Genomic DNA, 72089 nt, shown 5'->3' with positions numbered 1-72089 from the left:
ACAAGCAGCAAAGTAAAAAATGTACCTTGAATTTTTTTTTTTCGGTTCAGGCTTTCTGAAGGAATCTGCCTTGGGTTTTTGTGGCAGAAAACCTCCCACCATACGTAGTAATTACAAAGTTGTGCATGTATAGTGATGTAGGTTATTTACTAATGATGGGTTTATGATGTTCCGAAAGTACATTCGCAAAGAACAAGCTGAGCAGGTGAGATTATATTCACTTTGAGCCTCTGCAATTCCTCGTGGCATTCCATTGGCGTACCTGCTGCTGGTTCAAAAATCGATAACGTTCACAGCAGTACATATTCATAAATGAAAAAGCCTGTCCCCATGAAAATTTTCGTTATTACTTGCTGCCAAAACAAAAGTTAAGTGTATTAATCAGCATTAATGAGGTGCGCGAAAATATTTGCCAGGCTTCTCAAAGGTAGGGCTTCAAGACTGTGGACCCTGCAGACGCGTCATTTATAAAACCAGGCAATCTCTTTCTCTTTATTTCCAACTCCTCTTCAACCTTGTTTTAAGGACGTGCGCATGGGGTTTTAAAGGGGAATTTTCGGGTACACGAGACAGCCGCATTTTTCTTTCACGTCGCCATATACAGTATCGCTTGAAAAGACAAGGCCACGACATTTAGTGTTTTGCGATACGTGTTGCAGAAACCGACGATCGAGTTCCTGCAGAACCAAAGCTACCTGTACATGGGCATCCCGGTGTCAGTGTCATTCACCTTGCGGGGTCGCTGGTACACGCCCCTGAATCCCCGAGACGAAGAAAACTTCAAGCCGGGAAATCCATGCATCCCGATCGATCAGAACGACTTCCCGCGCTACGCTCAGGTGAATATTTCATAGGCAACGTGCAGTTGCCGCATAGCAATGCCAATAACGCTTGCGGAATATCCAATAGTGGATAGTAAAGAAGGAAAGAATGCATTACCATCTCATTCATGCACCGCTCCAAATCGAGTGTTGACAGGACGTGCATGCTTCACAACCGCACAGCAACCATCAGACTTGACCTCCTCTAATCCAAAGCCTTCTAAATGCCCAACCGCTGTACGCCCCGGGGCACAGTCCTTTCACCTCTCCTTTTCAAACTCACCCTCTCCTTTCTTGCCTCAACACTACTTGCCTCCCTTCCCTCCACAGCTCTATATACGCGGATGTTATCACCCTCTGGGTGCCTGGCTGCAGTGATGCACACATTGATCACACCCTACAGGCCGGATTGGACGCCGTCACCTCAGCCATTACCCCACTTTATTTATTTATTTATTTATACAGGTACCTACATCGCCCTCACGGGCATTATTGTAGGGGGGAAAACAAGCAAAGGAATACAGTACAGTCAATATAACAAAAAATGGTTGCGGGTAAAAGGCTGTATGGTTGAAACAACAAAGTGTTGACTTACACTGTCAGAAATAAGGCATCACATTGCAGATACAAAGCAAAAACGCAAAAAAGAAGAGTGCTATCGGTTACACAGGGCAATAAAGTAAAATAAAAAGCAATTAGTACGGAACGCATCAGAAATGTACAGTAGGGATTAGTTCAACAAAAAATTGTGCAAATTTCTAACAAAAGATGAGGGAGGCGCAGAGACAATTTCCTCTGGCAAGCCGTTCCACTCATGCGTGGTCCTTGGAAAAAAGGCGTATTTGAATGCATTGATCCTGGACGCGTATTCACGCAGTTTTAAAGAATGGTCAGTACGGGGTGACACATAGGTAGGTGGTCTTATATACTGTTCTCTGTCGATGCCTGTTCTGTTCATGAATATGCTGTAAAATAGGGACAGTCGTAGGTATTTTCGCCGGTCAGCTAACAGAGGCCATTGTAATCCTGAACGAATGTCAGCTGATCTTACGGTGAAGTTATAATTGCTTGCCACAAAGCGTGCTGCTCGTGCCTGTACACGCTCTAGGGCTTCTATATTTGATTTTGTTGAGGGGTCCCAGGCACTGCAAGCATATTCCAATATGGGACGCACATTGGATATGTATAGTGTTTCTTTCAACTTAGTTGGTGCCTGTCTAAAATTGCGCCTCAAAAAATTTAGCACGCGACTAGCCTTTAATGTTAAGTAATTAATATGAGCGTTCCAAGACAGGTTGGCAGAAAAAATGATCCCTAGATATTTATATTCTGATGCAACCGGCAAGGTAGCCCCGGCCATGACGTAATTTGAAATCCGAGGCTGTTTTTTGTTCGTAAACCTCACCAATTTACACTTCGACACATTTAATGTCATTCTCCATGAATCACACCAAGAAACTATAGAGTTCAAGTCATTCTGCAATTGAACGGTGTCCGCTTCAGAGGTAATGTTATTGTAAATGCAGCAATCGTCAGCGTACAATCGAACACGGCTAGAGAGATTGTCAGAGATATCATTTATAAAAATAAGAAAAAGCAGGGGCCCCAAAACTGACCCTCGCGGCACTCCTGACAATACATCGACGCTTGATGAGCACACACCGTCAAGAATCACGCACTGCTGTCTTTCAGAAAGGTACGCTTCGATCCACATGAGAAGGGCATTAGGTATACCTAGACAACGAAGCTTTTGCAATAGCAACACATGTGACACGGAATCAAATGCCTTCTGGAAATCCAGAAATATACAGTCAACCTGAAGGCCTGAGTTAATAGAAGCTGCAATGTCGTGCGTGAACTCGACCAATTGTGTATCGCACGAAAAACCCGCCCTGAAACCGTGTTGCAATGGGGAAAAGAAGTTATTAATTTGTAGATGATTCGTTAAGTTTGTGTAAATTATATGTTCGAGTGTCTTGCAGCACACGCTTGTCAGAGAAATAGGCCTGTAGTTACACTTTTTTGTTTTATCTCCGCTTTTATATACTGGAGTTACGTTGGCATTTTTCCAATCAGCTGGTAAAACGCATTGTTCAAGCGACGTTTTGTACATGAGTGCTAAAAAAGGGGCGATAGACACTGCGCAGTTTTTCAAGACGAAGTTGGATATACAATCAGGACCAGGAGCAGAGTGAACATTTATTTTTTCCAACAAGAGCACGACACCACGTTCGGAAATTTCTATGTCGTTCATTTGCGGGAGCGCGCCAACATTCTGGCATACACTACGTGTGTCAACCGGCTGCGAGAACACAGACTGAAAGTATGCATTGAAACTCTCAGCTTTGGCTTCCGTGTTAGAATCGTAATTTATCCCGTCCATGGTGTCAGGAATAGTGGGTCTAGAATTACTTTTATTTTTCACGTATTTCCACACTTCCTTAGGGTTGGTTTTAAGTTTCTCGCCTAGATGACAAAGGTACATTTCTTGTGCTCTGCGCATAGCTTTGGTCACCATTTTGCCCATCGCCTTCATTCTTGAAAGCAACGCAGGATCAGGCATGCGGCAATACTTTCGATACAACCGATTCTTTCTATTTATCTTTGATCGGAGTTCCCTACTGAGCCATGGCTTATCATTGCGTCGCCTGGCCGAAATGATACGCGAAGGAATGAAAGTTTGGGTCAAGGACAATATCTTTGTTTTGAAGAAATTCCACTGCGCATTCATGTCTAACGATGAACTATGCGATTGGAACTCAGGAAAAAATGCATCTAGTTCACGCGACAGTGATGGGTAGTCACCTTTTTCATAAGAGAACACTTTGCGGGGTGCCTCAGCGCGGCGGTTTTTAGCACTACAAGACATTTTAGTGATAACAACGTCATGGTCGCTGATACCAGGGACTGTGACAACAGAGGATACAAGATCCGGTTCAGTGCACAAGAATAAATCAAGAATGTTTGCGCTGTCACCACCAATTCGTGTTGGCGTTTCCACAAATTGAAATAATGAGTGGGCATTAATCATCTCCCTAAAGGCAGTATACAGGAAAGACGTTGTGTTTAACACGGGTTTAAAGGACTTCCATTCTACATCCGGGAAGTTAAAATCGCCTCCGAGAATTACGTGCGTTGTTTGCAAACTTAATAAAACGTTACTCAACTGAAAGAGAGGATTGGCAGTTCTTATACCGGGCGGCCTATAAAATGAGCCAATGGCAACGGAAGAACCGTTTTGTAGCAATATTTTACACCAGACAGTTTCGCACGAGTCGGCTTCGACGCTTATAGAATTGCTAGCTATGCTATCATGAATGAGAACAAATACACCACCAACATGGCAATTACGGTCTTTCCTATATACGGTATAGCCAGAGGGAAACATTTCGCTGTCGCTAATTGTGTTGTCGAGCCATGATTCTGTACCAATGACTACGTGCGGATTTGTTGATTCTATCAACGAAGTGAACTCTATAGTTTTATTTTTGAGGCTTCTGCAGTTTACTACAATACAGACGACATCGTGTTTGCCGGATGGTTTCTCTTTATGGTAAGCTGCATTCGTTAGTGGCTAGCGAGTATCGCTGATCACGGTGTCGGTTTCAGCATTATATACAAAGGTTTCGTTGCCTATTTTCATTTTATTAAATCGCAACTTGTATTCTGCTTCACGGTCTTTGGCGAACTGAATCAGCTTCTTCCTTTCCAGTCGAACTTTACTGGAATAGTCCTCACTTAACGCAAACTCGGTTCCTTTCAGCTTTGCGGCAGCAGAAAGCACACGTTCTTTGTCTTTAAATGACAAAAACCTCATTATTATGGGCCTTGCCTTTTCCGCTGTGTAGCGTCCTAGCCTGTGAGCTCTTTCAATGGCAGCAGCGCTGATTGCCACATTCAGTTTTTCGGAGCAAAAGGCAATCACTCGAGCCTCTGACTGAGCCCACGTTTCATTTACAGTATCTGCAAGGCCATAAACTATCAAATTGTTTCTTCTAGATCTGCTATCTAGGTCCTCATACGAGTCCCGTAATTTGGCGCAGGTATCCGCAAGATTTTCATTTTGAGCGAGTAGTTGCGTTACGTCATCCTGTAAAGGGGACACGTTATCTTCCACGAGCTTGACCTTTTCTGCCAGTTGCGATAGCTTTTGTTCGAGTACCTGTTGGTCGGCTCGAATGGAACGAATTTCCGAAAGAATTTCAGTCTGTTGCTGTTGCATTGACGGTAGTGTCATGATGACATCAAACATTTCTTTTTCTTGTTGGGGTGTCAGAGGGCCCGGGTTTTCTTCTACATCGCCAGACAGAAGCAGCAACATTCGGGCAACACGCACGCGTGATAAAAATTTTGCACCCAGCAGGAGAACATTTTGAACAATCGTAGTCGACAGCGAGTTGGGATCTGGCACCAATTTTTTAAACGGCTTTCCGTCAACAAGGCGATAAGAATAACCAACCCAAAGAAAGACGAGCCGTGAGTGACTGACAGCCATTGCGGTGCCAGATCTCAAGGTGGGTGGTTGCCAGATCCCTATGAGGGAGGTGGCATCCGCGAGAGATTCGAGCGTAACATTTTGGGGACCGGGGTTCAATTCAACGTCTCCTGAGAGAATTAGCAAGAAATAAACATTGAGGACATTTGCAGAGACAGAGAACAGTAAGTTGAGCAAGGATTTGCGGCAGGACTCTAGTGTGTCGGAGGGGCACGACACCGCGATCAAAAAGGGATCGTTTGAACGCACGCAATAAGCAACGTGCTTGGGGTGACTGACCTGCGTCAAGAGATGGAGTGACATGACTGACTTCGTAGCGGTGTCGTGCCCCGTCCTGGTCCGGTGCAGTGGCTCCTTAAATAGGCTTGGTTGACCATGGCCGGTAATTGTTCGCGGGAGCCGGAGGGGTGAGCAGGCGACGAGGGGGAGAACTTGTTGCTGGGCAGAACGCGCTTTCTGGTCGACGGGCGGGCTATGGAATGTTGTCGAGTTGCAGCCTGCAGCCAGGGAGGCGTCGGGGGGCATCGGGGACGACGTAAAGCACCCGAGCAGGACGACCTGCGTCAAGAGATGGAGTGACATGACTGACTTCGTAGCGGTGTCGTGCCCACTCGGCCTCTCCTGCTCACCCTCGAAAACTGATCTGCTCGTGTTCGCTCCTCCCTGCACTAAAGCACCTACCACTCCTCCCATCCAACTCCTTCATGATGGCCACCCTATACCCCATGTCACACAACTTCGTATTCTCGGGCTATACCAGCAATCCAACCACTCCTGCTGTCATACCTTCACACAACTCCGTAACTACACCACCCAAACCATTCATCTCATTTGCCTCGTCGCTAACCAGCACCACGGCATGACTGAAACAGAGCGACTCCACCTAGTTCAAAGGTTCCTACTCAGCCGACTCACCTACCACCTCCCTAGTTTCCGGTCACTCTCACACAAATCCATTCCCTGGACGGCTTCCTCAGGATCTCCTCCCGCCCTCGGCATCCAGCTCTCGCCTTACCAGCCTCAGCCTCCACAACACCATCACGGAACTCCTCGACGCTCATCGCACCACCCAGTATGTCCGCCTCTCTCTTACCCCCACAAGCCGGCACACCCTCCATTACCTCCGCATCAACCCGCCAACACACCCCCAACGCACCCCCCCCTGCCTATCCCCTTACCCATCCGACACCTCATCCGAATTCGGCCGTTACCTCGTAACATGCATCCATCTCACCACCACCGCCGCCGCTTGGCCCGCGCTCAGTATTATGCGACACACTACCCCCCTTCCAACCACACGCATGTAGACGCAGCCGCCTACCCTGTGGGTGAAGCGTTTGCTCTCACTGTTGTTGGCGACATCAGCCACTCTCCCGTAGGCTCTGCCACGATACGTACCGCATCCCCCGCCTCGACGGGGGAGGCAGCCATAGGCCTTGCTATCACCCAGAACCCCACCCCTCTTCATGTCATCTCAGACTCCCAGCAGACAATTCGGAACTACATTAAGGGATGCATCTCCCCCCCCCTGCTCTCAAAATTCTGCTCACCAATCCCCCCTCCGATCCCGTAGCGCTGGTATGGACTCCGGCCCACACTGGCATAGGCACTAATCAGGCGGTACATGACTATGCTCGAGCTTTGATCTCCGGGCTCCCGCTTCTTTTACGGCTACCCACGGGGCCCCTAAGCCAGTGGCTTCTGAAGCACTTTTACTTACAGGGACATTACCCTGCACCACCGACTCCTCCGACGAACTCAGCCTCCCCCGCACCCCTCCCTCACCCCCGCTGCAGCTCACATGTGGCGGATTCTGCAAACACACACCTTCCCCCATCGCACCCAACTGGTCCACACGCACCCTCCCATTTTCACATCCCCTAATCGCTCAGCATGTGGGGCTCTGGACACCCATTACCACTCCCTTAGTGAGTGTCCAGCCTCCCCATTCCCCCCTCTCCCCTCCCCCACCCTCTAGGAAAAGGCCCTGGGGAGCCCAGACATCTCCGATTAACTATTGGTGACGTCGCGGACACTGGTTGTCGTTCCGCCACCTCCTTCCTAGTGCCAGAGACAAATAAAGTTTGTTCTCTCTCGCTCTCACTTCAGCTTATGTGGCCAGCCTGCGGGTGTTCCTAGAATGTCGCACAAACGTTGAAACTGCGCACATTCCCAACCGAGCTTTCCGTTGTTCCGTAGTGTCGGTGGCATAGGCATCAATTTCCTGACACTGCTTTCACCATTCAGAAGTTTTGTTATTCCATCGCTTCCGATCCCATTTCCGCCTTCTGTGGCCGCATACAGGGCCCTACGTTCGCTTCACACTTCATTTTGCACTATGCATGAACGAGTTCGAAAGGCTACGCGACATGTCCAAATAGATTCATCGTAAGTAGCGCTTGAAACGGGACACAGAAGAGAAGACACACACGACGGAAGACACACAGAGAAGAGAAGACACACATAAGAGAAGACACACAGCGCCGTCGCGTGTGTCTTCTCTTCTGTGTCCCGTTTCAAGCGCTGCTTACGATGAATCAAAACCAACTAGCCCAACTTTCAATTTTACGTCTAAATAGGCCGATGCTCCCGGCAGCGGCGCGAAAGCAGAACCACCACCGCTGCCTCCTCGAAGTGACGTCACTCGTCTCTGCATCAGTCGCGCTTTATTCTTCCTCCCTACCTTCGATGGTTCCACGTTCTTTTTCGACGCTTCTATTCCAACGTCAGAGAAGAGTTACCTATGATAACGTTAGAGCATTAGTTTAAACAAGTCACTCGTGCCTGGAAATGATATTGCTTATTAATACTCAACCATAGTGGAAAGAGGCGAAGTGACGAGGAGTTTATAAATGGCTAAACCTATATTTTTTACGTTTACGACATCTGGCCACAGAAACCAACAATTCCTGTTTTTGGAACACTTTTTCTTATAAATATCTTCATGGCTTCTGTTACTTTTTTTTGCAATCGGAGCCGGCATCTTACGTGCTATAATTTGTGGCAATGGATCATAGGCGCCGGCTACGGGTGGGCTCGGGGGCGGGAGCCCCCTCCGGGATTTCCCAGGAGACGCTGAGCTCCCCCCCCCCCCCCTGCTCCCTGAAGTTCCATTGCCAGTGACATCATCATTTGAGGTTTCTTTTGTGTTACCCATTACCTTTTCACATAAAATCCTATTCTGGCTAAAATCTTACTGCATCATTTTTGGCACAGACGTACACGGCTTACTTTCATATTTTGCATTCACTCCTTCAAATCATAGGAGCACTAGCGCTCTAGAAGCACCAGCGGCGGTTGCATCATTCGTGTTTTTATTCCATTTTTTTTTAAGTTTTGTCTGCGAACGCCATGTACACACAAAATACATTTAAATATATCCACAGGAAAAAATTATATTTTTAAAGAGAAGAACTGCGCCTACTCACCATCATTGTCTAATGTAGGGATATCCTATGCTGAGGGAATGAATATGTTGCTGTATGTTCACCTCGCGTTAAAATTGCTTTGTGCGGTTTTTTTTTAGCATGACGAAAAGGCCGCAGTCTTTAGTGACCCCTTCGGCAGTTATTTATCAGCGGCTTGTCAAATGCACATGAGTGTTCTGTGTCTCAGCATTGCTACTCTTTCCAGTAGGCAATCCTGACGACTCGTGGAAAAAGAAGTTCGAATAATTTACGTTTCTTAGGGACGAAGCCATCGTCACTTGCAGGCAGAGGTCATAAATATATATAATTCGTTCAGTACTGAAAATGACACCAAGCTGGATTCACTCAAAATAGGGATCAGATTCAGATTACGGTGCACCCCTACTGAAAAGTTCCGTACATACGGAATTATGGGAATACGGAGTTCATACGGAGTGTTACGCCCCCAAGCATAAGGAATGTAGATATTAGTCTTACAAACACGGGAATTATATGAGTTCGCACAATATGAACGTTTGGCACTATTTTCGTGTTTTTATCTTCAATAATAAGCAAAATCACTTTCCGTATGATTTCCGTATACTCCGTATATACGGAATTCATACGGACAATGATTTCGCGGTTCTATTGATCATAGAAACTTAAAACCGGTGTCAAATGTTTCAATAGGCATGCACTGTTTCATTTTCATGGGCTTCTGAAAAATCTTTCTCGATTTGTGGCGGCTTTGTGTGATGCTAGGAATGTACTCCGCATTCCCATAATTCCGTATATACGGAATGTTTCAGGAGGGACGTGCCGAATTCCGCACCCAGGCTGTAGTGGAGAGCTATGGAGTAATTTTGGCCATGTTGGGATCGTTAACTAGCGCCGAAATCTCGACGCACCATATTATATACGCACGATGATGATTATAATAATGGGTACCGGTAACATAACAACACCATCATCCTAACATTATCATGGGCTGCAAGGGGGGTGATATATAGAACAATATATTTTTCTCCCGTAAAATATATATATATATATATATGGCCCCCCCCCCCTCCGGAAAATGAAAACTTTGCGCCTATGCAATGTATTACAGAAAAAGCATTTTAATTGCGTGAAATCTAAGGTGTGTATCGCAACGTTTTTCTTCTAGCTGCCTTTTGAGGCGCTGTTGTAATTTGTTGCTCCACATCTTCCAGATCTGCAAGAACCCCGCCTACTTGCAAAACGTTCACCAGGTAGAGAGTCACTACTTCAGGTACACTTACGACAAAGCCAAAAACCTGACGTACGTCTTCGACGACTACGGAGGTATCGAAAAAAAGGTACGAAACTTCATACTTTCACTCGCACTATGCTGGAACATGATATGAGTGTCATAAAGTGTGTATTGGCGGAAGGGGCGGATCAAACAAGGGAAATGGTTCTGGCGTTACGTTCAGTCCATGTATGAGCCCCTCACCCGTCCCAGGGCGACCAACGTTTGGGCCTATCATGAGCACGTTATACAGAAAAGAGCAGCTACTTTGTGGCTGGTTCTATACAGCAAAACATCCTGTCGTCAGTTTACAACTACGATTGACATGCCAATATACACTAGACGCTCTTGTCCCGACAACGCACGAATTGGAAATGTATGCGGTCAGTCCTGGTCGTTTTTATTACTGCATGTGCCTTGTACGGTTTCCATTTGGGGTGGGCGATTGATCGACTAACTTTTGGATGAATCGATTATTGCATTGTTGCCGATTGAAATTTTAACCAATCAGATGAGCTTACGCGAGGCAAGTACGCCAGATATAAAGCTCCCGAAAGCTCTGCGTAAACATATTTGAGGGCATAGTTTACAGAAATTGTAAATACCATGGTTAGAACGGCAACCACATGTAGTTGCAACGAAGTGGAGTGGCGCATGTCTCTTTGGTCTGTAACGCGCGAGGGTCTCTAAGCCACCTGGACACACATACACGCTACTATATATCCTTAAAACGGGAGAATAACGTGAGTTGAACTCCTCCATGTTACTTACCTCACAGGAAAAGGATACTTCGAACTTAAAATAAGGTCCTATTGCTTTTATTCCTCCTGTAAAGTGTAAACCAAAGTAACCGATTAACCGTCAATTATTCAATTATAGCCTCCGAGCAATCGAATTAAAATTTTTAATCGCCGCCCAGCACTAGCTGGCATGCACAGTTTAAACCACACCATACGCAGTCGACGGTTAAATAGCACGAGGCACGTGTGTGCTGGCGGCGGCTGGTTGGACAAAGGCCCTCGATGTTCAGGGGATGTAACTCAACGCTGGAGCGTATACAGTGCAAGCGCTGGGGAAGATCCACTGTTTCATGCTCAAATTGCTAGCGCTGTGGAAGATTCCGTGCTTCATGCTCAATTCGCTAGCGCTGTGGAAGATTCCGTGCTTCATGCTCAATTTGCTAGCGCTGTGAAAGATTCCGTGCTTCATGCTCAATTTGCTAGCGCTGTAGAAGATTCCGTGCTTCATGCTCAATTTGCTAGCGCTGAGTAAGATCGTGTTTGATGCTCAATTTTCTAGCGCTGTGGAAGATTCTGTGCTTCATGCTCAATTTGCTATGCCTGCCTAAAAACTATAAATATGATTGACGAGCTCTCCCGGCCTTTGGCGGTGCGTAGAGTTAGCGCTGACAGTGTGTACAGTCGAAGTGGTGTTGTCGAGCGTGGCAATGTTGCCTTCCTGCTGATTGTATTGTCCCACCTAGATTTAAAACAGGTTATTGGCCTATTCCACGCATTGTCGGAATTGAAAGCTGTCGTGCACAGAGGCAGCGACGAGGCCGGTCGGTCTGTTTCAGTTCAATATTCAACCAGAAATAAAGGGAGAAGAGGAACGCCTGACGAGAAACCAAGAATAGTGTTCCCCATCCTGCGTTCCCCTTCTGTAACGCTGCGGACAGAGTGGCAGCGCAACTGCCCCTGTGGTCAATTGCAAATGTTTCGTCCACTGTAAGAAGTGTTATTATACCTTTACATATCAGAAAAAATAAAGACTCCGCTCTTTTGCATAAACTTCGCCAACGATCATCAGTTAATGGCGAGAGCAGATATCACCGGTTCTGCACGTCGTCTTCAATTGAACAACAGCACAAGACTACCACCGCCCGGGATCGTCATTAAGGCTGAACTACTCGTTGAAAGCAGAGACCTTCGAACGGTTGGGGAAATCATAAGCTTCGGCTTCGAATATATTGACCATGATTCGAGTACGTATTTTTTGAAGCGCGCAGCCCACCAGCTCGTTCCATTTGAGCCATTATTTTCGACAAGACAGTCCAAAATAGATTTTTTCCTGGGCAGCTGTGTTATGGGTGCTACTCCACTACATCCGAGGAGCTTGCCGTGCTCCTGCCAAGCATCAAATTTTCAACATCGTCTCAGAAGTTAACACGCAGCTGAGCCTCGCAAAGGCGTGTGTATACGCATGCGCACATATCTGCGTGAGGCACCCTTCCGAGCCCCACGATCTCAAGGGCACAATGCAGACGTCCAATGGCTCATAGCTGTCGTTGTCCTGCTGTCGCGGTACGCTTCAGATTTTGCTGCCGTGCGAATTAAAATATGATAGGACCGTTACACTATGTTCATACTTTAGACCCATTTCATTGTTCCAAAAAGTTTGTAAAGTCCTTTAGAACAGCGAGTTCTGTTCTCAGCATCTACTGGGTGCAAATACATATAACACAACAGGTAAATTCGAGTATCGGAATTTGGTCGTAAACGCAAGACGTTTGAGAAATCCCAGCTTTGCAAAATCTGGTTTCACCTCTACGTATATATCACACGCTCTTTCAACTCACCGAACTGCTCTCGTCGATGCAGGTGGCGTCCGCGATGATGACCCACCTGTGGCTCAACTTCGCGGTGTTCGACGTGGACTTCGAGTACCTGACCCAGGGATGCCTCGAGCACGAAGACGGATACGCTGCTTTCGACCGTGTCAAGGCGGTGTGCAACAAGCAGGGTTACTACAGGGTTACTAACAACCCACTCGACGTCAACCAGATATCCCACATGTAGAGCGTGTCAGCCACAGTCGTGCTGTGGACGGGTGGCTTGAGGCGAATGCGATTCATTGAACGCGTCGTTGCATTCGGCGTAAAGTAAAATTTGTTAGCATTTGGTTTGAATGGCTGCTCTGTTTTTACGCTGCTCGATTCCACGCAGTGGGGCAGAGAGTGCGAGTGAAAAAGTGTGTAATGCGTGCTGCGCGTGTATTAGGGAGACCGTGACGTGAAGGTCTCAATCGTTATTAACAAAATTAATCTCAAATGATGCATCCTTTTATGAATAGCACTAGAAATGCTAATAATGTGAATTTTAACTTACCCGTAACGCTAAATACTTATGATCAAACGCTGCTGCAAAAATACGGAGCAAAAGTTCGGAACAGTTTACCTATAGAAATAAAACTTCGAATAACCTTGAAGTTACACTAAAAGTGTACTACTTCTCCACCATCGCATGAACTCTCGTTCCTTTTTTTCTGTTGAGTTTTGTGTAATTTCTTTGATTATTCTGCACTGTATGTATCCGTCCGCTCTCCAGTGCAATGTTTGTGCTGTATGTTATATGTACGCAAGGTATCTAAACTAGCTTCGGCTACTCCCCAACTAGCTAATTGTTCTGTATTTTTTTGAAGAAATAATGGTACATTTTTCACTCGCACACTTCCAAAATAAAATTATTATAAATGTTCGAATGATATGGCTGTACTTAGTATTATTTTCGCTGCTTGTTTCAACCGAGGGAATCCAATGTTGCTCTGAATTACTTAGATGAAGCAGTATGCAATGTAGTGCAACTGTTGCTTCTATTAAAATCTAGTTCCTGCGTCACTTGTAACTGTTCCTTCGTACGTTTGCTGCCGTGGTATACGTATTCTTCATGTTGAGGATTTTTGTTTTCGCAGTCCTCATACGTTGTCATTGATAATGTTGTTTTAATTACCTATTGACCTGCATGATGAAGTTTACCTTTTTTTCATTGTTATGACAACTCGCTGTTTGTTTTGGTTTATATACCTATTTCTGGCGTTAGAAGTATTGTTTATTGTGTGTTCCGTTTTTTATCACTATTATGCATCAGCGCAAAGTCCATTGCTGTCCTAGGGCGCGAAAATAATTATTAAAGTGAAGCTGTCGATGCCGCACTGGTGGCGTCGTTCTACCGAGTAAAACGCATTGCAGGAAATCTTAAACTTCACACAATAGTGGGTGATTTCAGTTAATATCGAACAAACTGTGGCTGGTCGACCTCATCATCTTGCCTGAAACTTTCTAATGTCATTCCCTGATTATTCCAACGGTGAGATTCTGCAATATTTTTCCCTGGAAAACTTTGTCGTCTTCCAGCATAAAGTTTTTGAGCGTGACAAAGGTGAACCCCCGCCGCTACGTGCCTATGCACCTCAGCCAACTTTAGCGACGCCTAGCAATGAAAATATTTATGAGGGGCAATTCGTAAATTTTAAGCACAATTTACGCCTGATGTATATTTATCTGAAAATGTTTTGCTGCTGTCAAAAATATAAATTTCGCACAATAAAATGTCAGTTTCGGCACAGGGAGCAACTTTGCTCCTGCTTTAAAGCAACACGTACTTAAAGGAGTACTGACACAATATTTCAAAGCTGTGATAACTATGTAAAACGCTTCCTTTTTATCAGGAGATATCTCCCAGCAAGTTTCAACAGCAACAGTTCAGCGAAACATATTTAAAATCCATTTTAATCATCGCCCGCACGAGAAAGCCCAGAGCGGGCCGACATGACATCATGTGCTACTTGCCCCAAACTGCCGACGTCGGGGCTCCCGTGACAAAGCCGACGCGCTGGCTGTGGTTGGCGCGCGCTGCTCGGGCGTGTGTACACGTCATGGTTTTGGGACTGACGTCATGCTGCCCGGGCCTGTGGGGACGGCGAAGACCTGGACCAGTCTGGGCGCGCGCGTGCGCTCGCTCGCGCGCGCTTCCAGAGAGGCATCGATGCGGCAAGAATGGTGACGTCATGTGATACATCCTGTTATGGCGGCCGCTCGGCGTTTTTCAGTCGAAACCGAAACTGGCACGAATAAACGACGCCGTAAATGAATTTTTACGCTGCGCTCGACCGTCTAATCTGTCATTCTATGATTAGTGGGCTGGTAGGCACGCATAGCAGCGAAAAAAACGTAACACGAAAATTTCGTGTCAGTACTCCTTAAGTCACAACCTTCAAATTTTACTCACATTTGCTCCTTACAGTTCTTAAGAAACACACCGAATATTATAATTTTATACTGAACGGGTAGGATGCAACGGGCACAGAACTTTGAAGAAAAAACTGAAAAACAAATGTCAGGAGGTAATATAAAAAAACACAACTTCGGTTTTGCTCAAATTCTCCCCAAATTTAAGTATTTACATTTGCTTGCATAATAATTAAAAACGTGTTTCATCGTTTTGTTCCTGGAGCGCGTACAGCGCGAGAAAGCTGCCCTACACGCCCAGCTCTCCACGAAGTACTGGAGTGATAGCGACTTTCCTCAGACTTGTATCGATTCGGCATGTTTTGTATAAAAGACAATACTTCCTTTACAGATGAAATAGGAGAGTTTACAGAAAACAAATGGCATTTTTAATGCCCCCATTGGCACCATAACAACCCGTCTGCGTCCAATAAAAACCATGGGATTGGGAAAAGCGACAAAACCCTTAGGTTTAGCCCCATATTGAAAAAAGCGCTCTTTCAATTTTTGTAAAACTCCCCTGTTAGGTGCTATGTTTATTTGGTTAGAAGTAGAAACACCTTGCATCATATTTCTAGTGGACTGCGTACAGCGCGATAATGGAGCTCTGTCAGCCATGGTCTTCATGACGTGCTGAGACAGTAAATAGAATTATAGCTACGTACATAATATATATCTGATCCTTTTGTACAAAAGGCAGCATATCACAGCTGGCATGAAATTAGACCGAACTAAGTAGAATAATGGCAGTTTCAAAGTTAACGTTTGACGCCATTAACAATCGTCACTCTACCGATATTGTGCAGAATTGTACAGAGCAGTAGAATATCACTGCTCTGTAGCACCTGTCTAGCTAGATGCTAGCCGTATAGGTATTTAGGGTTTCTGTAAAACGTACACACAGGGCGTTCTGCTTTCAGATCACATGTACCTGCGACTGATCTTTTAAGGGAACGCATGCACTAGTCATCACTATTCCTTTTTTCTTCTGCCGCGGTTGCTGAAAACTTCATTTCGCTCCACTTGGCTTTTTTAGACAACAGTTGCTATGCTTCTGGAAGCATGAATTCTAATTTTTGACATCTTCCTTATGTTGTAAAATGTAGCCACGGTGTTCAGAGATTAGTAAAACTACGTCGCATGCATTCTTTGCAAATGTTATCGAGATTCCTCTTAGGGTAAAGTGCCTTCTATACAAAGGCGCTTGGCTCTCACGCTGCAACCATAATTCCTCGCACCCAACCCTACCTTCTACAGGAATATATATCTTTCGAGCATGAAAGACACATCTTTTGTGTACTTGTCTCATTCCCCTCACTAGCATTGAATTGATGGCTCGTTGAAAATGAACGCGGAGTTCAATTCACTGGCATCTATAGTTCGGTTCGTGGTGTTTTCCGTGTAGGCAACATAAACGTGCTAGTTGGCACAGTACGCGCACGAGCACATTTCTTGCTGTCGATTGCATTTGATTAATCCAGGTAACATGGAGTAAGAAATTGAACTTTGTTAGCCCAGTGCTGTAGTAAAGATAGCTTTGCTTGTGCATGCGGAATTCTTCCCGAATTGACTTTGTCTTGTAATGTTTGTTCACAAGTTTCCTCGCCATCACATACGAACCAGATGATGTTTTGTCTGACTTTGCATCGAGAACTCCAGCTCATCCCTTGTGGACCCGACTTGCAGCCCCTAGTCACTCTGAGCTTCTTACGAGTGCGCGTTCGTGCGAATAAGCAAAAGAGGGCGTCCCTTTGTGGAGGCAAGTACATGGTATTCCGGGCAAATAAAAAGCAAAAATGTGTGCGATTTATCCTATTGTTAAATATTTGATTTCATAGAGCGAATACGGCACATTTATAATTGCGGTGGGCAAGGATGCATTCTGATGGCGATATAGATTAGCTCGGTAAGGATGAGTGTCAACGCTTTCAGAAATCTAGGGGAAGCTATAAATATTGAACCTAAACAACAGTGTTCCATTTTCTTAACAACTGCGCGATTTCCACAGGACGTTCCATGGCGGTGCTGCCTTTCTAGTAATGTGGCGCTGTACACACTACATTATCAATATGACGCAGGGTGTTTCTAGTAATGTGGCGCTGTACACACTACATTATCAATATGACGCAGGGTGTTTCTACTTCTAACGAAAGCAGTCAACATATATGTTGGGAGAGTTTCACAAAAACTGAAAGAGCGCTTTTATAATTAAATATGGTGCTGAACCTAAGCGTATCATTTTCCCACCTATCCACATACTTTAAAATGGGCGCACTTTGGTTGTCATGGTGCTAACGTTGGTGCCAACGGTGTCATGGTACCAATGTCAGTACTCCTTTCAGCCGAAATTTACGATGCTAGATCTGATGTCATGATTTGAGGTCAAACGTAGTCAACGGGCATCTACTATTCGACATACAAGGCATATATATAATATATGTTGCCTGGCACAACGCAGGCCTAATTCTAATGAGGATTTTGGAAATTACGAAATGTTCAGTTTTAACATGGGACATTACACAACACGTCTTCAACTTGCGTTGCTTGTGTGCTTGCTGTGTATTACAGCCTAAAGTGATACTGACAACCGGCACGTTGGGCTCATAAGAAAGTTCAACGGCCCAGTACCCCTCCCAGCGTTCATTCGGCAGCGAGAGATGTTCTAGTTGCGAAGAAATTACCAATGGAAAAATCATGCGCCCTTGCGTCTAACGACGACGGTGGTAGAGCGCGAAGCTTCCTCGTGATGGATTCTTTGGTGGGCGAATCCCACACTGCGAGTACGTGCTACTTGAAAGGCTTAACGGTCCAGTCATTTGAGCAAGGATTACGTCTAACGTTTCTTCTGTTTAGAGATAGGCGGCAGGTGGAGCCGGAGGAGGTACGCACCACTTTTCTAAGATGCCCACAGCAATTGTGTGCACTCCGTAGGCCTAACGTTTGGGTTTGGAATGTATAGCACGAATTGCCTGCTGCTCTATGTTCGCTTCGACAACGTCGAAATGCAGCCATCGGATGCCGGCTTCATAACGCGGACGCGGCTGCGGGAAGCGTTTTTTTTTCACTTCATTTGTTATACGCAGTGTCTAGAGTTACGTCCGACGGAACGCAAAATTGAAAACTAGAGTTACGTCTGACGGAACTTTAAGCCAGTTTCTAGAGTTACGTCCGACGGAACCCAGAATTGAAAACTAGGGTTACGTCCGATCTAACTTTAAGCCAGTTTCTAGAGTTACGTCCGACGTAACCCAAAATTGTAAAATAAAGTTACGTCCGACGAGCCAGTTTCTAGAGTTACGTCCGACGTAACCCAAAATTGAAAACTAAAGTTACGTCCGACGTAACTTTAAGCCAGTTTCTAGAGTTACATCCGACGGAACTTTAGGCCAATGTTTTGAGTTACGTCCGGCGAACGCACCAAATACGATGACGCTCCATAGGTGTAATCTGTCACTTGTACGATACACGACGTACGATGTACGATGCAGCGCTGTGGGTTCGAATCCCAGCTGGGTTGATGGATTTTTCAATTAAATAATTCAAAAATTTTCTTTACTAGTCCTTGTAGACTTCTTTCCATATCCAACACATGCAAGGAAAGGAGAAGGCAGGAATTAACAAAAATAGAATGTCTTGCCCTGGGCGCAGTGCCAGTTTGTAGGGTCTGCAGTTTGTGCCGAGAACGAATTTGCATGGGTCAAGAGTCTTTTAACACATGTAATTAATTAGGCTGGGCGTCGGTTAATATTTTACCCCGATTAATTGTCATCGATTAATGCGATTATGCATAGATGTTATGTTGGTTTGGCAGAAAAAAGACCAAAAATAATTATTGATCAATATGCTCACATGCTTGTTCAGACACATTCCACATGAGGTAAGTACGTGATCATCACGACTCATGATGCGGGCGACACGCTTGTCAGCTCGTTCGTCACTCACACTGCAGGAACATCAGCACCCACCGTGAGTGCCAATGGAGCCGATTAATCGTGCTTTTCTTAATACAGAAATAGTTTATGCAATGGGTTTTTTGTACCGTGTATATTTGTAGTTCTTATTTGAAATTTTGGCCAGTGGCATAAAAATACACGATTTGAGAGGTACAGTCTATTATGGCGAATTCCATTGGGAGAGCAGGAGCAAGTGGAGCGAGCAGCCAGAGCAGCACACGGGAGTAACGGGGACGTGTGCTTTCGTTCCGCGAATGAAACATTCGCGCTGCTCCGGGAGCAGTGAAAAGAGGGGGAGGGCGTGATGTCAAGAGTCATGTGACCAAACTTTTCCCGCTCTCGCTTCCCGGAGCATTTCGCGCGCTCGTGTTGTCCGCACGCTGTTCCTCGCCAGTTTTGCCAGATACGTGCTGGTGGTTTTGTTTCTGCCTTCCGCATGGCGACGAATGAAGAAGCCGAGCGGATGTTCATGTCCATGAGGTCACCATAGTATCTCCCAAAAATTAGGTGCGATCGAACGATAACAGCATCCGCCGTCTTTTCCAGATACGACTCTAGCTTCGGTCGCTGCTCCGGCAGGGTGAACAGGTGCTCGAACTAAACTCATGCAATGTCAAATCGTCGTCGTCGTCGCTGCTGCTGCTGTCCGATGATGAGCTTGCGCTTGAATCTGTGGTGCTTTCATCATCTAAAAGTTGCAGCATCGTCTAGACGGCCGCGCTTAGCTGCTGCCGTACGCACTGAGCGACTATCGCCGCTACTGGATTCCGCCATTTTTCCTCCGCCACCCGGGGATAAAACCATAAATGACGTAAAAGAGGTCCTATGACTTCCTCGGCGTTCCCTGTTACTCCGCCGCTGGCGACGGAGCACCGAGAACTGCTCTCGGCTGCTCTCGGCGCCAAAAAAGTGCTCCTCCTCGACCAATGAAACACAACGCCCCTGCTCCTGCCCGACCACTGGAAGACGCCAGAACTCGCGAGAGCACTTTGGGTGCAGTTAGAAGTGTTCCTGTTCGCCCAATGGAAAGCGCTATAAGAGTTGTCGATGAAATATTAGAGTTTTAGCAGTCCGTCTGTTCCGCCGTGTACGTACGTACCGCGTTGACCGGGACCCGTCTGGGCACTTGTGCATTTGTCGCGGTAGGGGAAATAGTTCCGGGGGCCGGCCTTCGCCTTGTCCGCGCATTCGTCACGGCGGGGTGCGCCTCCTCGCCCTTCCGCGCGCGCAGGCGCAGTCGGGTCCTGGTCAACCCGGTAACTACGTACACGACGGAACAGACGGACTGCTACAGTCCGTCTGTTCCGTCGTGTATGGGTTACCGGGTTGGCCGGGACCCGTCTGGGCACTTGTGTATTCGTCGCGGTAGGAGGATTAGTTCCGCGGGCCTGCCTTCGCCACGTACGCGCCTCCTCGCCCTTCCGCGCGCGCGGCGCAGACGGGTCCCGGCAACCCGGTAACAATGTAAGCAACGGAACTAGAGTGAACTAGAATAGTTCACTCTAACGGAACGGACGGACTGCGAAATCTCTCTATTGAGTAGCTATTTTCCCGTCTGTCTTGGCTGTAAGTTTTCTGTCATCCCGAATGTGTCTGAACAAGTGTATGAGCACATTGATCTGATATGTACTACTACATAATTATTTTTGGTCATTTTTTTTTCTAAAAAAAACCACACAACCGAATAATCCATGCATAATCGAATTAATCCATGCCAATTAATCGGGTTGAAATATTAACTGACACCCGACCCTATTAATTACTCTTGAACCATGTAAATTGGCCAAGAGTCTTTACGTTATGCCGGATGTAACTCAAAACATTGGCCTAAAGTTCCGTTGGACGTAACTTTAGTTTTCAAGTTGGTGTTCCGTCAGACGTAACTCTAGAAACCAGCTTAAGCCAGAAATCAAACACTTGCTTGTCAATGACAAGTGATCTGCCAAACTTCCGTGTCTATGCAAAAACTGTGCACTTTGTGCTGTGAAGCTCCATTTCTAAACAAAATACCAGGGTTCTTCTGGAAGATGCACAGCATTAAAACCTCAACAAAAAAGGAATAAGCGATACTTTCTTGCACTACACTAGAGCCCTGCGGGAAAGCCAAACCAGCAAGTGATCTTTTTCTACAAAGCGCTGCAGAGGAGCCAAGAAAAAGATTCCTTTTTGCGGGCACCAAAGCTACGCTGGAAAGCCAAAATGTGTGGTGTCTGTTACTGCAGATTAGCTGCAAGACAGGCATGTTCACGCAAAAATTTATGAACCAGGCTGGCGGGGTAACAAAATCATTGAATGAGGTTACAACAAAATGTGTTATGAAAAATGATATAATACTGTTTGCTATAAATAGCAATTAAAGGTATAAAATGGTTTTGACACCAATTAAATGGCCTGTTGGAAATCATTGGCAAAACCTAAAGGGCAATATTTCATACCGCTGCAATTGAGAAATAGCAAAGCGTGGTTGGGGCCTGAATTCAGCAGGCATGCTCCAGCTGAGAATGTATAATTGCAGAGCAAAACAATGATAAAGGCCTAGGGAAAAGGTGAGCTTAGTTGAGCTACCACCAAGGTATTTGGTAGAGAGCATAGTTACAAAAATAAAGAACCAACATGGGAAGCTTTACTTTCCCTGATTTAAGTTTATCAGCACTGAGCTTCATGTTCTGCATGTCCCATTGAAGAATGTTACACCTGCATGCACTCGGCACATCACAGTTTACTTCGAACATAGGTAAATAAGAGAATATTGCATAAGCAGTTCATTTATACGTGAAATAGAAACAGCTAGGTTTTTAAAACGAAGCCCGTAAGTGTGCTGAATGAAAGGGACCAATGATGAGTTTATGTTGTCACTAATAACAAATTTCAACGACCTTGTCAGAAACAAACCTTTTCCATGAAGGGACTGTGTGTAATCATAAGATTTTTTTTTTTATAAAAGGTTGTAAATGCCCTGTAAATGTATGTCAAAAGGTATTTTAACGCCCTAGTCGTGGCCTATGAGTCATGAGCGCTTTTTTCTGGTGTTTAGATGATCGAGGGCTGTTGTACGGGATCCACCTTTTCTTCTCACTGTGGTCACCATCTTTCTTAGTCACTGCATTCATGTGCTTGGTCAGGGAGCTAACAAGCGAGGACAAAAGTCGGCACCAACTATCAGCCGAGTTCCTTCAGGCTGGGACAATTGCTGGAGAGGCTAAACAATGTTTTTAAAATCCCTAACTGAGAGCTTTCACTTTTTGTTTTGTTAAAGAACATTTAGGCAACCCTTCAAGAACTGTCCGAAATAACAAAAATGACTATTGTGCCCGTTAGTTAGTTAATCTACGCACAGTGAACGATGGCATAAGATCTATCAATGCGAACCTACCCTTTGAACCTGCTTAATATTTAGAAGAGACTCACTCCATTCATTAGCTGTTTTATGGCACTGTGTGGGTGGGCTACTGATTTCCACCTATGGAGCCTGTGGGCCGCGCTAGTTTCCAGTCCTCCTGTCAAATGTTTTTGCAGACTAGCACTACCCTGCAGTGTACGAGCCATGGGTTCCTTGGGTTGACCATTTGTTTATCGACCACTGTTTTGTGGCTACGAAAAGTTTCGTTCATTAAAAAAGACTAACAAATGACATCAATTTTATTGCAAACTTCAAACAAATAATTGGTATTACAGAAAATGTGTAAAGCAGCCGGAGCTCCATAACCACTTTCCAGCTATTTCTCCATGCCATCACAGAATTTTGTTTGTGCGACTAACAGATACCGACCAATTCCAATGCAAAGAAATATAACTGGGTGATTGCAGTAGGGCCTCTAGTTCCGTTTGATCATATCACTTGAGTGTTTACATACAGTTAACATACTATGACTGTGTTTATAGTGCATGCACATATAAAATCAACGTAGTTTGAAATTGGGATCTTTTTTCACCATTTCTTTTTGTTAAATTCGCCCCATGACACCCTTGACGTTTGCCTATCAATTACATTTGCAGCATGCTCGCTGCTTATACCTGTTTACACAAACAATCCGTAGATGCTTTCACGTTCCAGGCACATCTTAAGATTCTCTTTGATGTTGCTTATTGAGCCTGTGCAGAACCCATAGGTTTTCATATGCTGGAGTGCATGTATGTGTATTAGACATGATGGCCGGCCAAGTGTACACCCTTCCTATTACCGTCTGTACAGACTCTTCTCTGACCCTATCGTCTGGGTGTCCTGAATTAACTTCCTTTGCATGAGGGACTCGGTCAAGTCTGGCCAACATAGCGTATACCATGGTACAGTGAGACGTGAAAGTTACCAGTGCAGTAGCTATGAGATGAAGCGCCTAGCTAGTCTACCTTTTGAAGGTCGCAGGTCCTAAACTATCGTAGAATCATGTATTCTACTACAAAATATTTGGTTTCTACTAGGAAATCTTTTTAAGCGCTGAATATCACGCAATTATAATACTTGTGGCGCATGCTCACAAGACTTTTCTGCTCATAAAACGTATCGTGGGTGTAAAACAAATTTTAAGCTACAATTTCGCCCACTAGAAAATAAGAACTTCCCGATTTTCGGAAGTTTTCCTTGCTAATATTTCAGAAGAGGAGATCTGCTGTAGTGGTACGTACGCGGTACATGTGTGGGGACACCAAAGATTACCTTTCCTATTCTTGGCGCAATTGTCTCTAATTGTAATGCGCACATGTGCCTAGTAAAAAACAGTTGCCGCCACTACCCTTCGTCCTCGGCACTGTACATTCCGATTATCTTTTGGCGCTGCTTTCATTTAGAGAACACACACCGCGATTTCAGGTCGCCCATTTAAGCATACTGAACTTGCCGTGGTGCAAACTGTTGATAGCAGATGCCGCCGCGCCGACATGCGTCGGAAGGTTCACAGAATTACGCTCGGACGGTGTCTTTTCTTGTGTGGAACGTAGCTTGTTCGAACGAGGCCAATCAGCTGTGCGATGTCGCCTCACGTACGCTGAAACTGTACGCAGGTACCGTCGGCGTACTACACCAAGTATAACAAGCGGTCACAGGTCAACATTACTCGAGAGCGGCTATTTTGCTGCGGTCTGGAAAGGCTGGCTGGGTCCCCACGCAATACATAATCACAAGCAACTTTCTCACGTTTTCAGATAGTGCTTCTGACAATATGAACTCCGGTTTATCTACGTTGTCGGCCCGAGAAAATCGGAGCTTCGTCCCGCTTTCGGTTACGCGACTCCATGTACGCGATACGGCGATACGCAGCTGGCAGCAGCAGGGCAGCAACATCGCCGGCTGCTCCCGCAAGAACAAAAATTGTTTGTTTAGAAAAGTTTTAGCAGTTCAATGGTGCGTTATTTTGTACTGCAAATAAAAAAAATGTGTATTTCGGACTACACTACACAAAATAATGACAATTATTAATGTTATGACGTCGTCATGACGTCATTATGACGTCACGCGTGGCAGCAGCCGTTGCCAGGGGGGCGTGGCTCGTGCCACGCGCGTGGCAGGAGACCTTGCCCAAATTTTATCCGTTTTTTGCTGCGCCTGTAGTATAGTGCCTGGAATATACCTTTAGTTCACTCTAGTAGAATGCTTACACCCATGGAGGAAAGAATACTCAGGAGAGGCCCCTAGCATCCCAATGCATTGCGAAAAGTGTGGAGGAAGTTACGTCATTTTTCTTGAGCCCATGAACAATGTTGCTTACTTGTTTACAACTGCGGCGGCCAAATTTGGGCGAATAGAACGGACAAATTTTTAAGGCGCTTGGTATTTGGCTGCCTCGCTACGCTTGCAAACCAGCGCAGTCGCTACGACAAACGTTTTTAGATTAGGCCAGTTTGAAAACTCCACCGTCATTAACGGCCTTAACTCATACCCCGGTCGCAGCGGCGCTTACGTCGCGTCGAGATCGGCGGAGCGAGCCGCTGCCGCCGCCGGCGACCTGCCGGGAAAATCCCCTTCGCTCAGCTACAGTGAACTAGAATATTCTAGTTCACTCTAGCTCAGCGTTGGCGAGAGCCACAGCTCTAGCCACCATAGCCACAGTTCGTTCTTTGCTCACTGTGTGTTTCTTCGTTGTGAAGTGAAGTGAAATTTATCGCTGCTGAGACGTAGCGCGCACAGACCCCAGTGATGTACCACCCCAAACAATGCTCCCGTCGTCTGCGTTCGCCATCCCGCGAGCCTGTTGCTATGACGACGACAAACGCTACTTTGGCAGGCTTAAGAGCTGCAAAATCGTCCTTCTATCTCAAAAATGAAGCCCGTTTTTCGATTGAAACTTTGGGTGAGGGTTATAATGGGCAAGTTGAAGGCGAAATCAACAGCTTAGAACATGGCATCGCACCGAGGAATTAGCGACGAAGCTGTTTTCGCTTCGAAGCGTGAGGGCAGGGCGACGCCATGTTAGTCAAATCAAACCGGAGATAGCAAAGGATGATGGGATAGAGTGCTGGGCTCCGTGGGCTCAAGTTATGGCGGGACTCGGCTTCACAAATGTGACGTCAGGGCCTCTCCTAACCTTTTCTTTCCTCCATGCTTACACCGCACAGAGCAGAATTAATAGGACAAGCTGCTTACCGTTCTAGCGGTCTGCCGCGGTTTCGGCATTTCTTTCTCTATGGTTTCGATACAGTGTTCCAGAAGTTTTGGGAAGGCATGCAAACAATCGGACAAAATTGATAAAGTTGTCTCTCTCTCGAAACGATCAAAACTTTCCCCTCTTCGGCTGATTAATTTATTGAGTTCTTTTTTTTAATTTTTCGGTGACCAGTTTTGATACTTCACCTCTGCAGCTACGAAAAGACGCGTTCTCTTCTTGAATACGTTGCGCCATCTCTGAGCTGCACTTATAACGAGCTCTGTTGTTTTGTTTTAGGCGCTGGCGGCGCTGAGAGACGGCTGGCAGGCGCGCCAGGGTCCGCTCATGTTGGCGCGGCGTTGCTCGCGCTAACAGTTATTTAAAGCGCCTGCAGCCCGACCGCGTACACTAATCGCCGAGCCAAAGGCAAAGGACGTTAACTGCACAGCCGGTCGTGACGAGCGTGGTGACGAGGCTCGTGTAGTTTCGTCAACATCTTCAAAAATTAAGGTGAGTAAATTGTTACTCCGATCAACGCTGTAGGTAGTAATTAACGCTTACCATGCAGATATCGTACGTATGTTTCGAAATGAGAAAAATCACTGTACCATACGGCGTCTGTGTCAGTTTTAACTAATTTCAAAGCACTTGGCCAGCTGCAGCCTTGTTTTCCATGCGGCGAACTTGTTGCTATGCTGCACAGCGCTGGAACGCATTCGCTCCAGAGTTTCGCATACTTGTGCGCTGCAATAGACCCTATTGGAAATTGCTTGGTGATCTAGCAACACTGATGTAAACAAGACCGCCCGCCATATTGGTACGGGCGCCGATCGGGAAGTCTCACTGTGGAAGAGTAGGTGACGGTAACGAGGCATGGCTCGAACTGGACGGCGTTTTCCGGCTCCCGACCGCGGACTGTGGACGAAGAACTTGTCTGCGCTGCCGACAGTGTGTGAAGACTCATACCACTCGGGGTGCCGCGCCAAAGACCCATCCGAGCGGTAGCGGAGCAAGGCATGCCGCCTAGCCACCGAGGCGCATTGCTCGCCTTCATCGGTGCGGACAAACGCGTGCGACTCGCTGTAAGTAAATCCTTCTTCGTTTTTTTCCTTGACGCGAGTTAACCGGTATGAGCATTTGTACAGCACTTTGTTCACCGTTGTTTACCATGCAAATGCGTAGCCGGGACCCTGTTGCAGTAACCCTAAAAGAGGAAAGCGACAATCGCCAGACCGTGCCGCTAGTGGGTGGATTATTTATTTTCAAATGCTGTACATCGAATTTACGGGATGAGTTTTGGCGAAGATGTTTACGGAAAGGTTGCGGCCGTTTTCCGTGATGGTCGTCCGCCCGCGCGTTTGCTGCAAAGCAATCGCGCTTTGCGGCGAAGTCAACTACAAAAGTTCACATACACCTGGAATTTTCTGTTTTTGAGTGTTTTCATTATTTATTGAGCATGTTCTGCCGCAAAAATCTGTTTGTGTGTCTTTCTTCTTTTTTGGCGCTGGGGTGGTTGTGTTTGTTTCTAGAGCGCATATTTTTGGTGTACCCGAACAGATAATACAGTAAAACCTCGTTAGCTTGAACTCACTCAACTAAAAGATTATTTTTTAATTCGATAGGTCATCGGTATAGCCCGAATTTTTACCTGTTTATCTCAAAAGTTTTTGGAAGTGAGTTCCAGATAATCATAATATTGCTTGCTTAAGTTATGACGAACACGATTATGCGGGTACTGGTATCATTACCCACGGTGAGGTTTATAAATGCTAAACTTCCTTCTCTTGAAAATACGTTAACAAAGCATGCAGCGATACTTGGACGCTCGAACTTGAAAAACAATTTTGACATCATTGCTGTTTGAGGTGTAGATTATTGCCCTTGCAACAGTGTTAAGGAAGACACAAAATCTGGTCATTTTGAGTCTGCTCCTTGCGGCCACTGCTTTCTGCTCTGTCCCTTTACCATAAACTGTAGCGGACTAGTCCTGTTCTTCCCTGAGTACTATTTACTGTTACTCTCTCTGTTCTTGCAGGTTGGGCCTCATCCATGTGCTCAGCATCTACTTTCGCTCCCAGAAGAAAAGTGGCCGGCCCTATGTTGTGTGCCTCACCTTTGAGACAGACAGTGGGGCGATTGTGGAGGCAGCGTGCGAGTGCCCGGCGGGTTGCAGTGGAGCATGGAGTCACATCCTGGCTGCTGTGCACCTACTCGCCCTCTTGCAAGCCGAAGGTTTTAAGAGGCGCCAATGGAGCTTGCGTGCACTTAGCTGCCACAACAGTGGGGACGTCCGAGACAGCAGTGCATCAAGCCAGCGAGTGTCCAAAACATTGACTGGAGAAGCCCGTGAGAAAATGGCCCCTCCCTTCCCTGGCCAATGCGTCTGTTCGATGCACGTCGAGTACAGGAGCAATGCGAGCAGCAACAAAGTGCCGTGAAGGCGCTTGGGAGAAAACTTGGTAGCCTTGGGAATGGGTTTTTTGCCTCAGTTTTGCTGGCCTCACCCCCCACAGTGACAGAAACAAGGACTGGCATGGCACCTGAAGGGTCACCTATGAGCTACCAGCAAGCATTCATGCCACATTACGCCGTGGTCACCTCGGGAGCACGCAGAGGATGGGCAACGTCGTGTTTACTAGACCGCGGCATGCAGGGGTGCGCGAATGCTTCCCTTTGTTCCATTTATATCCACAGTTTGCTATACTGCACACGCTATAAATCAGCGCAGTAGTTTAATTTACTGGGATTTTCACTGTGGATACAAAAAAAAGCAATATTGCTATCAAGCTGATCCGCGGCGGCCTGATGCAACGCTGGCCGTTTTTTGTTTTTTTTTGAATAAAACTTGAAAATTGTCTCAGCTACCTACATCAATGGCCACTATCATTACGTCGGAGGCATGAATGCAGCATGTGACAAACTAGAGGAGTGAGTGTGTATTTTAGTCGCAAAATATTCGACAGTAAATACATCATGGCTGAAATGACAATGGGCAACAAGTCTGACGTAACAACAAACAACTTGACGTAACAACAAAACTTTCAGCCTGGCAAATCGGGAACCAAGTGGAAAAGCTGAAATTTGCCACCGTTAGATCATCATAAAACAGTGTACGCCACTTATGCAACCACAGGCGGCTAAATTCAACATCCAGGTGGTCAAAATTAATCCGGAGCCCTCCACTACGGCGCGCCTCATCGCCTGCGTTGCGTCGGCGCGTTAAACCCCACAATCAATCAATCAAATTCAACGTAAAAGAAACCAACAACATACTCCATACCGTGCGCGCCCGCCACAGAGGAAATTTTCAACCGCGCCGTGACGGCGTAGTGCGGCAAGAAAAGTTTGTTTGCAGCCCTAGATAAAATAAAGGGACGAGTGGAGAAACAGCCTAATTTTGGCAACGTGTGGTACTGGTTTCCCGGTGGAGCGCCGCTGCCAGTCACATGAATAGGTGGCGCACGTTCAGGCTTCATTTAGAATACAAAGGCAGGACCACAGAACTCCAACACAGCTGTATTTTTCATCCGGACAACGTCTACGGAATACCGCGCTTAGCAAACCAACGACAAGTATTCGATCCCAGCGCACCGCGCCCAGCGTGTCACAAAGGTTGCTCGCGCCGGCATAGTTCGCGTCAGAAACTTCGTTCAAGAGCGTGGAACCTCACATATTTTTTCTCCAGTTGTACCGGGATTTCCGCATTGCGTGCACTGCGACACGGAGCAATGCTCCGGCATTGCAGTCCATCAACAAGAGCGGTCAATGCCCGCCTTCTATGTTTTGCTAATTGGTTTCGGTTTCAAACGACCGCACCAAAATGGCGGACCTAGTTACCGGAGTCGACGTGAGATGGCGGGGCGCATTTTGCATAGGGTCTATTAAGCGTAGCGGAATTATTTTATTTCGCGGATTTCATTGAAATGGCCAAATTATACGTGAAATGAGGAAACTGGTGACCCGAATTAAGTCATGGTCTACATATAATCCTTGCACGAAAAGGAAATTATCGCTAACCCCCAAACTAAACAATACGTTCAGTGAAGATCGATAATCAGACCGCGGGGTTCGAGCACAACAACACATGTAAACACATGTATCGTTCCTGGAAACAGCGACGCACTGCTCGAGGGTCTAGGCAAATGTTTTTAAACATTTATTTGGCAAGCGCGCCGGCTGGCTAATGCTAAACCTTGCACAATGCAACTTTGCAACAACGCTAAACTTTGCACAAAGGTCGAATTTCGTGGTCTACTTTTTTTTTGTAATAATATACGCAACCATATTGCACTAGTATTTTTTTTTTGCCTTCTTATAAAAACATGTTTGTATACGGGAGCAAATATTTTTGTATTTTGTTAAAATGATTTTCACAGTGTCTAGCGTTACGTACGTCCGACGAAATCCGAATGGGAGTACTACATCTGACTTACCTCGAAAATAGAGATTGAGTTGATTAAGTTACGTTCGTACCAATCCATACTGGCCGTTCCAGTCAGTACGTATATTACCGGTGAGGGCCTAGAGACCCGTCCGGACCCGATTCTGAGCTATACAAAAGTGAACTTACACAACTGAACCGCACTGGTATTATATCTGCCTGCTCGACTAACTTTGATAAATTTTGAGCATTTCCGTTAATTCAAACACTCGGGACCTTTACGGACTTTGGCTTTACGTTGGGGAGCTTTCTTTTTGCCGGCAGCTTTGTTCGCGCACGTGCGAAATTTGACAGAAAGGCTTGAATTCGTGTAAAGCCAGGCCAATTTCAGCGTGGCAGCGCCGTCATTTTTGCGCGCAAACCAAACGTTTTTCCAGCTAAGGATCTTGTTGACGTAAGATTCCGGTCAGCCGCTCTTTCACATAAACTGTGCCAGTTCTACACGGGGCAAAGTTGGGTATACAACAGTTATTCCCGGCCTGCGACGAGAACCTCTTCGGGATATCATTTTGGGCCACTGCCCAATTAAGTATGCAGAAGGGGCAGGAACAATAACTGCTGCGGCTCGCCAATATGCTCTGCTTCGCTGAAAATGCGGCGCAAAAATGTGGCACGGGATTTGTAAGCAAAGTCTGATAAGATGAGAGTGCGAAAGCGTTTTTGTTTTGCTTGATTTGCTACCGAGTTTTCTGTCACCCCCGAAATATATAATATTCACCGCAGCTGCATGCTGCGGCATCATTTCCCACGCTACTGCGGCACTGCAGGTCTCAGCTGATGTTTCTTTGCGTGGATTTTTTATAATGCACGTCCTATCGAACGCATCACAAGCCGTGTCTCAGACCTGGTGCGGCAGGCAGGCATGTCGCCTCCGGGGAAATCCCTCGGCCTCTGCCCAGACATATGCATCCGATATGCACGGCGGCTCTCAAGGGCTCGAGCCCTCGCCCGACAGCTACTCTCCGGCCTGATATCGCCTACGCAGATGCCGCAGAATAGAGACGTAAGACGTAAGATGCCTACGCGGCGGCAGTTATCAGACACCTGCACTCCACCGCAGTGATTGCTATCAGCATTCACACTGATTCCTAAACTAATGCGGAAGATGTGGCAATCGCTCTGGCTCTGCCGGCGACAACCTAGAATAGTCATCTCCGATTCGAAGCTGGCCATTCCAAATTTTGCACGAGTCAATATTGCCGCCAACCGTGCATTTGGTTTATGTTTTGTTTCTGCCGACCGGCTGTGTTATCTGTGTTATACGTGGGTCAAGTAAAGCGCGTGTTCCATTCTTTATTTTTTATGCCGCATGCGTTATCTCCTTTGACAGGGAGAGTGCTTCGAACTAACGTCACCAGACTAGAATAATCTTCTTTGGTCTACAGTGCTCTGGATGTACTTCGACGGTTCGAGAAACACTCGCGCCGAGAGCTGAAAGCGCAAAGGCTCATGGGTACATTGTTTTCTCCCGCGGAGTGCCACCACTTCCGGTTCGGGTGCTCTCCTGGCCTCCCGTACGCCGTCGGCTTTCACGCGCGTGTGTACTTGTTGTTTATCTGTTTCCACGGGGAAAAAATGTGCATGCATCGGGAATTACATGAATAACAACCGTTGACCCTGCTAGGGGTTCATCTGACAGGAAAGCACCCTGTAACAAACAAACCACACGCGCATACGCGAAAGCGGGAGCAGGTGACGTACCCATGAGCCTTTGCGCTTTTTACCGGTTACCTAAAACGATTCGCCGACACTCGCTTGTGCACGTCACTTTATTGGCAGTCGCGAAAAGCAAGGTAAACGTGTCAGAGAGCGGATGATAGTGTGGTAAAAAACTGCGCTAAGGATTGTCATTCAACGTGATTTTGAAAGAGGTGATCGAATTTGTATCGCCATACGAATCGCCGACCGGTCGCGGAGGCTCGTCGACGGCAGCCAATGCACCTGCCCGAGCACGAGATGCGGCGAGAGGCCGATGGATGGCGCTACCTGCGCGCAAAGCACCGATCGCTAGAATGACTGTCGACGTGAAAATATGGTTCCAAATGAGAGAAAGGGGATGACAGTGTGGTGGAAAACTGTGTTAAGTATAGTCATTCGCAATTATACAGATAGCAGCGACTAAATATCGGCCTCCGTGCTAAGCCTAAAGTTCCCAACATCCGAAGCGATCCGTGCAATCCAAGCCGGCTGGAGATGTTGGGAAGGGCGTTCTTCTAAAGCTCGCCGCGGGCCAGCGTACTGCGTTTGGGTTCCTCTACATTTTGGTGGCCACCAACGTTAGATTCCCCTATTCTAAAACTGCGTATGTGCAGCAATGCCACGTTCCGCTGACCAGCCGCGCAGCGACCCGGCCCCAGCACCTCCGCGCGACGCGGCGAGTCTTAGTCTCGGACGCCAAACGCCGAAGCGACCGCACCATAAAAACAAACACACAAAACAAGCAGGTGAAATTATAAAGGAAGTGACGAAAAGGTCTTTGCCACGTGACTTTTAGCAGTGACGTCATGACCCCGACCTGTTGTTGGCCGGACAGAGCCTCCCACGCGCAGAAGCTCAAGTTGCCACTGACCACCGCAGGGCGGCAAGACGATAGCAAAACTTCAGGGGTTTCCCCTGTCGTCCTGTCGTGACTCGTTAACCTGTTTTTGCTTCATTTTTGACAGCTCGTTTGAACCACTCGACAGCTTCCTCGCCTGGCTACCTCTCAATTAGGTAGTACGGGTACTTCTCATTTGTCTTTCTTTTTTCTATGTTCTCTCGGAATGTGACAAGTTTTGCACTGTGAATGTGACTGTCTCTCTGAATTTTACAGTCACGCGGCGTCATGGCAGCTAGTCCAGAAAAGACTGCACTGGCTCCGGAGCTTGCTGCTTGGACCTGTAGTGCCTGCCGGGAAAAATTGCACCGTGCAGAGCGCCCCGCTTATTCCGAGGACATTGAGGACGCTGAGGAGGAGGTCGAGAAGGAGCTACGGGAACTCGAAAAGACAATGACTGAAGACGAGATTTTGGTATGACAGCGTTTTTATGCGCCAAAATGAAAAAAAAAGAAGGAACTCCTACCATCAAGGGAATTAGAGGGGCCACGAAATTTACCTGGACATGCTGGGAAGTTGGGGGTTGTCATCCATACAAAAATACAAAGTTGGGCGTGCGCATGATATATTCCCGAATATTGCGAGCAGCTCTGTAAACTTCATGCATCAATATAAGATGCGTATTAGCGTTGAAATGCGGGCGTTCGTCACGTAGGAAAAGGGACGACAGGATGAGCGCTGAACCATAGCTATGAGTTTTATTGTAGCAACACAAAATGCATAGCAAGCTTGTCTTCTTGATGCAGGGGTTCCACACCCTGATAAGTGTACTTTGTGAGACTGTGCGTTTATGTAGATGATGTTAGCGGGAAAATTTGATTTTGTATTTCTTTGTAGGCAAGCCGGCTGTATATTAACATTGCTCCAATAAAACCCCTAGTTGTGGTTCAGCATTTCCCTGAGTTCTGTCTGAGCTGCAGCGTGGCAATGAACAGTACTGCTCATCATGACAGCAGTGGAATCCCATTTAATGATTCTTAGTGCTAAGCGGCATGATCGGCCAATGCTGTCCTGAAGCTAGATTTCGTTGTGTTTATTTGCAAATAATGTTTTCTTTTCTTCCGCAGTCAAGGAACAAATGTGCGTTAAAGCTGACGGAAGAAGGCGACGCAAGCTTCAAGAGGGGCCAATATGATGATGCAGTGATGCTTTACACAGAAGCCTTGAGGACGTGTCCCCTGTCCTTGTCAGCAGTGCGGTCTGTTCTCTATTTAAACAGGGTGGCGACTTGGTTGATGCTGGTGAGCAGAGCTTGCAGTATTTCTACCCCTCTGTGGTGGATGTTTTTTGCAACGGCTTGCTTTTGTTTCTTTGTGAGAAAATATTGACGACGCTGTGAAAACTGTAGACTAAAAAAAGCTTTGATGGCCCTGACCGCTGTGGCCACTTTTGTGATAGGGGCAAAAAGGGAGACATAGCCCATGTGTTGCTTCGGTGTCTTAAACACCCGAAATTCGAAAAGCTCTGAGGTTGGCAGAACGCGTTCTGCCTACGCGTTCTTTTAATGCGTTCTCTTAATTAATGCGTTCTCTTACACATGCACCATGAATGTGTACCATGCAGTTTTGCGGTGGTTGGCGGATGATTTTAACAGTTGCCACTGTGTAAAGCAAGTATCGTTCTTTTTCTTTAAAATCAAGTTAACCTCTTGTATGATTGGAGGTGCTCGCAAGAGGGTCGCAACGGTGGCGCCTCTTCAAGATTTTATTCAAAAATGCTTTTAAACCCCAGTTTGCCTTCTATTTGGAGGCCGTATTGTTGAGTCCCAAGGATTACGGAACATGTGACATGTAGACAGTGGCTACTCTGCAGCACTTGATCATCCCCGCACGGGGCACCTTGAGTATTCATGGTGACGGTGAGCAGCGACACCGCGGACCCCGAGCTCCCGTACATTAGCCGCGTCCAACCGCGGCGAGGTGTTTAAAGGTGAAGGGTAGAAGCCGTAAACGGTGGCCGTCGGAGCCTTGGTCAAGCTCCGGCCGATGGGCTCCCTGCCTGTCTACCAGGCAGGGAGCTCCGGGACCTCTTTGACTACCAGGGTAAGGTCAAAGGAGAAAGTACCCCCGTCTCCCTGCTTTTTGCCATGCCATATGGATAATTCAAAACCCCCTCTCAAACGTGATCGGCCCCCGAAAAGGGGCCGCACCGAAGTTTCCTTCCCATCCCTACCAACCATCAACATTCCGAAAACTGACAACTATCCCCGTTTTTTGGTACTCGAATCAGTAGATAAATCGAAACCCGTCTCCTCCTAGTCTGTATTCCGGGTCTCCAAGTTCCTTGAAGGAATCATTGGCAAATCTTTCGAGGAAAAAAAACTACGAACAGGCGAAGTACTAGTTGAAGTAAAAACTTAGCAGCAATCCGGAATCCTCCCGAAACAAACCCGCATAGCAGATCTAGAGATCAGGGTCACACCCCACCGAAGCCTCAACAGCTCTCAGGGTGTGATCTCTGAGGCAGATCTCATTTCCGAAACTGGTGCCGGCCTTTTGAAAGGCTTAAGGGATCAGGGCGTCACGGCTGTAAAACGCATATCCATACACCGCGATGACAAAACAAATAGCCACTAAACACATTATCCTGACCTTCGATAGATCCACCCTTCCAGAATCTATAAATGCCGGCTATATACATTGCAACGTCCGCCCGTACATCTCGAACCCACGGCGCTGTTTCAAGTGCCAACGGTTCGGGCATGGCACAAACTCTTGCCGTGGCCGACTTACCTGCGCTAAGTGCGGTTAACATGACCATCCTTCAGAAAATGGTGAATGCGAAACCTTCACCTGTGCCTACTGCCAGGGACCCCACGCAGCGTACTCGCGAAAATGTGAAAAGTTCAAGCAGGAAAAGCAGATAATTAATGTCAAGGTAACGGAAAACATCACCTTCCCAGAGGCGCGGAAGAGGTTCGCCTCTTTTCCTCTGGGGAGGTACGCCGACGCAGCTCGCCGGGGGGGGGGGCGGAGCGGCGTCTGGTGTCGGCGGGGACCCAGTACCGCGAGTCGGACTTGGTCCCGCCACCGCCACCCTCGGGTCGCCTCCGGCGGCCCAACCCGCCTCCGCACCGCTCGCTGAGCCAGCAGCGGTTGTGGTGGCGTCCACGTCCGGTGGGAGTGATGCTGCATCCTCCACTTCCGCTCCACCGTCCCAAACCACGTGCGAGGGCACGGAGATGGAAGTGGGGGAGCCAGCAGCAGCTCCCACCCCCACCGCACCGCCTGCGCCATCAGAGGCGTTTTTGAAACCCTCGTCAGTTGCGGGCACGCCCCAAAGGGTTCGCGGTCCAAGGAGCCTGATGCCTGAGGTGCTCCAAGAACATCCGAGGATGAAATGGACATCGAACCATTCTTGTCTGTGGTGCACCGCAAGGAATGCGTCCCGACGCCAAAGCCTCGCGACAAGCCAAAAAAAGGCGAGAGTCACAGCCCCGAAAGACGACACATAAACATACACACTCCAGTAGCTCTCACACTAAATAATGGGAAGAGAAAACATAATTCAATGGAACTGTAGAAGCCTTCTTAAAAATCTTGATGATGTATACGAAATACTGCATGCTAATCAGCCAAGTGTAATGTGTGTTCAGAAAACCCATTTGAATTCCAAGCACACAAACTTCTTGAATAGTTACATGGTCTTCAGAAAGGACAGGGATGGCTGCACACACTCTTCTGGCGGTGTGGCTATAATTGCCCGGAAATCCTTAGCCTGCCACCATGTCACTCTGAACACTGTCCTTGAGGCTGTAGCAATTCGAACAATAATATTTAATAGGTTGATAACGGTATACTCCATATATATTCCTCCTGATCTTGCACTTTCGAGCTCTGACTTCGAGGCGTTGTTTGACCAGCTGCCCAAACCATACATCTTAACAGGCGACCTTAATGCTCACAATTCTCTATGGGGCTCTTCTCGTATGGATGCCCGGGGTCGCCTGATAGAGAGTTTTCTTACATCCTCTGCAGCATGCCTTTTCAACAATAAACAGCCTACATACCATAACATAAGACACAACACATACTAATATCTTGACTTGGCTTTTGGCTCTGCAGTTCTCTTTCCTCTTCGTGAGTGGGGTGTGGGCACTGACCCATATGGCAGTGACCACTTCCCCACCTCACTAACATACATAGGTAAAGGCCCATGCAGTCCATCTTCCCATAATAGGTTCAATGAAGCACGAGCTAACTGGAATACATTTACAGAGACATCCAAACTACACCACACATCCATAGGACACCTACACGTTGAAGAAGCTACCCAACTCCTCACGGCGCACATCCTCGACGCCGCCGAAAAGTCCATTCCCCACGCCTCTGGTGCCCCGCGCAACCAGCGGAGGCCGTGGTGGAATGAGGACTGTAGGCGGGCGCGAGAGGCCCAGAACCAGGCGTGGGGTATCCTTTGTCGGCACCCCACGTCGGGTAACCTTATTTTGTTCAAACGGGCCAAGGCGTTCGGAAAACGTGTGCGTCGTGAGGCAAAACGAGAGAGTTGGCGCACCTTCTTACATCCATTAACTCAAACACAGATGCACACAAGATATGGACAAGAACACGCAAACTTAAAGGCCAACGTACACATAGCCTGCCCCTGGTCAGTACAACAGGGGACACACTCGAAGACCAGGCTAACACTCTTGCACAACACTTCCAACACGTTTCCAGCTCTGCACACTACACAAACACTTTCCTGAAACATAAAAATACTTGTGAAAAGAAGTCCCTACATGACAATAAAAGGTCAAAATCTGGTTACAATTCTGAATTTACACTCTATGAGTTGAGGGCTGCCCTGAGCACATGTAAACCTTCAGCTTCAGGCGCAGATAAGATTACATACACCATGATACAACACCTACACCCGGACACTCTTGAAACACTCCTACACCTATACAACAACATATGGCTTTCGGGGTACATCCCAAAATCTTGGAGGGAGGCTATTGTAGTGGCGTTCCTGAAGGAGGGTAATGACCCTTCTTCTCCCGCCAGTTATCGACCCATCGCCCTCACAAGCTGCCTGGGCAAGCTTCTCGAGAAGATGATCACCAGGAGACTCGTGTACTTCTTAGAGTTCAATGGTCTTCTCGAGAGCTGCCAGGCCGGCTTCAGGGTGGGGCGATCCACAAACGACCAATTCGTCGCCCTTGAGTCGTATATCAAGGATGCGTTTGTCCATAAACAGTTCTGTGCTACGGTCTTTTTTGATCTTGAGAAAGCCTACGATACCGCTCGGCGATACGGGATACTGTGTGACCTAAAAGCCTTCGGTGTCTCGGGCAATATGTTTAATACTCTTCATAGCTACCTGGCGGAGCGAACCTTTCGTGTGAGAGTTGGCACTGCCCTTTCAAATGTTTTCATGGAGGAAAACGGCGTGCCTTAAGGCGGCGTTTTGAGCTGCACATTGTTCATTGTCAAGATGAACTCACTTCGAAAGGCGTTGCCACGAACCATTTCCTGTAAAATGTATGTAGATGATGTGCAAATATCTTTTAAATCGTGCAATATGTCAATCTGCGAACGCCACGTCCAGCTTGGTGTCAACAAACTAGCAGGCTGGGCTGATCAGAGCGGTTTTAAGCTGAACCCAGTCAAGAGCACTTGTGTTGTGTTTTCCAAAAGGCGTGGGATCAGGCCAGATCCAGACATCAAACTGAATGGTGTCTCGATTCCGGTGAAAAAAGAACACAAGTTCCTCGGTATAATTCTTGATGAAAAACTTTCCTTTATCCCTCATATGAAACAACTAAAACAAAAATGTCTTAAAACAATGAATATTCTCAAGGTCTTGTCGCATCACTCTTATGGTGCTGACAAACAACTTCTGCTGCGGGTGTTTACCAGCCTGGTAGGCTCGCGGTTGGACTATGGGAGTGTTGTATATGGTTCAGGAAGGGAAAGGGAAACAGCCTTAAAAATGCTCGACCCAGTGCAGCACTTGGGTCTTCGACTTGCGTCTGTGCTTTGCGGACTAGCCCTGTGCAAAGTTTGTATGTCGAGTGTGACAAATGGTGCCTAGGGTACCAGCGCGAGTATGTCGATTTACTATATGGTTTTAAAGTTTCATCAATGTCTCACCATCCAATTAAATCTATAATGAACGATACATCTACATCCCAACTGTTTTTAAATCGTCCATCTATTTCTGTGCCTTTCTCGCTCAGGGTGAGGGAGGAGGCTTCTGAACTTTCTGTCTCGTTTTTAGACACCTTCAAAATATCTGTCATTGATTCTGTACCCCCATGCCATCTTCGCTCTGTATTATGTGATTTGTCTTTTACTCAATTTAAGAAAAACACAGTGCCCACAACAGCAATTTTGCAGCATTTCATGTATCTCCAGGCGAAATATGGTGCAACAGAATTTTTTACTGATGCTTCAAAAACGTCCATTGCGGTGTCTTGTGCTGCACACGGACCCAATTTCAGTGCTTGTAAAACTATGAATGTGAATTCCAGCATTTTTACGGCGGAAGCATATGGTATACTCTTTGTTTCAAATCACATCAACGAACATAATATCGCAAACTCCATCATTTTCACGGATTCACTAAGCGTCGTGCGTACATTATCATCCCAAAGGTCTTGCAAAAAGTACGTTGTCAATCTGGTTTTTAAATCTTTAATGTCGGCGTATGCCTCAAATCTGAATGTAACCGTCTGCTTGGTTCCAGGCCACGCTGGGATCGCGGGCAATGAGTTGGCTGATCAAAGTGCCGCTGCTGCTACACTCAGAAACACTCTAGAGATAGCAACAGTACCCTACACTGACATCAAGCCAATCATCAGACAACACCTACGTAAAACATGGCAAACTCACTGGAGTGAACAGTCATACAACAAGCTACATGTAATAAAGCCACACTTGGGACGATATACAACTGACTCACACAACAGACACACCGAAGTGACCCTAGCAAGGTTACGGATAGGCCACACACATGTAACACACTCCAACCTGCTCACTGGATCTCCAAGACCCATGTGCAGCGGGTGTGGAGAGGGCCTATCCGTAATCCACATACTCATTCAATGCAAGGCACTTGACACAACACGACGCAAACACTTTCCACAACTATACAGACAACACATCCCGTTTCACCCATCATGTTTTTTAGGAGACGAGCCCATGTTTTCCATCAAGCGTGTTTTTAAGTTTCTCACTGATGTGAAGTTTTTACATCTCATCTTTTACCATGCATCATGACAACCTGGCTCTTTACACCAGTCATCTTCATTACCTTGTGTTTTACTTTGTTTATTTTTACTGAAATGATTTGCTTTTATATTCATGTCACTTAAATGAACCAACCATTCTTTGGCGCTCTTTGCCCTCAGTCGGCCTTGCGCCACAAAAATCTAAACATCATCATCAGCACTTGATCATGCCCACCTGCATTAAATACCTGCACTTTTGCACAGATGCGTCCTTAAGGCTTGCAGGCTTTTTTGCTTCCTTTGATAAGCTGCAGCTCAATTACATCCTCTGCACCTCTGGTTTCAAAGGTCGTGGTGTACTGGGGAGGGATTAGGTTACAAAAATAGGTCTAAATATGTCTTGCTTCAGCTTGTTGCTGAGCCACAAGTGATACAGCATCGGGTCAGTGATGGCCACTGTTGTGGGATCAAGGTATGTCATTCAACTTGGGCCTCCAATGCATTATGGTTAGATAAGAGCAACAAATTGGCCGGGCCTTGGAGCACTACGCTGCATACTTTCGTGTCTATAAACGGTTTGCGGCTGCCACGCAAAGTGATGTGGTAGCTGGTCATGAAGCAGTGATGCGAAAGGGAAGCTAGCAGGAAGAGAGCGCAGCATGCGAGTGTAGTCAAACCGGGGGTTGGTGTGTAGGCCACAAGTTACACATCTTTCATTCTTTCATCTGCTGCGATCATGCACTGGATTGTGAGGGTACGCCCCCCTCACACTTTGCACGCACAGGAGATTGCATGAGCCTTTTTGACATGAAGTGTTGTCCGCATTCGTGGGTAGACTAAAGAGCTAGACATGAACGAACCTTAGTGGCCGCCCTGCCAAGCCAGCGCTTGGAAGCATGTATAGATGTGCTCGCGAGTGGGAATTAATGCACATGTTTAAACATTTAAACATTTCATTTAAAGGGGTCATAAAGACAAAATACAACTTTTTCTAATTTGAAAGAGCCAGCCTTTTGGAACTCACCAAGCTCCACTGCAATAACACTGAAAGGCGGGCTAGTTGGTCACAATTCATAGCTGTAACTTAAGCGCACACAAAAAAAAACGAGGACTGAACGAAGACACGAAGACCAGCGCAGACTAACAACTGAAATTTTATTCATCACTCAAGACATATATGCCCTCTTTGGCAACACCAGCGCATGATCACATGTGTGTACGTATCACGTCATACACGCAAACACAAGAAAAAAACCCGAAAAAGCACTTTACCCTTTGCATTATCTCACGTCGTCTAACAACTTCTGAAAGGGCTCTGAACGTGATGCACAAATGCTTTAAAGAAGTAGCAATAAGACCTCAGGATGCAAAGAAACGTGCACTAGAATTGTTAGAAAAGTGCAATCTAGAGAATTTGTCTTCGCAAGTGAAAAAAGAAAACGGACAAACACTCCAAGTGTATTATGCGGCGAAAACTCATAAACCCGATGTTCCGTTCAGAGCTATCGTTTCGGAACACGACTCCTGGCAGTTTATGCTCTAGTCCTTCCTTCAAAAAATGCTCGCGACGTTAATGCGAACGACCCATTTTTGGTGTCAAAATCGGAAGAAGTTGTGCAATATGTGTCGGGTCTTAAGGAAGGGAAATACATGGGCTCTAGTGTCGACATTCAAGACCTGTACTATTCTTTGCCGCAGGATGGATTATCGCAGAGTGTGAGAGCGTGTATTGAAAAAGATAATGATGAAGTCTTTTTTCGTAACAAATGTGGCATGTCGGTGAACGCGTTTCTAGAAGTGCTTAGCCTGTATCTCGAGAGCATGTACGTGATGTTCAAAAACAAGATGTACATTCAAAAACAAGGAGTATGCATCGGATCGAAAGTGGCCCCGGTGTTGAGTGCAGTGTTTTTTAATAAGGTAGACAGACTTGCGAAAGCAGAGTTAGAAGGAAATGTGCTCAGAATATTCAGATATGTTGACGATTACTTGGTACTAGGCAATTACACGGGAATAAAGACGTTCAGTGCACAGGTGGTTGACGTATTCACCTTAAAAGGGGGAGGGATAAACTTCACATACGTGGTACGTGCCAAAGGAAAAAATGTTTACAATTCCTGGATATTCAGTTCACCTTTGAAGAACACCACATGTGCTGGCAGTATTCACCACGCACGGAAAAACCACTCTTAGAGTACACGTCTGCCCACTCAAGGATAGTTAAGAATGGGATAGTAATAGGGTGTCTAAAATCCGCTCTCGACAAAACCTGCAAATACAGAATGGAAGAAGCGTTTGGTGCGCAGGGACACCGTCTTGAAAAGGCAGGGTACCCAACAGCGATGTTGCTAACAGTTAGCGAAAGGCTACTAAAACGAGTAAAAATGGAGGGCAAGGAGTAAGAAAAAAGCGCCGAAGACAACACCGAGAGCATGTCAGTAATTCCTTGCGTGCACGGTTTGTCTCACAGGCTCAAAAAAGCCGCTGCCAGGTACAACGTGAATGTGGTTTTTTTCTGCCAAAAACAAAGTGGGAAGCGTTTGCCCGGCGGTTAACAGACTGTACAAAGGAAGGGCTAGCAACAAGGTTACTAAGTGTACTATGCGTCACACGTACAAATTTTTGGAATTCAGAAAAAAACGTTGTGTACAAGATTCCGTTCACACGTTGGAACCAATACGTTGGTCAAACGAGTAGATGCGTAAATGTAAGGGTCAGAGAGCATATGTCCAGCCTTAAAGGTCGGCCATACACGCATCTGGCTACGCACAGTGCGCAGTGCACAACAAAAAAGTGCGAGCCGTTGTTTGACCTAACGACGACGGAGTTCCACCACCATGACAGGACGACAAGAGAGATAGTGGAAGCCTGGCAGATGTCGAAATTAAGGGGAGCGTGCATAAGTAAACCGTCAGTAGCCCTATCCGATAAGAAAATTAAGTTGTGAGACGACGTGAGATAATGCAAAGGGTAAAGTGTTTTTTCGGGTTTTTTCTTGTGTTTGGGTGTATGACGTGATACGTACACATGTGATCTTGCGCGGGTGTTGCCAAAGAGGGTATATATGTCTTGAGTGATGAATAACATTTCAGTTGTTAGTCTGCGCTGGTCTTCGTGTCTTCGTTCAGTCCTCGTTTTTTTTTGTGCGCTTAAGTTACAGCTATGAATTGTGACCAACTAGCCCGCCTTTCAGTGTTATTGCAGTGGAGCTTGGTGAGTTCCAAAAGGCTGGCTCTTTCAAATTAGAAAAAGTTGTATTTTGTCTTTATGACCCCTTTAAATGAAATGTTTAAATGTTTAAACATGTGCATTAATTCCCACTCGCGAGCACATCTATACATGCTTCCAAGCGCTGGCTTGGCAGGGCGGCCACTAAGGTTCGTTCATGTCTAGCTCTTTAGTCTACCCACGAATGCGGACAACACTTCATGTCAAAAAGGCTCATGCAATCTCCTGTGCGTGCAAAGTGTGAGTTCAGTTCTCGTTTTTTTTTTTGTGCGCTCAAGTTACAGCTATGAAGCTCCACTGCAATCCTGGAAGACAATTTTTTAGCCAAAAAACAGAAAAAGGTTGAACATTCAAATTTCGTGCTACAGGGACGCAGTATGGGTGGGAGTTACACAATAGAGACCAGCCCTAAAACCATAGTTATCAATGTGTTAACTGCACAAGGGAGCGTGTGATACTTAAAGAGGGTGCGCTGCTTCATTTCGGCAGAGCCACCATCAGCCGCGTTGGCGTCCTGCGGTGGGAGAACTTTGCCGTAGCCGTCTGCTAATTTGGTGTTCGGAATGGTTACGGTGTAGTAGAAGAGAGGGGTGTGTCGTTCGTGGCCAATCAGGGGGTCCCTTTTGCGGTGAAAATGTCTGCTCAGAAACTCCTGTTGTAAGCAGCGTCCCTGACGGCCGCTGGTTACCAGTTGGTTTCAGGGGCTTTGTTTGCTAAATTAATCTTTATTTAATCCTGTAAACAGTCTTATTTCTTTATTTCATGATATAAAGTTGTATGAAACCCGTCTAAATACTGTCTCGTTTTATTTAAAGACTTATAGGTGGCGCTGGCTGCAGCAGGAGTTCTCTGGGGTACGCCTGCGCTCCATAAATTTTTTTTATCGCAAAAGGGACCCGCTTACTCCATTGGTTTTTCCCCTGCACAACACACCTTTACCTTCTAGTACAGTGTAGCATGGTGTACAGTGTAATCCAACCGGCTGGATTTCGCCGTATCGACTGTTCCAGATTTTTTATTGTATCCAATGAAGAAAAGGGCGTCAAACTTTACGACAGCAAGCACGTTTTCGATGTGTCGGACGAACGCGACAATGCACAGTGCACCGTTGTTAAGAGTCGCTGCATACGCCAAGCAAGCGTAAAGAAGGAGGCTTACAACATCGCAATTCTTATGTGTAACCATTATTATCTCATTTTAGCGCTGTATTCTTGTAAATTAGCAAATGTTAATGCTACCGATCGATGCAAGTAGCCCATTCATCTTCGGCTAGCCAATACGAATGGTTCCCATCTGCGGCTTTGTATGGGCGAACCAGTGCGCGTTTTCTTCATAAAGTGCTTGTTTTTGTTATTTTAAAGTCAGCTTAACGAATTGAGCATTCAGTTGAACAATGTGGTCAACGAGAAAGATATTTACTTTGCGCGGATGTCACCTTCAAAGGCCCGACTACCGTGTTCTTTGGGCATTCCATTTTACCATACACCGCCGGGTTTAGGCTTCGCTGTTTACAGGTGTAGGGGTTAAACTTTCACTGTCAATACTAAAATGCTGAAACAGGATCTTTTAACAGCTCTCATCCATACCTCTGCACTGCTTTTTTTTGTCATGCTTCATCAACTTGCTCAGTCTTCCACGTTAGGATAGACAGAGGTAAAACCTGTATGCAAAACGCCTGCCTGCCAGCCAGCCGCTTAGAAGGGAAAAAATGTAGAGCTGTGCTAATATTCACAATTTGGGAATAGTTTTTGCTATTCCATTCGCAGTGCAATTTTACCGTTCCAAATGTTTGCAGTTCACGGAATAACAATAGCTCTGAAGCATATACATGCCAACTGAAGGTTCACTGCACGGCATGCTTTTTTGGGTTGGCTTTTTTGTCACCATGCGGAAACTCGGTAGAAAGGCCTAACACATGTGAACGTGGCATGCAACAAGTGTATTCTAACGAGGGGTGGAGCTAAGGGTGGCGTTTGGGTTCCAGAACACCGTGCGAAATTTTCTGAGCGCTGTATCTACCCCTCCTCTCCACCTTTTTTAAAGCAAAGCTTTTTGCCTCTACCCCCAAGGGTTCTTTCGCGACCGTTGGTGCCAATGGAGAACTCCCGCGAACAAATAAAAGAAGTTACTGGCACCTCCAGGAATCGAACCTGGAATGAATAGGGAAAAGGAGCGAGCGCCCGTTGTCTTACCGATTGAGCTTTGAGGCCACGCAGAGACGGAGAAGACAGACCGTGCACTCACCTAGCACATCTGCGGGTTTACCCGCTGAGTTCTCGCTGAATTTCACATGATAGCGTCGCGTGACCTCTCGCGCTGCTGTGCGCTCTGCCCACGCCACATGTAGCGGCCATGTGCGCGCCTTGCACATGCGCTAGGAGTTACAAAAATTAAAGGAAGCTGGCATCAATGCATAGCATCTCACTTCTTAGTCTTAGTCGCCGATCTCGTCGTCTCCGTTGGTGGCGATGCCGATGGAGGCAACGAGATCGGTGGCAGAGACGGCGGAGAAGTGATTTTGTCTAACACTGGCTTTGAGCTTCCTTTAACTGTATAAAAACGTTTTCACTCATGTGCTTTACCAATACAACTCAACCAACCACCGTTCATAGATCATGCATCGATTTAACCTTAGCAAAGAATACCTGTTTGAAGTAATAGAGGGTGTGGTTAACTGCATTTCACTTGTATCTTGTTTCACTCTGTGTAGAGCCACAGGCTGCCACAAGTGTGAAATCAAGTGACGTCGCATGGGTAATCTTTGTGGGTGTCGTTTACAGCTTCGCTTTCCAACCACCTTCACAGGGTGTATTGGCGCTCATTTTTTTCTCCAATGCTATTTACACACCGCATAGATATATGAAAATATAAAAACAAAAATAAGAACTGTTGGTTTGTTGTTTGTGTCCAGTAGGGGTGTGCTTGCTCTTCATCCAGATCGAAACAAATCGTGGTCACCAAACGTGAAACAGCTGATGAGTACTCACACCTCTTTTTCTTTTACCCAATTCATTGGCACTGATGAATTAGTTGGTGTGCGCTGTTGCGAGTAAACGACAGTTTTTGCAGCTAATCAATCAATACGGTGGCTTGCAGCGAGTGATAGAAAACCGTGATGACTCGAAGAAAAAAAAGTCCTCACAGTAGAGACACTAAAGGAGGTAACATTGACACTCGCAGTTGCCAACCAAATGCACCTTCATTATATCATCTGGGAATGGCTTAAAATTTCCAGACCGGGAAATAATAAGCTGATAAGAAGTAATAGAGGGAACGGACTGAATATGCAGTGCCAAAGAAGGGCGCACCGAATAATCTTCCTTACTTCGACGACTGCCATTCAGTTTCACCAGCACTAAAAAAATTACAATCGTCTTTCGCACACGGGCATAGTCGGACGGAAATGTTAACAACCACTTCCTTCATGTGGCACACAAAGCGTATTCATCGCATTCGCTCGTTTTGAAGGCATGGCTGTGTTGAAAACTGACAAATCTTCATTCCCGACGGGCAATTATAATAAGAATGTGCACAGTTCACGACGCAACAGTTTGTACGTGACGTCACGAAGTCACCGTCTCTGTGTAACAACCTCAGGGCTGTCTGCTCGGCTGCCCACCGCCACGTATAGTGTGGGAAGTACCCACGAGGGCGGCGCCAACGTTCTGTTGCATGCTCCCTGTCGCACTCAAGTGACACTATGAAACAAAACTTGAGGCCCCACTAAATTGCCCAATCATGCTTCTTGTTGGTAGGTTTGGCCGGCAGCTGCTAGTTTCAGAAATTAGGTTTGGTGACGTGGAAATGTCGCTGGAAAGTGGCCGGCGACCACTGCTTCGTCTATTTTCCTTGATGTCGGAGTTATTTATGTGAGGTTTGCGACAAAATTTGTATCGTTGCTATCAGGATAAGGCAGCCTTTTTAATGAACAAGACTTTATTAAGGCACCTAAATTTTTGTAATACTTTGTGGCTTACGGTAAGTGCATGCATTGAGCGCCAATGTATTGTATGTTGATGGTAACGGTTGTTACACTGCGTAGAACCAACTCTGACAGTTCTGCATCTTCCTTCTCAACCATTGTTAGGATAATGGAGACCCTTATTACAAGAGACTCATCTCCTGTAACCAAGGTCTCTTGTAACCAGAAATTCTAAAAGCACTAAGAAGTTATAGTAGGCCATCAAAGTGTTCAAACACATCACCAAGCAGATTGCTCAGGATGGCTTGAAGAAGTCATTCAGAGTAGCCTTAGTGACTGCAGATTGTATTAGCTTTCTTCCCAAATTCTGGAGTTAAAGCACTTCGCTTTGCAAGCCTTTCGTGCTCGTAATACCTTTGAAGGGCCCTCAGATGTTCGTCAGCCGCTATTGCCGACATACACTACCCCGAAATGCTCTGGTCCTCTCCCTCTGGTTGGTCCTGTAGTGCACATGCACCATTTAATTGTGCGAGGCTCGCACGATCCCTAAGCGTTTCGGAGCGCACGAGGTCCACATCTGCAGACCCAAACTCATCAAAATATTCTGGAACCTCTGTGGTTTCTTGCAAGGAGGCCAAAGCTTCACGTTCAAGGAAGTTTTCCACGAGATCTTCCAGCATGTCTCGTCTAAATATTGAGTAATTTGCTCTAGGGACATTAAAAAATTTTTCTTAGTCAACCAGCATATCTTGTAAACATTTCTCTTGTATGCGATGTTGCTGAACCTAGGAGAATCAACAAAAGTGTTTTCAAATGTCTCTTATAACCGAGTGTACCTGGCAACGAGATTTTCCTGTAATATGTGATTGCACGAATGTGTGATTACCAGCCTGGTACCTCATTTTGAGGCATGTTCTTTCTGTTCAGTGTTCCCCTGTTTTCTTGTTATTTTGTTGTAGGGAGAGAACAAGTTGGCAATAAAGGATTGCTCGAAAGGTGAGTGACATTCTTGGATGTTTGCAGAAGTCAGATGTAGGTTTCACCGGCGTGCTATTGGGTGTGAGCACTGTTAACCAGCTGCCATTGACTTCGTTTTATAAAAGGCTCACCCAATGGCAAGAAGCGGTCTAGGACATTTCTCTGCAAATGCCTGATCTGTGTATATATTCTATTGCCAGCCATCGAGCTGAACCCCTCCAACCTGAACGCCATCTTGACGAGGGCTCAACTTAACAAGGAGATGGGGAATTTGGGCGAGGCACTAAAAGACTACAGGCGTGTTCTGGAGCTGGATCCTAGCAATGAGGAATCAAAACGTGCTTGCATGGTAAGAAAACTGAAGTACTGCTGTGCTGTTTGCGAGTAGCACCGTTTGGCCTTGAAACATTTTCTTCCTCGGTGTTCATTGTTCAACGCTTCTTTGCGCACTCATACGTGCACTTTCATTAAACACTGCTGGTTTGCATCGTCGCTACGAATACATGGTGCAGCGCTAGGTTGCCGTTTTATTGTGTGGCTCAATGACAAAATGCAGCCAGCGTAAGTGTGTAATTTGTTTGATTAGCCGTAAAACAAAGTGGTTGGGCGAACAGAGTGATGGCCTTCTGTTTTCTTGTTTGCTCTTAATTTATTGAATTACGCTCTTGCATCTTATATTCCCAGTTCGCACTTAATAGAGTAAAATAAGGGTCAGAAACGTTTTGAGGTGTAGGGCCGGGTTGCATGAAACCGACACGGCGGAGGCTGGACGGCAAATCGGGTGGGAGGGGGAGGGGGCCTTTGAAGGCAAAGAGAGAAAAATCAGCGAATTGTCAATAATATTTGACAATAACCTGGCGAAGTGTCAAGATGGAGGACAATTCAACTGGATGCGATTGATTCTCTGTTTTTGTCTCGCCTTCTAACCCCATTTGAACACAAAACTAGCGTGTCAGCGTTCAGATTGTTAGCGACGACCCCTGCACTAGAAGATAACCAACAGAGTCAGTGACGATTGTATGCAAATATTTGGGCCCCGCACCGTGTATGCGGCTGTGAATTATGTTATGTAAATATAGGAGTACACATCTCTGCAGGCAGTGGACCTGCGATTTGGTGTTCGTCCTTTAATTGCGCTTAATTTGTTTACTTGACGCTATTGCCTAACCTACTCACTAGTATACATGTCCTTGCCGTTCGTAAGCCGTGTGGTGTAATATTTTATGCAAGAATAATTTAGTTTGCGAAAATAGAGAGCAAAAGTTCCACTCGTTTTTCAAGCAGTGCCAAGCCAGCAGCGTTAGCTGAGTCGGCTGCGCTTCTTGAGTCCGCTTGCATGCTTAGCAAGCAAGCTCAGCAGAAATCTGTGTTCATGCTACTTGTGAACTTCCCTTTGTCGACCGGGCGCAAGAAGAAAAAAACGACAATTACTGTCAGGAAGTTAGACCACCAGACCTGGCGATACTGCCCCACGCCGCGACGATCACGACAGCTCGCTCAAAAGAAAGCCGATAAATCGGCTTGTTTTAGCGGATATTACTTTGTGTAGCCTCCGCAACTACTTTAAGAGCTATTTCTTCAGTATGCAGTCACTTAAACGAGCCACAACGTTTTAAACTAAGTGCAACCAACTTTCGCTCTGACTTGTAATTGAAAACACATGCAGGGAGGCGAGGGTCGTCTGCTTTTGTACTACCCAGACGCGTCGGACACGAGGGGTGCTGCATGTCGCCAAACTCCAGCACAGCAGCCCTATAAAAAATTACACCGTCTTCCCACATGGGAACCCTGAGAAGATGCAAAGCCGTGCAAACTCGAGGTGCTTTGCATCGCCTCAGGGTTCCCACGTGGGAAGATGGTGTAATTTTTTTGCTTTTGTCCTCCATCATTTTATTCGCATTTCTGAGGTCATTTTGCGGGCTTTTGGTTGTGGCGGGAGGTATAGAAGATGTGTATTTGTGATCTTGTGATCATTTTTGTGAAAATTTTATTATTTATTTTTTTATGTTTCCTTTTTCAAAATGTTGCCCGCCCAATAATCCCCATTAGGCTATTGTAACGATTAAAGCTGTTTTTTCCCGCCAAATCTGCATTTTTGGGGAAATGCAGGGCGTTACACGGTCCTGGCTGGGGGGGTACTCGGCAGAGAATGCTACTGATTACATTTTCGTCATAGAGCGTCGCATAGGTAGGTCGTGCTCTCGGCAAAGCGCTTCAGTGGGGTGTAAGCAGAGATGACGGTTTTACACATTCCCCAATTGCCGATTCCTCTATTCCCCCACCAAAGGCGCCTACTTGTAACAGAATTAGATTATTTCAGTAAACTGTCCGCGAGCAGTATACGGAATTGCTTTCGCTTCTCAAAGTTGCGCTCCGGTGAAAATGCGGGGAAGGCCTCGACTGACAAGCTCTCCTCCGGGATTGCCTACGTTTTCTGTGGCATTCCGAACCTGCTTTCATTCTCGCATTGAAACAGAAAAGAAGTGGAGGGGAAAAACGTTTGGCCGCGCAGGCTTTTTCCCGGAAATGGTGCATCCGCACACACACGTAGTCAGACTACTGAGCTCTTCTGACATCACATAGCTGGCGCGGGCATTTTTTTTTTCATAGACCGCATACACACGGAGCATGATGAGCTCTGCCGTATGAAGGAATAATTGCGCAGGGGTCGCCCTGTTTCCCGACATTATTGGTTTCATCAGGGGTGGATGGAATATTGACACGCCCATCTATAATGACGATCCAGACTTATTTTTCTCTTGAAAGCGATGCAACAAAAGAGAGCTTAATTGGACTCCTACTTTCACCTCAATTTGGTCCGTCATCGTACGAAACGTTTGTGTTAGCGCCGCAAAGATATCTGCGCCAAAGAGCGCCAATAAAAGAACCCTCGTAAATAAACAAAACAAAAAATAAAGCGAATAGATGACTTTAATAGAACATCGACGGCATAGCGAAGTTTTTTGAAGGTTTGAATTGATTTCATTTATAGCTTTGTGTTTTATTTTTGTTTAAAATTTCCTCTTCTGTTCTGATTCATCTTTATATGGGACACGGTGATCTCTCAAAAATTTGCTTCGCGGTCCCCTTCCGCATTCCATCAGTCTCCTACACGCTACATCTCTGCTTGTTTCAGGACGCGTTTCAGGACGCTTGGTGCTTCAAACGCATTTTGAGCCTCTGAAGCCGCTATAAGCATGCACGGAAACAAAAAATAAACGCACAGTCATCAACTCTTCGCTGTATTTGATGCCTCGCGCTTTCAAAAAAACGCGCATAAGGTTGGCTTTGCCGCACGGCTGAGGGCATCTAGAGAGAGAGAGAGAGAGAGAGAGAGATGAAATGTTTATTATTAGGAAAAAAAGCAGGTGGCGCGATTGTCTTTAGGGGTGGTGCCCTCCTTCCAGGGCCCCAGAGAGATAAATTTAACGAATTTAAAGGGCGAAAATTCAGACAGGGGACTAACGGGGCAAAGACAAGGGCTATAGCGCTTGTCTTTTTCCCGTTCGTCCCCTGTCTGAATTTTTGCGCTTTAAATTCGTACAATGGATTACCAACCAGCTCGAACTCACACGTTGTTAAAAAACATATGTCTCCGTGAAGTCCATAGGGCCGAGGTCCATAGCGCCGCCGCGACGTCCAGTGCCCGCGACGAAGAGCACCGAAACATGTATGAAATCGTAACTTAATACAGCTACGCTATGAAATAGTACATATTGTCCTGACCTTAAGTGTTATTCGTGCGCTCCATGCATATGCAATAAAAGAAACACCAGTTGTCCTACACCGAGATTCGAACCCACGAATTCTGATTGGAAGGCGGACATATTATCCACTACACTACGTCCCCTCCAGTATTCCACAGCAGTGCCCTTAGCGGATTTCAGTATTTCTGGCTTCGATTTCCCTGTGCCGCTTTTACCAGTATTACAATATTATAGTTCACTGTACCCAGGTGATAGAGTTTCGTAGTATGTATACTACATAGGAAACTTCACCTGGGAATACATGTCGTTGTGGGGGGTTTACATGGGGGGTTAGTATTTACATGTCGTCTTGGGGGGCCGGCGTTACCAGCGAGCAAGTTGCTGTTCATCTGGGAGCGATTCGCCGCTACTCGACGAGCTGAACTTGAGGTGGTAACGGCGTGACCAGCAGCTTTCCGTTGTTCTTGCGCCCATTCGCGCTTGTGTTGGGGCCAACGCTTCAATTCTTGCTCTTCTCCCGCCAAACGAGCGGCATGCATTCGTTCCATAACGATTTAAAACCTAGAGGACCTTGAGCTCTATCCTCGCGTACAAACATTTGGCTGTCCGTTTTCCTTCCCCCTCGTATGCATCTTACTGTGTATGTAAGATGTCTGTGTAACACATCAACCCACACCCGAACCACTCGATCAAAGGAGGACAACCGAATAACCGCATTGAGCCATGTAATTTCGACATCCAAATCTCCCACTAGCACAGCCAGCATTTCATCGGTAGCGGCATGAAGCGTAGCTGGGCGTTCACGCCCCATTTTTCTACCCGCAAACTATGCACGCATAAACCGGCAATCGGTGATGGCGCATATTTAGGCGTGAAGAACACCGACGAAAATGTCGCTCGGAAGGCCTTCCAAGTTGAGAGAAAAATATGGTCTGAAGCCGGCGTTCTAACTGGGGAAGCCTCTCTTCTACCGGGAGGGACTTGGAGCTACTTGTCGAATTGAATTTGAACGGAAACGGCGAAGGCGGGTTTCGGTCGTTTTAGGGGGCAGCGCTGTGGCAGCCGTTACCTGGGCTTCGCGGGAGCGGCATCTGTTTAGTTTCGCGTAACCGAGTGTGCGAACGCAGAAGCGACGAAAAAAAGAAAACGGAGAGGAGCATCTAGCGAAGGCTGAAGTGGAGTACGACACGTGCGGCTACGGGGTCATCCCTGTCACTGCCTTTCCCTCACAGGGCTGCCAACCTGCGAAGCCACTTTCCCCCTAGGTCGGGTAAACAAATTCCCTATATTTCCCTAGATAATTGCTAAGTGCAGTTATTGGATATTTTCTGTAAGATAATATGTTTGCTCTATGCAAAGGGATTTCTAGGTTTACTTTTACAACATAATTAAGTATTCGTTTGCAAGCATTTATTGAAGTAACTGTACTGAAGGTGAAAATGTCGCTGTACAAATTGTAATTTTTAACATTTTATTTCATCAAAACACAAAGGCCATAGAGGAAATCACACATAACATATACAAATCACCAAGAAAGGAAAACCAACCATGCTGCACTCACAGAGCATTACAACATTTCGAGAAACAGTACAGATTACAACAAATTGCATATAAGCTGAAGACGCGTTTCGGCTCGCGCAATCGTTATTCAACGTTGCCGCTCTCACCAATGTACCAATAATCACAGACTGACGTAGACAAGATTCCCCGCGCAGACTGCGATTATTCAGCGGCAACTTTGAAAGACGATTGCTCGAGCACAAGAACGACGTCAGAAACAAGAAGATAGCTTTGAACGCGCTAACGAAACACGTGGAAGCCACGACACTCAAAATACACTGGGAAGCCGCATCAGTTATCGCCAGAGAGGAGAAATGACTGTTACGCCGATATCCCGAGTCTTTGATTACACAAAGGACAGAAAAAACCCTGAACCACGCTGCAGGAAATCTCCCTCCGGCGTAGGCAAGGTGCCTGGGGCGATTACTTCGGCGCGCCCAGTGAACAAGGTTTCCGTACGAACAAGGTTTCCGTACGGGCCATGTGTTGCTTTGTTAGTCGTAGATCGGAGTGCCGCGGAAGTTTCTCAGCTGGTGATTCCCATTTCATTCTGCTCGCTGCCACACACCTGGGTAATATGTGACAATGGGGCGCCCTTCTACCCTCCCCGCCCTGTCGCCCCCTTCCACCCTTTGTATCCGCTACCGGGGCACGGTGCTGCACCTTTGGGGCAGTTTAGAGGGGAGTTCATGGAGAAGAGAAGAAACAAACAAGAGACGGTACGGAGGGAGGCAGGGATGGGTCCCAGCGTCGAGTTGCTTTCTCCGCGTGGACGCGAAAAAGTTCCCCAGATATTGGCAAATTTCCCCTTTTCCATAAAGACAACCCAAATTCCCTAGGTCTAATTTCCCTAGAGTTTGCAGCCCTGTTCCCTCACACGTGTTCCCTGTTCCCTCACCAAGAAGAGCCCCCCCCCCCCCCCCCCCCCGGCACTTCCACCGGACGCTGTTCCATTCTCCGCTGATCCAAACCACGTCACGTTTGCGCTGGAGGTTCAAACACGATATGCAACAACATGCTCGCTGCTTTCTTGTGCGGGGCTAATCCGAAACACATGGCATTCGAACGGGAGGTTCAAACTCGATTTGCAACATTTTGGCAGGGGGTGGAAGCGCGCTGCGTGGTAGCAGCAGAGTAGCGCACGCCGCCGCGCGTTCGCTAATCACGTGAACATTTCCTGAGACGCAGCAGAAATGCGTCGTGACCGTGGTCGTGACCGAGGAGTCTGCAGCTCACGTTGCGCAGAAATTTCATATTAGGGAGTGTAGTAATCGTCAGTGAATTTTTTACGACCATCCGTGCTTCCGTTTATTTCTTGCAATCATCTGACAACAGAACTACCGCCGTTACTGCCGAATGCGCAACTTGCCAAAGGGGCATCGGTGGAGGCGAGGGGGAAAATAGTTGTGAAAGAGGTGTCAGCGGTGGTGAGGAGGAGCCCTGGAGCGGCGCCGAGTAAATCAATGACACCGGAATGAAAACTGGGCGGTTAGACGTATACTTTTATGCAGTAAAAAGCAGGCAGCGCGGGATCGTACCTAACGTTGGTCATGCCAGATTCGAAGGAACGTATGACTGAGCCTTTAATATTCCGCCGCGAAAGCTGCAGGTGACGGAAAAAAAAAAAAACCAAACGCACTTCGACGAAGACAAGATACGATAGATACGGGCGCCTATATCCGTCCTATCTTGTATTCGTCCACGACTAAGGCCACGTTTTTTTTTTCTTCGAATATGAACCAACGCGCTCAGCAACAAGTTTTATAAACTGTAGCTGACGGCCGGTGCACCGATTCACCACGAAGGCGATGTTTTCATGGGCACAGCTAAAAACATTTCCAAGCTCTTCAAACAACGTATTGTTTGAGATTTAGGTAAAATTAATTACATGGAAGTCTCTAATGAGTTCCCCCGAAATATTAACATTGTTGTTAACTACCAACTTGACCTGTAGAATAGTAGGCAGAACCGTTCCGGCGAAAATACGCTTTACTTCCTTTTTCCTTAGCTTTAAAACAGACTTTTATTTTCCTGGCTAAGGCGTTGCGCTGCTGAGCACGAGGTCGCGGGTTCGATTCCCGGCCGCGGCGGCCGCTTTTCTGATGGAGGCGAAAAGCAAAAACGCCCGTGTGTGCGAGATTTCGGCGCACGTTAAAGATCCCCAGGGGGTCAAAATTAATCCGGAGCCCTCCACTACGGCGCGCCTCATCGCCTGCGTTGCGTCGGCGCGTTAAACCCCACAGTCAGTCAGTCAGACTTTTATTTTCCACTTATATAATAACACACCATTCTTTGCGTTTTTGTGGCACTGTGTTTGAATATAGGGCCACTAAAACGTTTCAGTCCAAGTCGGTGACGAAACTAAGGCGGACGCAGGGTATAATGGCTGCCCATGACGACACAGACTGCCTTTATATGATCCGCATAGACGCAAGCGCCAGATCCCTCTCTAGTGTATGTGGTAAGAAACTCTATGCCCCCAGGCACCGCCCAGGCGTGGTGCTCCAGTTTACGCGCTCAAAAACAGTCGGTGTCGCTATACTGTTACAGACTGCCTTTTTAAAGGACCCTCAGATTTTGGAATAAGAATGGTGTGTGTGCGAGTGAAAGTTTTTGGCAGTGCACTTCTGCCAATTGACTGAGCTTCGGGTGATGTCACAAAACTCTTTGGTTATCGTGACAGCTCTACTCACTTTGATCGTCTGGGCAGAATAGAGCCCCATCGTCAGCAACGTGAGAAGCTTGACTTCGCTTGCATGCAAAACAAAACCACGTACATAACTATCATTTATAATTATGAAACAAGATGGTCCTAGAAAAATTCAAAACAATAACGGGGAAGCAGGGAACCCTTGCCTCACTGACTTTTGTCAATTATCAGCTGCGTGAAACAATCATCATACGCCATCTTAACACCTTTTAAAATAACATCTCCAACATTTATGTGCTTCAAACCTGAAAAAAGGATTCCATGATAGACACGATCAAAGGCTTTCTCAAAATCTACTTGTAGCATGGCTGCTTTACGAAAAAAAACATGTCACTGCACTGCAAGACACTTTGCGCTACATGAATGTTCGTTACAATACTGCGACCTTTAGTGCCACATGTCGGATGTGGCCCGACGATCTTACTGATTACACTCTGAAGTCTCTTGGCCGTAATATTCACTAGTCTGTGTTGGCCAACATAATGAGTCGATATACTGTTACAGACTGCCTTTTTTAAATGATCCTCAGGTTTTGGAATAAGAATGGCGTGCGTGCGGGGGAAAGTTTTTGGCAGGCGCACCGTTTTTGAAAGCTTCCTCAAATACAAGAAACAAAAAAGGGGAAACCATATTTTTGTACATCCTATACAAGTCCGAACCCAGACCATGAGGACCCGGCGCTTTCCCTCCTTTTAATTCACCAATTGCTGTTTCAACTTTTTTTTAAACTGATGGTGTTAATTGTTCGGGCACCTCACTTATTTAATATCACCCGGCAACTAGGTATCGTTCGCTGGGATTAGCTTGTTTACCTGTTGGCGTTTTTTGTCGCGCCGACCGAGCTGACTTGGGCGTGAGGGGCGTAAGGAGAAACCGCGGAGGCTTCTTTATTATTCGCCGCGCTTTCGTGTTCGACCGACGAGAGGGCTCGGAGACGACGCATACGAACGCGTCCGTCATTCCATAATAACTGAAGGCAATGTAAGCTTTCGAAGGAGGATTTCCTTGCGTTCGTTTGAGAAGCGGGTGGAGGGGGACCGTTGACATTTTAACGACCGCAATTATACCGCCACGAGAATCGCCGAACCGGACAGGAGCTGGACGTCAGTCAAGGGGTCAAACATTTATTGCAAGTTTTTCCAAAGCTCAGATTGGTTTTTATTGCGGTGTTGTAATGTGTGTGTGTGTGTGTGCATGTGTTTTGCTGCTGCAGGAACAGGAGGAGCAGGAGCGGAAACTGCGGAATAAGAAGGTGATAAAATACTGCGCTGTGGCAGGTGCGTACGCAATGCAGCACTATTTTCTTACAGTTTCTCTTCTACCTCATTTTCATGAGAGGCTTCATCTATAGAAAACGATTGTGACTTGTGCAGTAGCTTACAGCTGACGTCGCATAAAAGGCATCAATGACACAGATGCCGCATCAGCTGATAAATGCTGAAAATAACTGTTACAAATTAACAAAGTTATTTTGCACAATGTAGTGTGAGTTAACTGTTGTACTAGAGTGAGCTCCAGTGTATCTGTTTGAGGTTGGTCTAGTCCACCCCTTTTCTCTTTCTAAAGGCAGTAGGGGTAGTGGCACTACAAAGCTCATAGTGGGATCTATGCTCCAGAATATCTATGGCGCCATGCTCTTCCTTTTCCTCGAAAGGTTTGTTCGTTTTAATGATCACAGCGAGCCATTTATGAAATTCTTGTTGTCTTGTAGGTGCTGTTGCAGTAATTGGTTGCTCAGCTAGCTTGCTATTACAATATCAACGCATTTTATTTTATGCCTCGTTTCCATTTCCCATGTCAGGAGGTGTACAGCTGTCTCGTTTCAGAGCAAAGTGAGGGAATTGTGTATCAGATTATTTCTTACTGAAACAGTAATAGGCTCGTAGCTTATCAACGGCATATTGTCCACTTCAAAAAAAGGGCTGCATGCTGCCGTAAATACTGATCAACCTATCGCCACGTCACTCGACTGTCAACTTTCACACGTCTGCTTGACTGCTTCCTCATTGACTATTGTTTTAGAGGTTTGCCTTAGTGACTTGGTTTAGTGCTGCAACCTGGCATAATCGTCACTGTCTTTTTGTCAGTAGGGTGCACGTAAGTAACGTCTCACTTATCTTGCCCAGCGGGGACAGGCCTTGCAGTTGGAGTGGGTGCAGTGGTTGCGGCACCCATCGCGTTGGCCGCAGCGGGATTCGGTACCGGAGGCGTGGTGGCTGGTTCGTTGGCGGCTGTGATACAGTCGTCTATTGGCAACGTGGTGGCGGGCAGCGCGTTTGCAGCTTTGCAGAGCTGGGGTGCTGTGGGCATTCCACTCGCTGCCCAGGCCACATTTGGCACAGTCGGTGCATCCATGGGGGGTGCTCTCGGGGCCCTCGGTGTGAAACTCTCGGGCCGCCGAGCTCAGCCCTCTGATGACACCAAGGAAGGCAATGAAGAGAAGGAAAATCAAGAGAAAAGGAAGCAAGAAGAAATGACTCACGGACCAGACGAAAAAGGGTGAGTCGCGATGGTCCTTCAAATACAATCAAGCATCATTATAACTAACTCGTTGAGGAGTAGGAATTAATTTGTCATACCTAAATTGCTGGATATGGAACACAGAGACGAGTAGTAGTAGTAGAAAACTATTATAAAGTCAGATTATTTAGCTTTCAGAGGGTGGTGCCCTTAATCCGGGGCCCCATTTGCTGCTGCGATCCGTCTTGCCCGGTCGATCAGCCCGCCCTGGTTGTCCAAGGCTGAGCTGGAAAGAGCAGCTTCCCATCTGGAGGGGGAGGGGCTGGGTACAGACAATTGGGTCCGGGGTTTGGGGCATTCCCATGTGGAGTGATACAGGCGGGTGTCCTCCGCAGGATGGGCATCTCTCTGGGTACATTGTAGGGTAGAATGTGTGCCGGAGCGAAAGGCTAGGAAACGTGTTAGTTTGTAGCTGGTGCCATGCAGTGGCTTCCTCACGGGTGAGTTGCGCGTGTGGCGGAGGAAGTGTCCTGCGGGAGAGTCTGTAGTGTTGTAGTATAGTGGCTACAGGGGGGAAGTGTGACAGGCGACGTATCCGCACCGTGGAAAGGAGGGGCGCGATGTGCGATGAAAATTTCCGGCGCCGCTAGGGCCGCTGAAACATCGCTGGTGTGCTCGCCGGCGAGCCCGCCCACTCGCCCGCGTAGCAAATCCCGCTGTGCACGTCGATCGCCGTCACGTCGAAGCTCGGAAGCGTAGCTCATTTCCACTGTGCCAAAGGTGTGTAGTGCGTGATATTGTGCAATTCATGTACGGTGTAATAGGTAACGTTGCGTGCACTGATGGGGCACGCAACTTATTGAAAATTCGTGACGATAAGCTTGCAACGTTCCAATATCATGCTTCCGTAACGTCACTGTTCGCACTCTTCGCAAGACAAATATGAATAGGGTGTGGAGTTGCCTGTCCACAGAGTACATGGTGGAAACATGTATAATTAGGGTTGTGCCAAAACAAGCTACAGAAGGGGCTTTTGGATCAAGCATTCTTAAAGCTTCAAGGTATTTTATCAATAAAGCACTGAAGATTACAGCGAGTACAGGTTCTCCCTGATCCGAAAAATTTGGGACTGGATACGGACGTCCGGCGGACATCCAATATCCGGATTTTGTTATCCCCTGGACGTCCCCTGTACATTTCGGTTTGGAAATGTCCGATTTTGAACATCCCCCAGATGTCAGAAAATCTGGCTGGGACGTCTGTCGGACGTTTGTAGGATGAGCAATTCCTTTGCATCGGACCCTCCCACGGACGCCCGCGGGCGTTCACAGATGTCTGACGGATGTCCAAATGCCCGACACCGGATGTCCGACGGATGTTTGATGGACGTCTGTGGTTCAATGGGAGCTCTTGCGAGTCGGATATAATATTTATTGGGTTTCCGGAAGGGCGAGTGCTGACAGCGAGTGCTATTGCAGAAAGGCCAGCACGGAGCAGGCACTTACCATGCACAATGGAATCGAACTAAACAGCACTAAATTTTACAGCATTGTTGCACTATGATTATATATCATACTTTTAACTGTATAGCCTGCACCCTTATGTTGCACCCACAAAAACAACAGAGTATCCCCACAAATCCCCCATACAATTGCATATTATGCAATGTTTAAGTCTAGGGACGACTTTTTGTAGAGGCTTTGACTGCACGCTAGCTCGGATACTATTTTTAGCCATGTGGTGAGCACATTCATCTGTTATAACTGAATTAATTTTATTAGAAACAGCACAAGTGCCATTGAAATTCAAAATGACCAATAAAATTTTGAATTTTGTTTGTTGTGTTCTATAATTAGCCATATCAAAGTTTGTTCTAACGAGACTCTATTGTACTGCCACTGTTAGGGGCGAGAGTTTAGGAAATGAACAGGACTTTTGTTCAGGAGAAAGAATAAAAGAGAATAAATCGTTTTTGGTTGAGCAAAGACGCTGTTGTTGTTATGGGCCCCACCCCTTGAATGGCATCCTTACCCTGGTATTCTGAATCCCTCCTCCACTCGAGCCTCCAGTTGAGGAGGTCTTTGAAAGTGGTTCTCGCATGTAAACTGATTACGATCCCGTCCACTCAGCCGAGCCGGGGAGACACACGGCGTGTAGGGGAGACTCAGAATGCGGCCATTAGTCCGGCATTCCTTGGCCTTGACTGGCTGTCCTCGCCCTGGTCATCCGGCTGACGTTTGGTATCACAGTCAAAGCTGCCCAGAGAAGCCCTCCACTGCTCGAAGGAGGGTTTGTGTAGTAGGGAAAAGTCTAAGGTGCGTTGGCGTGCTCATACAATGTGGTACAGGGTGCCAGGCTGGGGCCATTACGCATGGAGGGAAGGGTGTTGGGTGCGGAAGATGAGGTGGAGGCAGGTGGTAATTCGGGGTCGTCTCCGCGAAGTTGTAGCATCCTCCCGAGAGAGGCATCGAGTGGTGTCAGGAGGCCGCAGCAGGAAATGCACAAGCATCTCTGTGGCTGCTGTGTGGACGGGGTCGGTCCAGTAGGGGTGGGTTCGTACGTCAAACATAGTAATGATGGGGCGTATTAACACGCGTACGAGCATTCACACACTCGTCAATCTGTTAACACCTTTGTCTCCACATTAAGGGTGCAGAATTGTGATTTCGCCCCCATTTTTCCTGCCTTTCCGTCACCATCAGGGAAGGCCGCTCAAGGAGGCGAGTGGCATTGTATTGAACTCATCCTACAAATTGCATTAGGCTCGCACAAGTCTGTGAAAGCATCGCTGTGAAGCACTGGGGGCTGAGATGCAGTTCTATCTCAGTATGATCTGGCTGTGGCTTGACGGAAAGTGAGCTTCTTTACAAGTTCACCATGGCTACTTTAGTGTAAAACAGTGGCACTTTCCTTAGCGGTACCAGTGATGTGTGGTGCTGTGACAGTGAGAGGCATATTTAACGAGAAAAATGGGATATTACAACAATGACTCTGCTCATGCATTCATGATTCGACAAGTGGGACATTTTGAGAGTTTAATGCCTGTGCTACGCAGAAAATTTTAATTGACAGTGGAGTCGATTGCTTTTCGAACCATCGACGAAGTCATCTTTCATTCCACCTAGCTTGTTGAGCATTCTCATGGCTTAAACGTTTTCCTCCAGTCTTGAAAAACCGTGCACCACATTTTAAGGATTCAGCACCAGACATCTACAAGGGATGCCCTCTTCAGTCAACCAGTCGATGTTTTCTGATGAAATTTCGTTGAAGCGAAGTTGTTTAGAGAAAGTCTTTAATTGATAAGGGAACTTTTGTGCATATACTTTTTATAGACAATTCGCAAAGAATCAGAAGTTTTTTGTTTGACAAAAATTTTGTTGAAGCAGGCTTTGTTGTAGCAGAATTTTACTGTATAGCTTTCTGCTGGTTTCATTCAGAGATTTGGCGGACAACAATTTTGCTTGTTGGGCAGTTACAAGCTTGCCTTCAGCTATATATAATCGTAGGGTTAGTGTCTTTCGCAGCAGTTGTATTTGCTGACAGGCATTGCCCACCGCCCAGGGGCTTATTTTGATTTTTTATTATTTTTGCACTTGTACATATCACTGGAGTCAGAAACGCGTCTCCTTGTTGCTGTATTGTTAGTGCAAAGAAGTTACATTCTCTGTATTTTGTAATTATTGGCGTGACATGCACTACACCATTTTGCTTTCTGAAGTGTGACATTTGAGCATGGCTGGGAATACCTTCTGTTTATTCTACACAGCTCTAGGGAACCAATCACTGTTCGCAGCCGTTCAGTGTAACACACCAGTCTTGAAACTATGCTTCAGAAGGTTACCCGTGCTTGCATCCACTCCTCTTGGTTATGGTTTGTTCATTGCCAAAATGTTTATCAGGGGAAATATAATTTAAATAATTCAGCACCTAGTTACAATTTTTTGCAGTATTCTTTTTATTTCAAGAAAGGGCACCCCATTTTGCTTGCTTTGGCACTTTTGAGCAATTTAGTCCGGCCAACGCAGGGCCTCATCAGCTAGTTAAACTTCCTGTCAACGGATGGCAAGCATGTCTTTATTTTGCCAGAACCAGGTGTCAAATCATGCGGTAACTTACTAAGACACTTACCCGTTATACATCAGTTCCGGAACTCCCATAGGCTCCTTGTATCGAAAAGCGGGCCAAGGTTGGCTCCCTGCGCCGGATGCAAGCAGGGGCAAGCAGGGGCATGTAGATTAGCCTGCCTTCTGTAAAGTGAAAGTTAAAGTAGTACTCAAGAGCTTGCACTTGCTGCCGTAAGTCATACGACCGTGTCGTAAAACCGTGCCATGCCGTAAGTCATACAACAACTATGGAAACATAAGTAAACATTATATAATCTAATGGTTGGTAATTTGTAAAGTAGTAAGGTCTATTTATTAACTGGTGTTCATAATTACATGCTTAGCGAAGTTGAGCTTATGCCCCACAGGTTGCACGCCAATTCCTCTCGCCTTCAACAAAGCACGGGGCCCGTATGGCCCAGATTTTTAAGCAGAGATATGCAACTGCTCTATAGTGAAGAACTCTGCCTCACTGATACGTGCACCTAAAGAGCGCTTAGCAACTCCATACATTGAAGAACCGGCATGTAGTAATCAACAGCTGTTTTCTGTTCTTCTCTATTCTTACGTTTCAGGTGCCAGTGTCCCGAGCACGTTGGCCGAAACTGCAAGGTTATGCGCTGTGCCTCTTGTGGTCATGAATTCCACTCAGCCGATGCGACCGCGGGCACGGGTGACGAGAGTACTCCTCGTGGCTAAGTCGAACACCAGGGGGACTGTCACCACTCACTTCCCTCGCAAAAGGGCTGATGCTCACCAGTGAAAGTTTCTCTTTGCCATCGGAGCCAGTGGCAGAGAGAGGCTTTACAGGGGCCATTCCGTTTTTGCCTCTGACGAGTGACCAACCCCGAGCTGCTTGGAGTTGCTACAATAGTGCCTTGCTTGATCTATCGCTGTCCTTCAATCAATCAATCAATCAATCAATCAATCAATCAATCAATCAATAAATCAATCAATCAATCAATCGATCGATCGATCGACCAATAAATAAAAAAATCAGTCAATCAATCATTAATTAATCAATCAATCAATTGGTCGATCAATTAATCAATCAACTAGTCAATCAAGCAATCCTTGGTGATGACTGATGGCACAGTGGTGCTTAGCTAGTTAAAGGACATCCAGCAAGTGTCTTCTGCTCTTGGAACCACTACTTGTCTAAAAGTCGCCTGCTTTTTTTTTGCAGCTTGGAGCCTTGCTCGCGGCTTGCCATTGTTACTCAATACCCATACTGTATGCAAGTGATGTTCATTTTTGCTTTGAATGCATAGTCATTATCAAATAAAGAGGGGACACAAAGACGGGTGACCCTGGGGGCACCAATTTTAAGATTTTGTCTGAGAGGAACAACGGGAAGCGGTCTGCACTATGTAATTCTGAGTGAGCCATGCTTAATTAAAGGGTGTGTGAATAAGAAAAAAAAGAGAGCAACGTTTGCACGTTTCGGTTCATTTTACCAGTCAAGCTACATTTGTTGTCGATTTTATTGTAGCGACCACTGGGAGTAACCGGTATGCTAATCCTCCTTGGGTAGCTGCTCTTGCTACCCACGTCGTGTGTGGGCAGCGGGGCTAATCGAGTCCTTACTCCACAGAAGTAGAATGAAGTTTCTGTTAGTACGTGCAAAATGTTTCGCGGTCCTGCGCTTACATGGTGTTTGTGTGTTTTCTGTGTGAGTGTTTGCTGAGCTACTTTCACAAAATAAAGGTATAACAATTCCATATTGCTGCAGAGGCTTGGAATCTGCTGTGTGATCAAGAGGACTCAAATTTGAGCACTGTGGTTTACAGCTTGCCTTTTCACAGCCTTTCTTTGTGCTCTGCGAAAACAGTGTGGAATTACAAACATCACAGCTGTAAGGATTGTTCTTTCTTAGTTTAGCTTTGCAAAAAAAATTCAAGGCTGGTACTAAATTTTAAGAGTTTACACCTTTCATTTTTGCTGGTCCAAACATTTGTCTTGCTCTGGCTGATGAGTCAAGCGGTTTGCAAAAAAGTCAGAGTGATGGGAGATATGCACTGGAGAGACAGTCCACGTTCCTGAAGCACTGGGTTGTACTGTTAGGGAAGCGTTAACTGGTCTGCAGTGGATGGTAGCAAAAGCAACTACAGCATTAGTGGACAAAATGCGGGTAAGGGGCCGATAGCGGGCTTTGACAACCATAGGTAGCTTCAGCGCATAATCGAAGAGTAATCATGTGTTGTAGGTAAAAAAATGGCTACACGAGTAAAGTAACAACTTACATAGGCGAGATTTTATTTTCTACTGCACTGATTGAAAGGTAGTCGTCATCTAATGTGATGTTATACGTACACGGCATTACTTTGGTTGATACGCAGCTGCTGGGAAATACCTCTGCCCACATGAAGCCACAGACTGGTTGAAAATATAGCAAAGAAAAATAAGAAGGGAATTCGATTACCGGTATTGTACACTGTCAGTTTAAGAGGGCTAAATACTGAGGTGAAATCAATAGAGATATCTACAATGAGTGAATACAACCAGAATAGGAAAATGAATGTGGCTATAATAAAGCAATGAAACATGGTGCGATAAATTTGAAGAGGCATAATGGTCCCAGGATTTGGTACTGTGGTTAAAGGGGCCCTGAAAGGCGTTTTGAGCACACTAAATTGACTAGCGCAATCGTTAGATTGGGTCGTCAACATCATCTGTGCCAAGTATTACTCTTTTACGCGCAGCGGAAAGCTCACACTTTTGTTGCAAAGTTGGTCGCTTTTTTCTCACCCTTTCCTTCGTGTTTTTGGACGCCGCCATCTTCACATGTCTACATCATCGATTCCCAGATGTTCGTCATGAGCTAGACATCCTGCTATTGGGCGGCTTTTTCACGCACTTCCGGCAAAGAGATGAGTCGTCTGCTCAGCGTCGGCTCGCCGGCTGATCTGCCAGCGGAGTGCCGGAGTGCTTGGACATTTTACGACAAACGAAACAAGTGTAAACAAACGCTTAACCGTTTGTATTAAATGCAACAGGGCCATAACACGACATGAATATTCTCTTACTTGAGTACGTTCCATAAAGAAAGCGCTGAAGCCCCGTGGCACTTCTTTCTTGCAATCGCAGAGAACGCCCTGAGCCGAATGCCCGGGTTTGACGCATACATTTTATTCAACTTCCAAACAATCCAGAGATGCGTTTCGAACGAACACAACGTCACAAGATGCGTTGCAAGTCCGAACCGCGATTGACAGACGATGGGTTGCCTCCTCCTGCCCCTCGTAAATTCGGCACTCACCTCGCGCGCGGTTTGCGGGGACGAACAGCAAGTCACTTTACTCCGGCGCACAAGCCGATATGGCTTTTAGCCACGCACACTGCACATACCCCATGCGAGGTTGAGTCGTACGCCCCTTGAGAAAGATAATCCAGACCATGGGAAGCCCTATCCACCCGCAGAAGCACAACGCATTTCATCGCGAAACAAAGGCGTCCAGAACACACACACCATCGCCTCCTGTAATGCCAAACGCATCTCGCACTTCCAAATGGGAGTGAGTAGTATGCCTGCAGTGCCCATATGCCGCGAGGTGGGGCCCCAAGCTGAACCGGGATCACGCAACCGTAACTGACTTCTAGAGCGGTTTGTGCCTTTTTGCCAGGGCAACCGATGTTTGATATTGTCAAAGAAATGGTGCTCCTCCAGCGCGAGGAACCTCAGAGCCGTGGCGGAGCATGTTTTGCCAACGTTGCCGCTCTCCACCACGCGTCGCCCCAAGCTGAACTGGCGTTTTGTGCACGGGTTCTGTATCGGTTCAAAATGTCTTTTTCACATGCCGCCGGCAGGAATTACCACCGCCACAAAATAAGACCCGGCACCAGCGGGGCCACATCTGATACGGCGCTTTTTGGATAAACAGTGCGCTGTGCATCCAAGGGAGCGAGCGAGCGCAGGATCCTCCCCGTGCGGCTGCGAGTCCGCCGCCGATAAAAAGTCGCGTGCCGCCGATAGCAAAGTTCTGCAGCAACGTACACCGCGAAAGGGCAAGGCCAGGCCGCCGCACACATGGGGCCAGATTTTTCGTTCGCTTTTCCAGCCTTGAGCGGAGTGCGGAATTCATGGTGTCAACAAAGCGTGCTCGTAGCAGACGGCTGTGTGAGCAGCGCGATAGCGGAAGTACGTCACCGCCGAGGAGCGCAGCATCATAGGAGGGAAGGCTAGCTCGCCGTCAACAGCGGAGAGTAAGTTGAAAGGAGGAGGAAACGCGGCGCGACGATAATGCGCGGTTTTTGATTTATGATTTCTCAGCTAATACTCATCGCTTCAACAAAATTCTTGCGGGAGGAGATTGCTAATACATTGCTTTATTTGGTTACATGTACATCCACGCATCGGCGGAAGGTATTTCAGGACCCCTTTAAAATCAGATATATGATAAGGCTTAGCGGTATTGAACCAGAGAATAGTAGTATATAAAGGTGACTTTGACTAGGCCATTTGGTTTTATAAAGCCACTAATGGCAAAACAACAAATGAAGCAGCTGGGTGTCGTTAAAAGTCTGAGAAGTTGAAACTAAACTACGTTTTGAAAACAAGTTAAAAACTGCAGTGAACGCTAAAGTCTTGAGGCGCTTCTCGAAAAGTGTGGACACACAAACACACACAAAAAAGGCTCAAAAGCAGGCTATAAAATATGTGGAGAGTGAAAGAGCAAAGCTTGTGAACATGGCCAGAAAGGCAGAGCAGAGGAAAAAATAAATTGAGGGAAAAACGACGTTGAAAGTGTGTTCGAGATGTAGACGGCTCGAAAGTGCAAATCTTTGTAATATGTGAAAGGGCTCATTGCTTTGCGAAGCAGAATCGGCAAGGTATTTGAGAACAAAGAGATTTGCAGGTCTAGTATAGCCACAATGGTGGGGCATGTGTGGTCTGTCGAAAGAAGATGAATAATTATACAATACTCTGTCGGAATGTAATAGTGCCAAGCCAAAGCCACGCTATGGCGATGCCCGACTTCCTGAACTGTACTGCGCTCGTGCAGTAAGCTGTTGAGCAGTAAGCTGCTCTTGTACTGCGCTCGTGCAGTAAGCGTCCCCCAAGTTTCCACAATATCTCACGTTTAGCAATTGCATTTCTTAGACGGAAAAGCGCTCGCAGATGCGTAGTCGCGCTGCTGACCGCTGTGCTTGTTCGCCCAGCGCAAAAAAAGTGCTTCCTGCACCCTAGTTTTACGCTGCACGGTAAAAGTATCAGTTGATTTTATTTCCTTAGTACCTATATTAACTTCGCTGACTCTTCTCCCGCCTTCAAGTGGCCTTAGATTTTCCTACTGGCGTACCAGCCAGCGAAGCGTCGCATGTGCGCTTGTGCAGCGCTTGTGTGTAGCGACCTTGATTTGGATCTTGATACAGTGTACAAACTAACAAAGCAAAGAAAGACACATTCTTTCATTCAAAAACGTGTCCTGGCTTCGTTTCAACTGAGCGAACGAATTGCGCCGACCCGTCGGTGACCGGTGGACGAAACGCTGGGCTTAGTTCTGTTGGAAGGTCGTCCAGCCGTGCAGTAGCGCAGCCAATTGCCACCTCCTCTCCTCCTGACGTCACATGAAAACGCCACAGAAAATAGGCGAGGGTGCAGAGAGGAGGACAGCATTTTTGAATTTATTTTTGTACTAAATAAATTCTCGTAAACACGCTCAGAGTGGTCGAAACGGGGCCTAGGGACTCCGGACTACAATTTGCGCTCCTAATCCCGCAATGTTTACAAATCCCTTCAGTGTCCCTTTAATGTTACACCTATCATCTTCCGTTCCATTGCTGGCTGAGTCGTTCTCAAATCAAGTTGAACCCTCTTAGAGCCTCCACGTTTCTGCCTCGTAGGTGAGTACCAGTAAGATGCAGCTGTCATACACTTTCTATATCAACTTTCAAGTTTCAATTATTTTCAACTGTGTGGCAAAACAAAGTAGCCGGTGTGGTGTGCATTTTGCGTGCGCGCGCGCGCGCGCGTGTGTGCGTGTGCGTGTGCGTGTGCGTGTGCGTGTGCGTGTGTGTGTGTGTGTGTGTGTGTGTGTGTGTGTGTGTGTGTGTGTGTGTGTGTGTGTGTGTGTGTGTGTGTGTGTGTGTGTGTGTGTGTGTGTGTGTGTGTGTGTGTGTGTGTGTGTGTGTGTGTGTGTGTGTGTGTGTCATCATCTGTGAGGTATTCTCAGTCAGCAAAACAATTTTCTCGCTCGACAAAAACTATTAAATGTTCTTCTGTTCGCAACATTTTTGTTTCCTCATAGAGGCGTGCCTTCTTGCCAAGCTGCTCATCAGCCTATAATTGTACGCTCCTTTCTTGGAGGCTATTTTTAGCCTAGATACCGTTCCCGCAGAGTTTGTTGCTTCTATACCTCGCGGTTATTGGATCATGCGAAAGGCGGAAACCCTTGCGCGCGCAGAATTATGAACCTCAGAGCTGGCCATGGACGGCCAGAAAAGGGCAACGCGGAGAACACCTTCCAGACGCAAGAATGCCTGCTGATAGCCTCCTCATAGAAGTGGTTTTTATTAATGTTATCCTCAATGGAGTAGTTAGAGGTGTCGTTTTCTTCTACGCCGACCCTTGAGGAGACGAGGATGATGGTTATTGAGAGCGCTCCGAAACGTTGCAATGAGACGGGCTTTGTGATCTGAAGGGGGTCGGCGGCGGTGTACTCTTCCCCGTCCGGTGCGCACATGGCGCACGCTAGGCGAGCGACGCGCACGTGCAGTCTACGAAGCGGGCGCCGAACAAATATTTGTGCACCGCGCATGCCTTCCTCTCCTTATGCGGTTGCGTCTCTCAGCCATCCACCGACCCGAAACCTTCTTTCCTGCTGCTCCTTTAATGCCTTTCTTTTTATTTGCTTTCCTCCGCCGTATCTTCCATGGCGTTTCTCCATCTTTGATGCCCCTTTGTGCGCTGTCCACCCCTTCCCGCCGTAATCGCCTTTCTTCATTGAGGGCTGAAGTGTGGGAGTTGCTGGCAGATTTGAAACGCCGGTCTCCGAAAGGCGGCTTCTGCCAATGAACGGACTTATTGCGGCACCGCACAAAGCGGTCCGCGTGAGGAGTTGGCCGTTTATTTATCCCCCATTTATTCGCGGCGCGGAAGCCGGGCCCAATATGGGAGCACGGAAGTCTTGTTGCCACCGAAACTTGCGGCCATGACTTCTGCAGCGTGCTATGGCTCGGGCACGCTCCCAGTCGCGACGTCGACCGGTGCCCGCAGCTTGACGTAAAACGAGTACAATGAGTGCAATGAGTACAATGAGTATACAAGGAGCACAAGGAGCATGGCGGCTCACAGCGGTAGACCTCGAAGTGTGAGAGACCTCGTGTGAGACCTCGTTAGGTAAGAGAGTAAATTACTGTGCTGGTAGGTTCATAATGCACATTAATTGTGGAACCAGCGAAAAGGGAAAATGACATGAAAAGAAGACACACACGAACAATGCACACACGGAACACCAGTGGTGTTGCGTGTGTGTCTTCTTTGCGCATCCGCTCTTTCTCTCTGTCTTGCTCTCTTACTTAAATTTACTCTCTTACCTAACTTTAAGCTTAAAAGTTAGCCAACCGGCAAGTTGGGCCTCATGACGTACCAAGCACCACCATACTCATTGTACGTCCAGCTGTGGGTACCCGTTGACTTCGTTGAGATCATAGCGTAGCTCTAGGCCTAACGTCGGACGTCGCATGCCCGCCTCTTCCCCTCCCTCTGCTGCGGGTCAAAGCCTAGTGCAAGCGAGCTTTAAACTGGACAATACGGGAGGCTTCACGAAAGAATTTTTAAGAAAGAGGCTTCATGAATACGGCTTCAAGATACAGGCTTCACGTATTTCCCGCGAAACGGGCAGATGTACGGTGAATAGGGCTTTTGCACTGCAAGGTGTTTTAAACAGAGTAACTCTAACGGCCTGCAAACACACGTGTGCAGCTGAATATATACGTCGCAGACCTTTTAATTGCGGAAGCACTCGTCAACCATGTCCGTCAATAATCCGGTTTCCATGGTACACAAATGGCTGACAGCTCAAAGGACAAAAGCAGGCCAATGAATCCTTGAGAATTTTCAGGGAAGCTTCTGGCAACGAAGTTCGTAATCGAGCTCAAAAGAAAATTAAAAAAAAATGAAGGAATGTCCCACTAACGCATAAGTCTTGAAAATAAGTGAAGCTGTACGCAACCTTCACGACCATCACGAAGGTTTAAGTCTACAATTGCAGGCGATTTGCTTCTTCTTCGCTGCCGCAACGACCTTTACTCCATCATTGTTGCTATAAGTTTGAGCGACTTCCATTTTTTTGGAAGTCATAATCATTGGACATCACCTTGGACGGGTGTACGCTATGACGTGTATTTCTCGTTCGGAGCAAGTGTTGCCACGATTACGGCGAACGCTGGAGACTTTGTCATTGGGAGCAAGTGTTGCCACGACTACAGCGAACGCTGAAGATTTTTTTCTTTTTGGCCAGTCTCGGCCAATCTCCTCAAGTGTGTATGCTTGGTTTGACAAACGTGCACCAGGGACGCGGGGCGGTCGTCGCGAGACGCGCACACCCGAGCGCTAGGCATTTTCTTGGTTTTGCTAACTGGAGAGAGAGAGAGAGAGAGAAAAGGACTTTATTTACAGTAGCCCTGCTCCAGGGGGATCACCGCACAGGGTTCCGCCCTGGTCGTGTAGGCAAGAGCTGGAGCACTATCTAGCCCCCGGAGCGTGACCGGGCGGGGCACGAGGGACGACCCGGCCATCACTAGGACGTTCGGCGTCCGTCTCGGCCCGCCGCTGTCTGCTCAGGGCTGTCACCAGCAGCTGGACCACCGTTCGTTGTTCGAGAAGGTTCGTGGACACCAACCCAGAGTTTATCCTCTCGGGTAGAGTCTGTGGGTACCCTCGACGTTCGTGTTCATTACACCCCCACAACACATGTGGCAGATCTGCCAGCACTGCACAACACACACTGCACGTTGCCGACGCGTAATGTCCGGGCCGCACATGTCTCGCCAGCGCGGGAGTAAGCACTGTGCCTGTCTGAAGCCTACGAAGATGGACTTCTTCTTCTCTGGAGAGACGGTGATGCGGCCGAGCCATGCTTCGACGCTGCTCTCTGTACCATACGAGCAAGTCACTATAATTAGTGATTGGGCAGGGATCTGTCGCCGGAAGTTGTCGAGACGGCGGAGTGCCGGCTGCACGGTGCGTGAGCTCGCGTGCAGTCGAGTCTGCCTCTTCGTTCCGGTTAGGCCTGCCGCCTACTGTGGCGCCCATGTGTGCTGGAAACCATCTGATGTAGATTTTCGGGCCAGCGACAGCGGTGGCTGATGACCTACTTCCTCCAGGTAGTAGGGCTCGCGCCGTCTGACCGACATAACCCTTACCGAAGTTAGCCACGGCACTCATCGAGTCGCTCAAGATAGTGACCGTGTTGTGCTTGCTGCAGCCGATCGCAAGCGCAATTGCCGCCTCCTCCGCGCGGATGGCCTCTTGCGTTCGGACACTTGCCGCAGTAACGCATTCTCCATCGCTAGCCCGGATGACCGCCAGTGTGTATGCTCCACCCGGCGTTGAGTATCTTGCCGCATCGACGTAATACGCCTCTGCGTCCGTTTCGTGCGCCAGTGCCAAAGCTCTGGCCCTGGCCCGTCTGCGTTCCTTGTTTTCCTCCGGATGCATGTTTCGGGGTAACGGGTAGA

At 46.9% G+C, this 72089-nt stretch overlaps 1 protein-coding gene across 1 annotated transcript; it reads left to right on the top strand.

Annotated features, from left to right (window-relative positions):
* The first annotated feature begins 25849 nt into the window (after positions 1-25849).
* LOC144138035 (uncharacterized) lies at positions 25850-64129 on the top strand. The gene is made up of 8 exons (XM_077670089.1): positions 25850-26039; positions 32783-32980; positions 33634-33807; positions 47850-47886; positions 48069-48217; positions 57059-57122; positions 57972-58344; positions 62984-64129. Exons 2-8 carry the CDS (start codon positions 32795-32797, stop codon positions 63105-63107), a joined length of 1107 nt encoding a protein of 368 aa, XP_077526215.1. The 5' UTR covers positions 25850-26039; positions 32783-32794; the 3' UTR covers positions 63108-64129.
* The last annotated feature ends 7960 nt before the right edge of the window (positions 64130-72089 follow it).

This window comes from Haemaphysalis longicornis, unplaced genomic scaffold (genome assembly GCF_048455015.1).
Source record: "Haemaphysalis longicornis isolate Haplotype H1 unplaced genomic scaffold, Haemaphysalis longicornis Haplotype H1 scaffold_5, whole genome shotgun sequence".
In the NCBI taxonomy this organism is placed as follows: Eukaryota; Metazoa; Arthropoda; class Arachnida; order Ixodida; family Ixodidae; genus Haemaphysalis; species Haemaphysalis longicornis.
The sequence above is the reverse complement of the archived record's forward strand: the minus strand, read 5'-3'. Positions and strand labels throughout refer to the sequence as shown.

Coding starts and splice junctions, on each gene's coding strand:
- LOC144138035 (XM_077670089.1), top strand. CDS start 32,795: ATGGCAGCTAGTCCAGAAAAGACTGCACTGGCTCCGGAGCTTGCTGCT. Junction 33,808..47,849: donor TGGCGACTTGGTTGATGCTG/GTGAGCAGAGCT, acceptor ATTTTGTTGTAG/GGAGAGAACAAGTTGGCAAT. Junction 48,218..57,058: donor AATCAAAACGTGCTTGCATG/GTAAGAAAACTG, acceptor TTGCTGCTGCAG/GAACAGGAGGAGCAGGAGCG.